At 46.0% G+C, this 71,134-nt stretch overlaps 1 protein-coding gene across 1 annotated transcript; it reads left to right on the top strand.

Annotated features, from left to right (window-relative positions):
* Positions 1-32,724: 32,724 nt before the first annotated feature.
* On the top strand, positions 32,725-67,753 carry TBL1XR1 (TBL1X receptor 1). Its single transcript, XM_044670940.1, has 14 exons — positions 32,725-32,811; positions 42,555-42,700; positions 45,877-46,102; positions 47,310-47,442; positions 47,697-47,838; positions 49,348-49,411; positions 49,521-49,618; positions 52,667-52,727; positions 54,650-54,771; positions 54,945-55,019; positions 56,371-56,498; positions 57,163-57,328; positions 62,107-62,208; positions 62,985-67,753. The coding sequence occupies exons 1-14, from the start codon at positions 32,754-32,756 to the stop codon at positions 63,009-63,011; spliced, it is 1,548 nt and encodes a 515-aa protein (XP_044526875.1). The 5' UTR covers positions 32,725-32,753; the 3' UTR covers positions 63,012-67,753.
* The last annotated feature ends 3,381 nt before the right edge of the window (positions 67,754-71,134 follow it).

Here is a 71,134-nt window from a genome sequence, read left to right as displayed (position 1 = left end):
AATGTAATCATTCCCCAACAGCCTCTAGACCAGGGGTCGGCAACGTATGGCTCTTTCTGCAGGAGCCATAAAGTCCATTTTTTTTCAGGTGCTGTTACAGGAGCGGCACTGCAAGCACTGTACGGCTCTCACGAAATTACATTTTAAAAAATGTGGCGTTTATGGCTCTCACGGCCAAAAAGGATGCTGACCCCTGCTCTAGAGACTTCCTGTTTCAACTGTGTGCTGTATATTTTTCATGGTGGTGTAAACATTTTTTGCCCATATGGCTGCTGGTTTTATGCCTTACCTCATTTATACTAATAATGAGGGAGTTACTGACCAGAGTTCTCTGCCATGTTTCAAAGAGACATCTGGTTGGAGGAAAATCCTCCAGAGGGTCCAGTGTTTTGCTCTTTCATATCCTTTTTTAAAAAAAATTAAACAAGCACAATGGGATCTTATATTTCCTCTAACTTTCTTTATATAGTGATATGATCTGCTGGGGACTAATTTTTTAAAACTATTTTTATTTCTTTCAATTACATGTAGAAAAAAAATTTTAATTTTTGTCATCTAAATTGGGGATTCATATTCTTATCCACCAATCCCCCTTCCCTGAGGTGGTAAATAATTTGATATAGGTTATTTCAGTGCTGACATGTAATACATATTTCTAATGCCATGAAAGAAAACACATATCTCACATGCAAGAAAAATACCATAAAGGAAATAAAGTGAAAGATGGCATCTTTGATCTGTAATCGGATTCCAACAGTTTCTTGGGGTTATCTTGGAACCTTGCTTTGCTGATTAATGGTTTAGTCCTTCACAGTTGGTCATTATATAATATTTGTTACTGTATACAGTGTTTTCTTGTTGTTCTCACTTCACTTTGCTTCTCGCTTTGCATCAGTTCATATACGTCTTTCCACATTTTTCTTAACTCATTTATTTAGTCATTTCTTATGGTGTAATTATATTCTGTTATAGCCACGCACCACAACTTTTGTAGCCATTCCCCAATTGATGGACATCCCCTCCCTCAGTTTCCAGTTTTTTGCCACTACAAAAAGAGTTGCTAAAAATATTTTTGTACAATATTTCCTGTCTTTGATCTCTTCGAGATACAGAAGAAGTAATGGTACTGCTGGGTCAAAGAGTGCATAGTTTTATGGCCTGATGGGCATGTTCCAGATTGATCTCCAGGATGATTGTATCAACTCACAGTTCCACCAACAGTGTATTAGTGTTGCTGGCCCTTGTTCCCTTCTTAATACCCTTCAGGGATGGCCCCCATGCATGTACCCCATATTCAGTGGATAGGAAATTTGGTAGAAAAGGAGTGACAGTTTTAACCTTTCACTTTGCCTTTTCCTGAGGAAGAATTATGTATTCCATGATTTTTCGTCAGGTATTTGATAAGTTGAAAGTTAATCTCTCCATCCTAACACTGTTGGTTTGTGCAGCACTTACCCTTTCCGTGTAGGCTTGATAGGGTTGACTTGTTCTTCCCATTGTGGTTTACCATCATGCCAGACAGCTCAGCCGGGGCAGAGAATCCCTTATGTCTCTTGTTTTATGACCTCTAATCCCTTGCCAAATGCCAGTCTTGGATTCCTCCCACCACTCTCTTCCCCCACTCCTACTCTGCTGATGGTGCTCGAGGAAGCCATGAAACTTGCTCATAAACCTATAGATTTCTCACCTGATCTCAAGGGAGCCCTCCATAACTGATTCTCTGTGGCCTGACCCAGACCTCTCTCCTCCCCCTCAGGCCATCCCTCAGCCTTGGAAGAGGAAGCCCTGAGAGGCCCTTCTCTTGGGCCTCTTGTCATCCTCCTCATCCCCTCCTCCTTTTGTAATACAGGTTTTAGCATTGTCAAAACTTGTATTACACTCTAGCCAGCCTCCCCTTCCCAGAGCAGATTCCCCCCTGGGGGCAGAAGCCCCCCTCTGCACTGTGCCTTTCAACTGGGCTCCTTTGATTCTCAGCTTACTTCTCTTTGTCATAGGTGAGACCCTGAACTGGGGTGCTGGCCCAGGGAGGGCCCAGACATTTTGTGTGGAGTAGAACTGATGGGATTTGGCCGCTTTTTATCCGTGTTGGGCAAAGTAGAAGTTAAAAGCCTGGCTCTCTAGGAGGTTTGTGGTGCCTTTGACGGAGATGGGGACATTCTGAAAAGGCTGGATTTGAGGGAAAGAGAACATCCGCTTTTGGACGCGAGAGCCAGGGAGAGGCCGGCGTCTCTTGGTCCTGCTGCTCTTGCCTTCTCACCCCACAAATGTCATTCCTCGAGTTAGAGTTTCTTCCCAAGACCTGGAACCCATCCCTGAAGATCTTGCTCTTGGGGCCCGCGCTCCGTGCTCTTTTACAGAGGAGAAAACGGAATCCCCAGCCGAGCCGGAGACTTGTTCCAGACCATACAAGTTAAGCTGGGATTCAGACATTGCAAAGACAGAATTATTCCTAATTCTTAGAAGTGTGAGAATATTCAAACTCCTAAAGTTTTGGGTCCTTCTTTTTGGGGGAAGAATGAAATAGCTTTTGTTTTGTTTTTTTAAGCAATGAAACAAGGTGTATAGGTTAGAGCCAATTTCTAAAATCATTTAGATTAGGAGAAGTCAGTACAATACAAACACGACAACTAGGATTTAAGCCATTATTATGTGTAGTATGGTACAAAATATGGGAGACTAACAGTGTAAACCTCATTTCTCTGTCTTAAGATGGATTGGAAGAGATATCGGTGTCCCTTGGGCCACTACTTAGAAACAGAACATTTTCACAAATAACAGTTTGTAGGGGAGAAGGACGTCATAAGGTAATTAAAAAGCTTGAATTAAAGCCTATTCTAAAGTAGTTGAATTTGTTTCCTTATACATGTGGCAACTCAAACTAGATGAAGAAAGTGGTACATAATAGAGATCCTTTGGGGACCTACTTAGCGTGTAATTAATTTCTGTACCCTTGAACTGCAATTCCCAGCACCCCACTTTCCTGCTGATGTAGGGAGGGTGTAAATTTGGTGTAGCCCCACCTCTCACTCTCTTCTGAATCACAGCTGCTGGAGCGAACCTTTTAAACAGGCAAGGAGAGCTTAGTCACATGGTCTTAATTTTGTTAGGTAATTGGGATTTTTTTTTATTCCTTTACTTCTAGTAATTATTAATTAACTTCATAAAATATAACACTTGGTATTGGACATTCATTTAAATCTTACATTAGTGAATAGATAATAATAATTTGCACTACATTTGCCTTTCTTTTTTTGTAGTCACCTAGTGATTCTGATATTTTTTAATTAGAGGAAAGGATTTATTTACTTGGGAGAGATGTCTGAAATCTGACCCTCTACAGAATCATAACTTCTCATTAAATAACCCTAAATTAATGACCTAAGAAAAAAAGTGATTATTTTATTTGATGTAAATTCCTGTCACCAAGTTTTAAGTAAAATTCTGTGTTTGCCTTCCATTCCAGTTCTGTTGCACCAATAGAAGTCAGGTGGGATGTAGAACCCTCTTCTAGTAGTTTTGTTTATATGCTTTTATAAAATGAGCGCACTTAAGGGGTGCTTATGGGTAACGAATGAGGCCTAGAGTCGCTGGGCAGTCAGATGAGGGATCCCTCTGTGCCGCTTCCCTGGGAGTCCTCCTGAATCCATGAGGAGATGCGCGTCCCTCCGCTCTCCACAGTAGCTTGTTGTTAGAAGACGTGAACCGGGTCATTCGGGTGATGGAGGAAGCGGGCCTGCCTGGATGTAGTCGGGGGTGGAGATGGTATCCAGGCACGCGCAGTCTGGGAGAGCGGAAAGCCTCCCCTTCTCTTTCGGGTCAGAACATGTTCCGTCAGCCCAATTCGCAGGCCTCAGACATGCACCCGAGCTTCCCCAGCCAGGGCAGCGATGGTGAGAGGCTGTGCTGGACGCCTCTTCTAAGGCTGAAATGCCAACATGACCCACTCCTGGGAATGAAGCTGCGGTGATTTGGGAGGAGATCGGGGCCCCTCCTCCATGGACAAAACTGAATTATGGGCTGGGGGTGCTCTGCAGCCCTCTGAGGCTGTCTCACATTGGTCCGTCAGCTACAAAGTGATCAACGACAACTGTATTAGACAGGAAGGCAGGGGCTAGGCCAGTGGGCTTAAGTGACTTGTCCAAGGCCACTGCTAGAAAGTGTCTGAGGCCAGATTGGAACCCAGGTCCTCCTGACTCCAGGCCTGGGGCTCCATCCCCTGAGAGGCTGAACTGCCCCTAAGGGATACTCTCTTCAGGAAGGCTACTAACCTCCCTGGAAGAGTCCTACAACACATGAGTGTTCTGAACTTTGGAATTCATCCATTTTCTAATTGATGCATCTTATTTGAAAGATTAGTCCGAGATCTGAGCCTGAGAGAAATCGTAACCTTCTGCCCCCCACTTAATTTGGGAACAATGGCCCTGGCCTCGAATAGGACCGCAGAGCATTGCAGTAAAAATTGTGGATCATCTTCAAATTTATGACTTGGGGGAACCCATCAGTTTCCATAAAGATTAGTAGCTAATTAGATTAGTAATGAAGAGTACTAGACAGCTATAATTGGGGACAAACCTGGGATTACAGCCAATTTGGGTGATTTTTTCCTATTACATCTATAGGAGGAAGTTGTTGCCAGGAACCAAAGCATGTGAAAGCGTCCTGGATGCTAAATCTGTAGCTGTCCTTTTCCCCCCTCAGGATGTGTAGAAAGAAATTATCATCTGAATAGGACAGCCTTGGAGATAAGTTTCTAAAACTGCCAGCTGTTCAGTTTGTAGTAGCCTGCCTGGCTTTTAAGGTGGGCTTAAAATTCAGTCATTACCATGTTCAGGTGGGGTGTCATACTTAATAAGGGACACACGGCAGGAGGGCCACGCCACGCCACGCCACGCCACGCCATGCCGGCGATCTGCAGGAAAAGGGCCCTGTTCATAGTCGTGCTGTGAAGGATGATTCTTGTCAAGTGGATCCTGGCAGCCTTTTTAGACTTCCTTCCTCACCTGCCCTTAGGAGCGGGCTGAGGCCCAGTGAAGGGAGCCCCGGCTGGAGGCTGCTCTGTCCGCGGCCCGCTTTCCTCTCTCTTCTCAGCCTGTTTGGAATCCTGTTTGGAATCATCCGTTCAGATCCTCCATCTTGTCCCTCAGTGGGCATTTCTTAAAGGACTTCCCGTGGAGCAGAGCCTCCGGGCGTCGGAGGCAGGCGGGGAGAGAGTGAGAGAGTGAGGGACTGCGGCTTCTTTCTGTGTTAGTAAAGGGAATGGCCACACCAGATTTCCCGTGTGGGCCCAGGCAGGGGTCAGCCTCGTCCTTCCCTGTCCCTCCATCCCCACCCCACAAAAATATTGGTTATCTCTTCATTCAAGACCATTACGGGTCAGCACCTCAGGAAGAAAACTGAAGAAAAACTTTGCCGTGTGGCAGGCATTGTGTCATGGGCTGAGGATGCAGAGAACTGCGAGGCTGCCTCTCTCCTCCCAGGCCTCTGGCCTTCTCTGGCTTGCCCACCTCCCTGCCTCCCTTGGACCTTGGCTGCCAGAGCAGGGATGCAGCTTCCCAGAACTCTCTTCTGCACTGAATCAGTCTGGCTTGAATTCCATGTTCTGTTGGTCCAAAATATCCAAAACACGCCGTCCTCGTTTGTGATGAGGCCCCGAGCTTCCCAGCCGTCCTGCCTCTGTCCACGACAGCAGCCGTCTAAGCCCGCAGCCTTGGGGTCACTGGGTCTGCACGGACCTCCCTGGCTCTAAGACTTCTCTCATCTGGGTCCCCTTGCGTTCTGCTAGACGAGGCTACTGCTCCGTCTCCATGCCTTTGCACTGCTCGGCTCTGATGCCCGCCAGGCTCTCCCTTTTCACTTCTGCTTGATCTCGGGGCCCCCACGAGGATCACACGATCATCTTCCATTGACTCCCCGAGATGGAGGGCCCTGGGAGGACAGAGAAGACATTTGTGGAGAACATTTAGGTAGAAATTGGGCAGCATTTGACTTTACTAATAAAGTATCCTTATGCTATTTTTTTCTATTTCAGAAATGCTTTAATTTATAAATAATTCATTCATAAATATACATTTTTATTTACACATTTATTTAATTTATTTCTATTTACTTATTATGTTTAGACGACTTCCCTTTTGTGCCTGAGAGGCCACAAGCAATATAATCTTGAGAAAATGTCAGAACCTTTTCTCTTCTCCTCTCCTGTACTCTGTGCTAATATGACACGGGAGGAGAGAGCTGCCTTCTTGAGACTGTGGACCACAAAAACCGACAGCTTCATTTTGGAAGATCGTATTTTTAGAGCAGGAGCCTTTGAGGCCAGCCTCCTCACGTTTAAAGAAGAGGAATGGAGGCCCAGGGCCCAAGGCCATAGAAGTAGGGACGGAGACCCTCGTGCAGGGCCCCCCGGCTGCGACCCGTGTTTTTTTAGCTGTACCACAGTCAACACATTTCCTTATTGGAAAAAAGTCTAGAAAACCAAGCTGCCGAAGGTCGCTCCGCCTGTTGCTTCAGTATCGTGTCTTAAGAGAGTGAATGGATTTCCGGCTCCAAAGGGGAGCCGCCTGACGCGGGATCCACGGCCCCAGTCACCCAAGAAAATGAGAACTGTACCCCGAAGATCCCAACTGTTGGGGTAGAAACTCACAATTAAACTAAATTGCCTGGAAAACTGGAAAGCAGTCAGACGGAAACCAAGCAGAGATCAAGAGAAACTCCAAATGGGAATATTATTTAGACACCCAGGTAATACCAGAATCAAATGAGCGGAGGCGAAGAAATGACCGCCCAGAGCTAGAGATGGGTTCATGGTTCCATAAGAGAGAGAGAGGATCATGGGAGATAAGATGGACAATTTTGATTATATAATATGAAGTTGGTTTTTTTTTGTAAAACAGAACAAATTCAGCGAAAATTAGAAGAAAAGCAGGAAACTCAGAGGGAGAAATCTTCAATATAAGTTTCTCAGATAAAGGTCTCATTTCAGCCAAGTTTATAAGAATAAAAACCATCCCCCAATTATTGATAAATTGTCAAGGAATATGGAGAGTTTTCAGAAGAGGAAACCAAAGATATCAGTCTTACCAAAAAATGCAAATGAAAACAACTTGGACATCAGATTGCCCAAAATGGTAAAAGAGGAAAATGAGAAGTACTGGAGGTGATGTGGGGAATGATGCATTAATGCGTTATTGATGGAGTTGAGAACAGGTCTGGCTAGTCCCGAGAACCTTTTGCATCTTTGTCTGTAAAACTGTGCACACCTTTCATTCTAGCAATACTGCTATGAGGTCTGTATTCTCAAGAGAGAAAAAAAGGGAAAAGACGTGGGCTCATTTTGTGATGGTAAAGTTAGAAACTGAGAGGATGCCCGTCTATGAATGTGATGGAATACTATTGGGCTGTAAGAAATGATGAAGGGAGGCACAGTACATAGAGCACCAGGCCTGGAGCTGGGAGGACCTGAGTTCAAATTTGGCATCAGAGACATCCTGGCTGTGTGACATTGGGCAAGTCTCTTAAACCCCATTGCCTAGTCTTTTCTGCTCTTCTGTCTTGGAACTGATGTTAAGATGGAAGGTAAGAATCTAAAAGAAAGAAAGAAACGATGAAGGAAGGGGATGGTTTCAGAAAACCTGGGAAAGCTTAAATGAACTGATAACAAAAGTGGAGGGAGCAGAACCAGGAGAACATTGTACACATTAAGAGCAATATTACAAACCAACTGTGAAAGACTTTGCTGCTCTAATCAATGTAAGGATCCATTAGGATTCATCATAAAAAGCATTATTCACCTCCAGAGAGAGGACCAAAAGGCTCAGAGTGCAGATCAAAGCATATTTTTTTCTCCTTTTCTTTCTTTTTCTTGGAACATGGCTAATTCAGAAATAATGTTTTACATCACTTCATATATGTAGTGAATATTGTATTTCTTGCTTTCTCGGTGGGTAGAAGGAGGAAAAGGATTTGGAACTGAAAATAAGATTAATTTTTGAAGAGGGGGAGAAATGTATTTTCTGAATTAATTCACTTAGAACTTTGACACTATTTGGTGAAGATGATGAAGAACCTGAGATTGCTTCTCCCTCTCTTTCTCTAAGAAAATGTTTCTTTTGTATAGTCTCTGCCTAAATATGACAAGAAGGCATGCCAGAGTAAGAGAGCATAGCCAGAGGGATAGGTGAAGAGAGAAATGAAATGATTGCTAAGCCTGGGATGTCACTTTGCAGACAAATATCTGTTTCCTGCTAATTTAGACACTACATCACAGTGACCCTCTTCCTGGCCAGATGCTCAACCATTTTGCACAGCAGGGTTTTAAAATTACATAATAGGGAGTGCAGGAGTATATTAACCCCTGCAATAAAATTAATCCTAGTAAGCCAAAATTGACAGTAAGAGTCTTTCTCATACTGTTCTATGCAATCAATTCCCAGAGTCCAGAAGACTAGTGAAGTATCTCTAGCAAAGAGCTCTCTCCCTAGAAGAGGGCTTGAATTCAGTTAATTTGGAAGCCTGGTGTATGGTGGAGAGGGTACTGGACCAACATTCTAATTGTAGTTTCTCTGGGAATAAGTCAACCTCTGAATTGTAAAAGATGAAGTCAGTACACCTCATAGGCTAGAAGAAAACCTGTATCCATGGACATGTGAGGGGGCCAGGAAGCCGTCTATGACACAGTTGCCTGTATTTGCATGACTGGGAGGGTTCCCAATACCAGAGTTTCACAAATTAAAATTTTAATTAAAAAAGACAGAGAGAGGGAAAAATATTACATAAAGAATTATTAAAATCAAATGAAATGATGTATATAAAGTGCTCTACAGATGTACAAGAGCATTTTTTCCCTTCAGAGCTCTTGACCAAATTGTTATGATCTGTTTATTGGTGAATGATCATCCGCTTGAAATTCTTATGGTATTTGTTACATGAGAAATTGGAGTTAGACTCTAGCAAGTGAAGCAGAAGAAATCAGGTTTAAATGAAAGTAGTGAAGAGGGGTCCAATGGCTTCCTTCCATCTTCCCCATTCAAAAGGCTTCATTGGTGTGAGGCTGGTGTTGAGATCATGAGAAGGAACCAAGAGAAGCGTCTTCGTGCACTAATATTAACTCATGTCATTGTAGGATTTTCTTCTTATGTTGTATTTGCATTTTGAATCTCAAAGGGTGTCATTTTGTCAAGAAGATTAGCTTCTAGTATTTAAATGTGGATCACTGTGCTTCAACAATGGATAGAAATGGAAACTTTCTTTTGGTTGCTTATAGTTGGTCTTTTTTTTTTTTTTTTTTTTTTTTTTTTTTTTTTTAGCTTAACAAGGTTGTTACCAACTTAAACAATGCTTTGGCTGTAAAAACTACCCTGCTTCCATGTATCTGTTACTGCCAGCCTATCTCCCTAACCCAAACTTTCAACATCCCTCTTGTAGGAATGAAACCTTCTGTGTATTGCAGTCACTGGCAAAAAATGGCAAGGCTCACTTTGACTGAAAGTGCTCAAATATTTACCTTCTGTGTATGAGTTGCTGTGCTGGGCACCCTGTAGCATGCAGAGGTGGGTCCTTTTGTACTCAGGCTCAGGAAGTGTGGGAAGAGATCATTTTAGAATGTGGGAGTATCAGAAGCTCTGAATGGTATAGGAAACAAATTCTGTCCGAGGAGAAATCTTTTTGAGGTTGGAGGACGCTGGGAAGATTTCCCAAAAGCAGAATCTTAGAGGATAAGTTGATAGATTTAAATGACAATAACTTTAGCTATTTGCTCTTTGGATAGTATTTGTTATACTGGTATTTTGAATTTCAGGTTTCTTTCTGCTGGTATTCTGGTTGGTTTGCACTGGAGTGGCCAACCTTTAGGGTTCCACTCATTTCAGTATTAAAGAGGGTTGGCAGGTCCACTTTAACACCATGAAGTAGAAACCCTTTTTGGGATTAGTGCTTTTTGCCTTCCTTTCTCACCCTATCTCAAGCTCATTTCATAGTTTACACTCTCCGGTCCAGCATGAGAAATACAAGAAAACAGACCACTGCCTGGAATCCCCCACCCCCACCCCCACCCGCTTTTAGATTCTTTCCCATCCTTGGAGTCTTCTTTGACTTAATTAGTTAATAGTCGTTTCCCTCTAAAGCCTTTTTTGCGATTTTGTAATGCATTTATTTAATATTGTATGTGCCACTTCTGTTTGCCTGAGCTGCAGTGCGTCACATGAGAAAAAGACCGAGATGGAAGGCAGGCAGCAAACACATCCCGTGTGTAGTTCTGGAACCTCATGTGATCTTTTTAAAATTTTAATTTAAATTACTTTTCAAACTTTTAAAAGTTACTCTGCAGCCAGAGGACACTTAAGCCATTCATCTCAGTAAGTAAGTTGTTTTTAAGTGTCTCCTCTGTGCCGGGCCCTGGGGATTCCTGGTGGCCAGAGCTTACGGGAAAACAGGTCCGTGTCCATCCGTCTCTGGTGTTTGCTGGCCAAAGTGACTCCTGGGTTCTTTGGGCCTTCACAAGAGTCCTCAGCTGCTGCTGCTGCGTCCAGCCAGGGAGGTGGCGCTCAGGCCGTCAGGGGCATTCTTGGTCACGGTCTCAAGGGTGTGCCAGGCAGTAAAAGGGGCAAAACCAGGACCTGCCTGCCAGGAGCGCCCAGTCTGAAGGGGGAGGCAACGTGCCACCAGCACTGTGCAAGGGAGGTGACTATGTGCCGGGCGGAGGCGTCCAGAAGAAGTGCCGGAAAGGCTTCTGGGAGAAGGGGCGGGGGGCAGCGAGGAGGCCCGCAGAGTAAGAGGAGAAAGTGGAATGGCGGGAAGGAGCCCAGGACGAAGGACTTGGAAAGCCAAACCAGTCATTGCTTTATCTGATCCTGGACGTCTGACCAGAAGATGCAAAGGCTCCCAGTCTGATTGGGGAGGCGACAAGCCAATAAGTATGAACAAACAAGCTCTATAGAGGATAAGTAGAAGAGGGAAGACTCTAGAATTAAGAGAGGTTGGGAAGGGTTTCTTGTAGGAGAGAGACCAGGCAGGAGAACGTTCCAGGAAGGGGGAGCTGCCTGAGAGATGGTGCTGAAGCCAGGGGCCCTGGATTGGAAACTGTGGTGGGGGAAGTCAGGATGGGGTGACCTGGTCATACCTGGGCACTAGGAAAGGTCCCTCTTAGCTCACCAGAGGCCGGGGGCAGGGGGTAGCCTGGTGGAAAGCTGCCACATGAGCCAAGCACCAGGTGGGGGTGGTGGCATCTGAGGACACGAGGAAGGAGAATTTCTGGGGAGCAGATTGGCTATGGGGTGTGGTGGGGGGGTCATAAGAGCTTGTTAGCCTCAGAGACTTGGGGCTTGGCTCCCACAGAAATAAGGAAGAGGACTGGCAGGGACCGCCATCTTGGACACGTCAAGTTCCAGATGGCAGCTGGATTGTCTGAAAGTTCATTGGAAACGTGAGCCTGGAGGTCAGCGGAGAGCTCAGGGCCAGACAGGCAGCCTGGAGAGTCACCACGGAGGCATGAATGAAACCCAGGAGAACCTAGGAGATCCCCAAGTAAAGTGCCGTGGAGGGAGAAGAGAAGGGGCCGGGGCTCCATCTCTTGACTGTGCTATTTCCCTGCTTCATCCACTGGTTATTCCTCTTACCTCAATGACAAACGCCTTTTCTTTACCTGAAAGGCACCGTGAAAGCCAGCTTCAGCCCGTCCTCTTCACCTTCCTCTCCTTGGTCCCGTGTGTGCACTTAGAGAACTCGGTCCCACCCCTCCTGGGCCTGGGGTGCCGGCAGAGTGTACCGGGAGCCTCGGTGGCGCCCCCAGAAGCCGAGTCTTTTCTGTGGCATTAGATGGCTGCAGCCGCCGGGTCTGGCATCGTCTCGTGCTATCGTTGTCAGAGCCCGTGGGGTAGAGGGAGGAGGCCGTGGCCGGCAGCTTTGGGCGCAGAAGCTGCCATCTCTCATGCGCTCATGTCCCTGCGCCCTGGACGGTGACTGCCCGCGGGAGGCAGCTGCCCGAAGGGGGGAGCGGGTCTGAGAGCAGCGATGGCGAGCCTCTTCGTGACCCGGCGTGCCGGGCGCTGGGCAGAAAAGTGCTCAGGCGTCGGGGAGCAGCCTCTTGGGCACGCTCTGGCACACGGCTGTAGATTCACCGGGGGGCCTACATTGTTCTCCAGAGCAGTAGCTGCCGCCTAGGCACAGGCCCATCTGAAAAGATGGGCCAACCGTCCCCGGTGGGGGCTCTGCCCCACGGCGCCATGCTGCAGAGCGTGCAGGGGAGCTCCCAGGAGACAGCTGGAGCCACAGGGACCCACCACGTGGCAGGCTCCTCGGCGGCCACACGGACAGACAGGCAGCGGGCGTGCTCGCTGCGGCAGAGTGTACGAGAGCCATCTCCGCAATGAGGAGGACAGAGGCCCCGGCCCCTGGGCAGAGGGGAGATGGCAGGAAGGGAGGAGGAAAAGTGGGATTTGTCAGAGGAGACAAAAGTCCGGGCACAAGAAACTCGCCAGCCAGGGGAGATTGGGAAAAGAAATGGAGCCAAGATGGCCGTCTGCCCACCCACAGGAAGCGCTCTTCCATTTTTCCTGTGGTACTGCTCGCTACGGTCTCTCCGGCTGCCCCTCTTGGCTGTGGCTTGGCACCCATCATTCAGAGATGCTTTCTGTGCTGCAGGCCGTCTTCTCTGTTTCATCTGTCCGGCAGTCGTGCGGCATTGAGACATGAAACTAGAAGATAACACAAGAAAAATGAAATAAATCTGTAAAGACGCCCCCGCTGGCTGCCCCATTGGGACACCTGGGTTCTGGGTCACAGCCCGGCTCTCCTGCGGCTGGAAGTAAAAATGGCACCTCCGGGCCGCCAAGTCTCCCCAGCCTGGCCCGGCGTCCAGGGAATCCGAGAGGGACGCCCCAGAGATCGGGCAGAACCTCAGCCCTTCTCATCTCTGGAGCGGAGATCAGAGATCCGGAATGTTCACCCGCCCTGGCTCGAGCCCAGACCAGCGCCCAGGGGGGCTTTGTGGACATGGGCCAGGCAGCGGCGGTATGTGCGGCTTTACCGCTGGGGGCAGACGGGCCTCGCCCCCGAGGACGCCGTCCCAGACACAGCCCATCCTTCGGCCCCTGTAGCTGGGGAGAGCATTCATAAAATAGAAACTTGTCCTGTGACCAGAGGGAGAAGCTTAGCTTCTGCAAATAGTTTGTCATCCTTTAGTCGTTTTTCAGTTGTGTCTGACCCCATTTCGGGTTTTCTCGGCAGAGATCCTGGAGGGGTTTACCGATTCCTTCTCCAGCTCATTTGACAGATGAGGAAATTGAGGCAGGCAGGGTCACGTGACTTGCCAAGGGCCTACGGCTAGTAAGTATGAGTTTGGACTTGAACTCAGGTCTTCCTGACTATCCGCTGTGTCCCCTGGTGGCCCAATCTGGGAATAATGGAATGGCTCTAATGGTTTAAGGTCTAAATATTCTTAGTCCATATTTATTATCTAATTTAATATCTTTTTTATATATATTCTACAGTTAAGGATTTCAAATGAGCTTGTGGAATTGAAACTAGGGATCTAAACAGGTTTTGTTTTTGTTTTTGAGGATGGGTTTTTTTTTCCTTTAGTTGTCTGAAGCACAGCCTATGGCTTATTAGGAAAACAATATTTTGTATTTCCTTTCTGCCAAGTTCCTTTCACATTTAATTTTCCAAGAACTTTATAATTTTAAACATTAAGTGCTTAGGAAATGTTTGGTAATCCATGTTTTCCATTATGCACCTAAGAGTTTTCAAAGTAATTTTAACTTTGTGTTAAAAATTTTGGCATGAGTCCAAACTCTTTGGGACCTGTGCTCCAAACCCCCTTTAAAAAGAGAAGCCGGGCCCCATTTCTGAGACATTGGAGGTCCCGTTTGTGGAATGCCATGTTAGTGGGTCGGTCCTGGCCGCAGGGTCAGAGAGAGCTCCAGAGCCGCGTCCTTGGTGCCTGTCCATCCGTCTGGGCACTGCCCTTCCAGCGAGGTCAGCGAAGGAGGCGGGCATTTTGCCGTGATTTTCACGCACCGGTTCAGCGGGTTTCCCTGACCCCAGCATGAAGTGCAGGTCGGCAGCATCTGCTCGGTCAGTATTCTAAGAATATGGAAAGGCCAGGAAGGCCCCGGAAAGAGGCCGCCTCGCCTGCACCTCTGCTGGAGCCACGCATCCCCGCCACCAAGACTGCTCGGCTGCCATGGCTGGGCTCCCGTGACGGACCCTGATGGAGACTCCGCATTTGAGTGGAAAGAGTGGGGATGACAAGCATGTGCCCACCTCCCTGGGCCTCAGTTTCCTCCTGTGTAAAAGGGTCGTACACAGTTACCATTTGGATGAAAACGAGAAAATGGCCCAGCCCGTGCAGAGCCAGTCAGCCCACCAGGGAGGCCTCTTCTTGGGGTGCCGGCTCAGGCCTCCCCGCCAGCCTGGGACCTCCCTGGAATGTGTAGTGTGGGGTGCACGAAAGGTGGCCAGCATCGGCCTGCCAGGGACAGAATTCAAGTTTAATTTCCTCTGAAGCATTGAACTCCTCATAGGAAGATGGAGATTCTAGATACCGAAAGAGGGGTGTGTGTGGCTGTGTGTGTGTGTGTGTGTGTGTGTGTGTGTGTGTGTGTGTGTGTGTGTGTNGGGGTGTGTGTGTGTGTGTGTGTGTGTGTGTGTGTGTGTGTGTGTGTGTGTGTGTGTATGAGTGTGCATGACTGAGTGTGTGCGACTATGATTGTGTGTGTGTGTGTGTGTGAGTATGCATGAATGACTGGCTCTGCGTGTATGATTATGCGTGCCTGTGTGACTGGTTTTATGTGAGTGGGCGTGGCTCATGCCTGTGTGTATGAGTGTGCATGACTGTGTGTGAGTGTGTGGCTCTCACTGTGTGTGTATGAGTGTGTCTGTGTGTCTATGTGTGCCTGTGGCTGTGTGTGAGTGTATGTGTGACTGTAAATCTGTGTGGCTGTGGCTGTGTGTGAGTGTATGTGTGACTGTGAATGTGTGCGTGACTGTATGAGTATGCATGACTGTGCGTGTATGAGTGTGTAGCTGTGTGTATGAGTGTGTGTTGTTGTGACTCTGTGTGTGTGTGTGTGTGTCTGTGTGTGTCTGTATAGGCTTTTAAAGAAGGGTTTCTTAGTCAAGAAATTTCTTGACCTCAATTTTTTCTGCATTAAACTTAAAAAGAATCAAGTTTATAAGTTTTGCGGAGAGCAAATGTGTTGCCATCATTATTATTGATAAATTAGAATTTTGCCATATCTTGGTGTGTATTGTTTTAATCCCCTGATACACATAACAGTTGTGGACTATCCAAGCCAAGCTTATTTTTGTTTCCTGGAAAAGGAAGCCTGAGCCAGACCTTACACTGCCATTGATTTCCACTGGAGCTTTAGTGTGACCTGTGTGCATGGAGGGTGGGAGGAGGGCGTGCAGACGTGTCCTTGGATCAGGCTCATGGGGGAAGCTGCTCATTGAGCCCATTTATGGGTCATTTCTAGAATCTCATGTTGGACACATGAATCAAAAGGGTCACGACAGGACATGTTAAAGATTGGTGACCTCAACAGCCACGTGGCGCGGGCTTGGTTTGTAGGCTGTGCCCCATTGAATAGAATGTTTCATTTGTAAGGAATGAGAGTGGGGGGGGAAAGTGACACAATGTGGTTTGTTTTTCAGGTGGTGTAAAACCAAGGTTTGTACTGCTACCACATCAGAGATTTGTGAGACTTTGAGAGAGTAGTTCTGGTAAGGACATCCAATAATTTATGTATGTGTGTATAAAGAAAATAGAGACCAATACATTGATATGAATGGACTTTAAACATTATTAAGCCTTTTTTGGGGATTGATGATCTTTTTTTCTCCTCTCAACATTTTTAAAGCCAAGCATTTTATCAACTAGGATTTAACATAACAAATACTATATCTACTCATTTGGAAATGTTATTCAAGGAACATCAGAAAGAATAATTTTTGGAGTGTCTTTTCCCCTTTCCCTCCACAGATTTATTGTTTGGAATTGAAGTTGGTGATTATTGGGTCTTTGCTGTAATTGCAGATATTATTTTGGCAACTAGGCTACCTGATTTTGTAGTTCTTAATCAGCCTTTTGGGTTTTCTTAGGTTCAAAAATGTTCCAAGACATTGTGAGTAGATTTTGCTCACAGTATTAGGGCAAATGGAAATGATTTCTGCCTGTGGACATCAGGTGTGTCTTACCTGTGGCTTTACAGATTAGGTACGGAGCCTTGTCTGGGGGGATTGGGGCTTAGACTACAGTGGCAGGGCTTTTATTTCTCTGGTCAGAACCTGCTCTAGAATGTTAGAGGGCTACCATTCTGGCAGGGAAAAAAGTGTGGAGAGAGTGGCTAAAGAAGGGAGCGCTTGGGCTTGCGCCTCAGAGGTTACTTAGAGTACATCGAGGCTTGTGAGGCATTTAACACAACAGGTGTACAGTCAGATGAGCTGTAAGCAATGCGCTGTGTGTGTGTGTGTGTGTGTGTGTGTGAGAGAGAGAGAGAGACAGAGAGAGAGACAGAGAGAGAGACAGAGAGAGAGACAGAGAGAGAGACAGAGAGACTGTTTAATTCATAGCTTTTAGTGTAGTTGTATACTTATCACTAAACCTGAAAATTCAGTTGTCTGGGCACTCATTGTTCCAGTGTGTAATTACTATGCTAAGATTGTTTCTGGAAATGTTCAGCCTTATATTAGTACAAGTAATAGCCAAGGGCAGCATGGAGAACTCTTTTACACCTCCTTTGTCCTCCTTGTTACTTCTATTAGCTGTCACTGTAAGTTTGTAGTCTGATAGTCATAGTATGTTAGGGCTGGAAGGTCTCAAGTGACCCTACCAAGATTAGTCAGCAAGTAATCAGCTGGAAACTACTCTTGAGAATAGACCTTCCCGAACTGTGTTGTACTTGGGCTTCAATATGTAGTCAAGAATTCAAAAGCCATTCTTTTTACTAGATAGAATTCTTTGAGGTAGCCATATTTTCATCATATAAGTGAATCTTATATTCATATTCAATTATATGAAGTAGTTAAGCAATCAAAGAGGATAGCCATTTGTCATTGGTTTCTAAAAACTGGAATTTTCAGGTAAATGGCAATCATTTTCACCTTAAAAGGCATTATCCAGAGAACTTGTTATCTTGTGGGAGAATGTCAATGTTAGAATGTTAATAATTTTGACAAAAATAGAGCTTTTTTCTAGCAAGGGAAGAATAACTTTAATTTCCTTGTTTTTTGGGGTTTTTTTTTTGGATATGTAATCTAGAGACCTGCCAGGAATAAAAACTCTTGGTCTAGGTCAACACTTTAACATATCTGTTATCAGAACATTTAATTGTTTTCACTTAACTATGAAACCATTTCTTTTGCTTCTATTTGCTACCTTGTGTTTCAGGGCACCAATTTTCCTTGATGAAAACTAGACCCTGAATCAAAAGTGACATGGCTAATCGCTAAAGTGTGGCTGCCTGCCACTGTGGCCTCCCCCTTCTAGCTGCTCCCTACACATCTGGACCCCATTTGAAATGGGGGATCTTGTGCCCACTTGCCATCCAAAAAGTCTTCCTGGCCACAGGTAATTTTAACATTTTTGTTCACTTTCCTCACCTGAGCCACAGTTATCCTCATAGGAATCAGTTGGGAGCACTAGAAGTTGAGATGACCAAACGTCCCATGAAACAGTTTTTCTTGATGATGAATGTCACTATTGAGATGATTTTCCTCCTCTCACCATATCTTGTACAAAAAGGACATGTTTAGAGAACCGATTGCTTTTAGAATTTCTAGAATTGTGGAGGTTTCCTCTTATGGCAAGGGCTGGTTATGTGGTTTTTGTTTTTTCTTTATTTCATGATTTGCTCTAGCTAAAGAATTCACCATTCCTGATAAAACTGCTCATAGCAAACATCTTTGTCCTTAGCGAGGCTGGCCCTTAGACCAGTCAGGTCTTCAAAGCTGCATGGGATACCCTCTCCTCCCTTCCTGTCTCCATCCTTGGTGAACCCTTCCAGCTCAACATCTGCTTTTCCCAGGTGCCTTACCTCCCGATCTTATAGCTGATGATGCCTCTCGACAACCTGCCCAAGCCCCTCAGTTCTTGAATCATTCCTCCCATGATGCTGTGTTTGCTGCTTCACAATCAATGTGTTGTTTAACAGGAGACAATAGCCCAACCGTGTTGCCTGGCTCCATCACAGATGGCATCAGTTTGGCAGCAAGGCAGGCCTTGGACACATCCACCACAGTGGGTTTTCCTTACTCCTCAAATCTGCTGCGGCACATGTCCCCCCCATGCTCTTCAGTGAATCACCTCTTATTTCACTGACAACATCTTGGCAACTCTCCAGGAGCTCCCTCTTCTTCCCTCCTCATCCATCGCCTAGCACCCATGCCTTTCTCCCGCATCCCGAGAAAGGGTGACCCTTTGTGCCAAGGGATCCCATTCCTTCCTGCCATTCCCAGGAGATTAGTGTATCCTCTCTAACATCCATATGCTTCCACTAATCTCAATACCGTAAGATTTTGTTTTGCTCTTTTGATTGATGGGGGTGGGGAATGGCTTATACCTTTGGGATGTTTGTTACTATTTTTATTTGTTTTTTAAATTTAGAATTTTTTTCCATGGTTACATGATTCATGATTCTCCCCCCTCCCAGAGCTGATGAGCATTTCCCCTGGATTATACATGTATCATTGTTCAAAACTTATTTTAACATCAAAACCCCAATCAAACCATGTGATCGATCCTATGTTTTTCTTCTGTGTTTCTGCTCCCACAGTTCTTTCTCTGGATGTGGATGAAATTCTTTCTCTTAAGGTCCTCAGGATTGTCCTCAGTCATTGCATTGCTGCTAGTAGCAAAGTCAGTTACATTTGATGATGCTACAACGTTCTCCTGGTTCTGCTCCTTTCATTCTGCATCAGTTCTTGGAGGTCCTTCCAGTTCACATGGAATTCCTCCAGTTCAATATTTCTTTGAGCGCAATAGTATTCCATCACCATCAGATACCACAATTTGTTCAGTCATTCCCCAATTGAGGGACACACCCTCATTTTCCAGTTTTTTGCCCCCATAAAGAGCGCGGCTATATTTTTATACACATATTTTTCCCTATAATCTCACCCAGCAGTGGTATGGATGGATCAGAGGGCAGGCAGTCTTTTAAAACCCTTTGGGCACAGTTCCAGTTTGCCTTCCAGAATGGTTGGATCAATTCACAACTCCACCAGCAATGCATTAGTGTCCCAATTTTGCCATATCCCCACTAACATTTATCACTTAAGGATATTTGTTATATGAATGAAAGGACCTAACCATAGGAAAACATTTCTGTTAACACTAGCCATAATTGACCAAATGAATAATGAAATTTTCACCATGAAACATGATAAATATGAGAAATTCAAGAAAATGGTAGCATTTATCTGACATGATGAAGAGTTAATAAGAAAGAAGAAAGAAAACACTTTATCCTTAAACTGCAACTATATAAATAAAGGCATCATTAACAGTAACAATAACATGTTAACTATATAGGACAATTTTTTTGTCTTGTTAAAGTTAATAGTTGTCTTTAAATTTCTTCTAACAATTCTGAAATAAGCATACTGACACAAATACTAGTAAAAATGAGTTTCCTCCTTTTTTCTTTTTATTTATATAATTCAATACTTCTACCTGTGGATAGAAATTTAAATAACCTTTAAAAATATGCTTAATTTGTCATCAAATTTACATTTTAAATTAAACTTAACTTAAAAATGTAACTTGAATTCAACCCAGCAAATATTTATTTAGAATCTGTAATGTTTCTAGGTTCTGGTAATTGTCTCCCCCCATCCCCCAAGAGAGACAGGGAGACAGAGACAGGCTGTGGTCTGTCTGTGGTCACAGAGCACGTACAAAACAAAATCTCAAGAGACTTCAGCCATGTAGGGAATGGTGATCCCTCTCTGTTCAGTCACTGCTTAGTTGTTGACTGTTTCATGTGGTAGGGTGCTGGAGCTATCGAGATGGCAATGAAATTGTTCTTATCCTATACTCATTGTGATGGGTGGAAGAAGGCAAAAATGGGCACAGAGAGAAGCACAACATGTTGAAGAGCAGGGATAGCTCTGGAGGTGTCACACACCTCCTGGCACCTACACAGAGACACTGGACATTCCCAGCATGGAATTGGAAGGTCGAATGACACCCTATTTACAGCAACAACAGCATTTGTGTGGTGATGCATAGTTTTGAAAATTAAGGAAATAAAGAGAAATAAAAGTTGTGGGTAACCAAAGGGGCAATGAATGGAGGGAAATGTCCCAATATCATTTTGCTGGGGTTTGGTATGAGGGAGCTGTAGCACGTGGGTAAGCGATCCCTTGGAGAAGACTATCTGCATCCACAGGGAGTTTGTGCCCAGGTTGCCCTGTGTCAGGGATGCATTCTTTCCTGTCCTTTGGCTTTCAGAACCTTTATCTAAAGTCTCTTCTTCTAATCAGACCCCTTTTCTTCATCCTTCTATGACTGTATGTTTCCTTTCTGGGTGTTTACACCTCCCACAGTTAGACTGGAAGCTTCTCTAGTGGAGGGATTTATTAGAGAGAGAGAGAGAGAGAGAGAGAGAGAGAGAGAGAGAGAGAGAGAGAGAGAGAGAGAGAGAGAGCGCTAATTTTATTGATTCACTCACTACATTAAGCATTTATCAAGCACCTACTTTGTGCTGGTTGTTGTCCCAGGCCCAAGTAAGTACAGAATATAGATGAAATGGAACGGAGTGGGAGGATTCATAACTGTCTTCCCTCAAGTCTCCTGTTCCATCTTCTGCAGAAGCCTTTCCCCATCCTCTTCATTCTAAGCCCTTCTCTTTCTGGTTTATCCCATCTGTGAGCCAGTCTGGCCTTAATTTGTTTGCCTGGGATCTCTCCCATTAGAGCCTGAGCTCCTGGAGAGCAGGGACCCCTTTTACCTGCCCATTGTATCCACTGTTCTTTGTGCAAAAGCCACTTAATGAAAGTTTGTTGACTGACTACGTAGGAAGTGGCACCTTGGATGGTCCTTGGTGGGAACCAGCTACTCCTGCCCCAGGTGGAGGGGAGAGATGGAGCAGGGAGGCATTCCGGGCATCAGGACGGCCACTGTGAAGACACCCAGGGTTTGGGGAGCCAAGAGAAGAGTGTGTGTGGAGATGCAGGAGCGAGCGGTAACACTGTCCAGTGGAGATGCCTTCCCAGGACTGCTTCCACAGCAGTCGCCTGCTGGGCCATGGCCTGCCTTCGGGTTTTGACTTGGTCATTCAGTCATTGCTGGTCCGCATACAGAGCAGCGGCGTCAGTGCTTTCCGAGGCGATTCAGGTCCTAGGAAGGGAGGCCGGATTGTTGGTTGTTAATGGGAGACTTAGGGTAGAGGATGCCACAAGACACGAGTCCTGAGGTACCGGAATGAGAAAGAGAAGATCCTCCGCTTCCTGAGGGCGTTGCACAGGTCCAGGAAACGTTTGTCTTTGAGGTGATTCTGGGTTCCCAGGGACCAGCGTGATCCTGGGGGAGCCTCACTGCCATCCTGGAGTCGAAGGGGAGGAGCATAGAGCCCCTCAGGGGGCTCTCACTGTGGGGGGACATGCCCTGTCCCGGGGGTTTCCAGATCCATTTACATTAAATACAAGAGACTTAGAGCATCTTTGTAGGCAGGAGAGAAGGAGCCATGGGGAGAAGGGCAGGTCAGATTATGTTGTCTTCTGTTGAACTGGAAAGAACTGGAAGGAACTTCTGCTTCCTAATAACTTTTTAATTGTATTATCACAGACTCAACTGTTGATGTCCTGCATGAAATTTCTGGCTTTTCTCTGTCCCTTGGTTTGTTTCCTCCCTATTTCAAGCTCCTAATGAGATTTTATTAATAATAGTTGTTAGCATTAATTTGCCAAGCTCTTTACTTCATCTCATTTGAGCTTCACAACAGCCCTATGAAGTCACTGCTCTCACAAAGATTACTTTTCACTTGAGTAAACTGAGGCTGAGCAGTGCAGGGCCACCTAACCAGGAATGTCTGAAGGTCCGAAATCCAGCTTTCTGTTTGCCGGCTTTCCCAATTGCTTAAATGAGTAGAGAAGGAATAGTTTAGCCAGTTAGGAAGGATTAAAACCATGGATGGATGACATTTGGTTTGGTCTTGGAGTCTCCATCCCTTCTCCTGGTGTGACCAGTTCTGAAAGTGTCTGATGTGCCAAAGGGTGGCCACAGCTGGTCAGTGCACGAGGGTGACTGGCAGAATTCTTCAGCTTCTCTTAGAGAGTTGAACTGCTAGCCTAGAGTTAAGGCGGCCTCTCTCCTCCTTTCACAGTGATTGTTGTTCCGTCATTTCAGTTGTGTCCAACTAGGATGCTATTTCAGGTTTTCTTGACAAAGATTCTGGAGTGCTCTGCCATTTCCTTCTCCAGCTCATTTTATAATAGAGGAAACTGAGGCAAAGTGAAGTGATTTGCTCAGAGCCACACAGCTAATGAGTGCAGATTTGAACTCAGGTCTTCCTGACTTCCAGGCCCAGCACTATCCACTGAGCCATCTGACTACCTTTCAATATGATAGTCAGTCCCAGTTTTGTTGTTCTAAAGAATACACATTCACCCCCCACCCCACCCCCCCAAGGGCTTCAGATTGGGAGCCTCAATAATCACCCTTTTAGCAGCCTCTGGCAGAGACTCATGGCTCAAGCCAAGTGCAGCACCTGCAGCCTCAGGCATCGGGCCTCCTCCTTGTCCTCCTCCTGATACTCTGGTTCTCCTTGCTCCTCAAGCCTCTTTTGCCTGGGATTCAGGTCTCTCTCCACCTCCCTTCTCAGGGCTGGAGCCATTGTTGGCCTTCTCTCTTCCTGTGGAGGCCATCACCAGACTGCTGGGCTCTCCACTCTTGAGCCTCGATTCCTTCTTTTTCTTACCGCTGCCCCTCCACGCGAGGGGCTGCCAAGGCCTCCTGCTTTTACCTTCCTAATAGCTCTTGCCCATGCCCCTTCTTTCCCTCCTAGCTCTGGTCTGCCTCCATGCAGCCTTCCCAGAGATCTTCCTAAAACCCTTCCTCAGTGAACTCCAATGATGTCTCTGCACGGCATTCAGAGCCCTTCCCAACCTCTGCCCTCTCCTCATAGCCTCTACCCATGCCCTCTTCAGACCAGGGCTCTGGCCTCCAAGCCTCTCCTGTGGCCTTGTTTCTGCCTGTCCCCCCTGGCTGGAATGCTCTCCTTCCCTCTCCTTGTGCGCCTCAGAGCGTTTCTGACTTCCTTCCCGCCACACCTAGAGCGAGCCTTCTCAGGAAGCCTTCGCTGTCCCCTTAGTGCAGGGCCTTCCCTCCGTCGCTGCCCCCAGCTTCTCCCGGGCCCAGTTACAGTGAGCCAACATTCTCTCCAACTTAATTTTTTGTATGATGTGTAAACGAGTCTGAAAAAAATGGGGGTGCCAGAGAGCCAGGCTTGGGGCGAGGAGGATCTCGGTCCTCATTGTGCCCCGACTCTCTCCGTGCCCAAACAGGAGCTGGTAGCATTCCCTAAAGCATTGACGTCAGACTCCAATAGAAACAGACATCAGGATCCCTGAGAAAAACACACATTTAATTGATCTACGTTCTGTTGTATGTGCCTTCTTTTTTATTTAAAATTCCACTTTAAACCTTGAGGGTGCTCTGCCTGTGTCCCCCACCCCTCACCGTCGCCTTGATCCCCATCCTAGGAGAGGAGAATCGCGTGTCTGAAAAAACCTTTCCTCCTCCCAAACAAGCTGGCACTTTCGTGTCTAAAAGTTGTTTTGATAGAAAGGGTTTGAGGTGTTCTTCATCTCGATCTTCCTGCTCTTACGCTGCTCTTCTTTCGGGACCAGAGATAGCCTCTTGGCCTCGCAGGAGGCCCCCACCAAAGGGGAGAAGGGGGTGATCAGGACGGAGCTGTGGGAGGAGGAAAAGGGGGAGCACTCTTCTGCCTTTCGGGGTCTCTTCTCTGAACCGTATGCTGGAACCTGGCTCTTGCGCTTGGCTGTGGAAAGGAGTTCAGTCTTGAACTAGGTCACTGGACCAGTCTCGAAATGCATCCTAGATTTTTTGTTTTTAAATTGTTGAATTGCCAAAACGTGCCCACTAGCCGGACTTTCTGGGTGCTTGTGTGCATTTTGTACTCATATTCTAGATGCGTGTGTTTCAGTTTTGAATTTTTACCTTTCATATTGCTCTCTTTATATTTTCTCAAATACTTTCAAAAACCATTGTAGGAGTTAAGTGTAACGGTCACTTCAATTTGTCCAAGACCTTTGGGGCTAAATAAAAGGAAACATTTCCCTGGTGTTAAAGAGCTCTTTGGTCCAGGAGGAGAGGGTGGGACAGCATACAGGCCTAAATGAGTGAATCCAGCACAGTCATTTCAAGAGGAAACTGCTGAAGATTGGGAAAGGCCTCGAGTTAGGAAGCAGCTCTTCATCCATAGAGGCTTCCGAGGAGGGAGGACCCTCCGCTGGTTTTGGGGACTGGAGACAAAGGAAGAGCTGAGCCCAGCAGGACTGGATCTTTGGAAGTGAGTCTGCAGGCACCAAGATGGTGAAAGGAGTGTCAGCTGTCGCTGGCTTCCACCTTCCACTCCTCCACCTGCTGCTTCCTTCTTTGCCTTCTTCTAGAAGCCCCCGAGGGACTGCCAGCACGACATCTGGCTCTTCTGGTTTTCTTTGGTCACTTTGTCTCCTCGAGTCAGTGGCAAATTCCTAGAGAGACACATTCCTTACAATGGCTCTTGTATGTAGGAGTGCCTTGTTTCCTGTGCTTATCACGAAAGATGTTAGCTTCGGGGAACCTGAGCCCCAACCTGGGAGGAGAAACCAGCCCCTCCAGATACCCCCTCTTTCTTCCTCGTTCCTCAAAGGCACGTTCCTGGGCAGCACGTGCACACGCGCAAGAGAAGATGGCATCACCCAAAGCATTTCAAGGGAGTGGAGGAAGGAGGTCCTGGTGGGGTCCTCTGCTCTGCCCTGATGCCCACCTCTGAGGCTGGGATTCATCCCTCCTCCTGATCCTCTTCCTCCTCTTCCTCCTCCTACTCCTGGTTCAAGTTGTGAAGGGCTCTAGAAGCTGAAAAGAAGAGGATAGAGTGGAGCGATTAGAGGAGTCGGGCTCAGATCGGCACTGAGGGAAGAGAACTTTGTTAACCCTGAATAGTGTGCATAGAAAGGAGCAGTTTAATCACTCGTCTAGGCTAGAGGTGATGAGGACCTGAGTGGAGGCAGAAATGGCGGCTTTCTCCCATGAGAGAGAGTGATGAGGCTACTGCCATGGTGAGGAAGACAGGAGAGTCTCGGAGGAGCCCAGACATTGTGAAGTGCATCTGGGACATGTAGTCTGAAATGCTCCCTCGGCAGTTGATGCAATGGAACCGGGGCTTCGTAGCGCCTCGGCCTCTGTTCCTGTGGCCTCTACGTAGAGGTAGGAGTTACCTGCATGGAGAGGGAGAAGCCAAAGAGGAGGCTTGAAGGTTTGAGTTCAGGGTGCCCTGGGCAAGGTATTGGCAAACCGGAAGAGAATAAGAGAAGGGCCAGGACAGTATCCCGGAAGATCAGCTCTTCAGCCACACAGCGGGTCCGTTTTTCCAGCTCTCGTCCCAGAGCCGATGCCAGTAGCTTTTGTCCAGGGCGCCCCAGTGACTCATTTCAGTACCAGTAGATGGGGAAGGCCTGAGTGACTGGCTTATTGGCCTCTAACTAAGTTAGACTATGGCGGTCAAAGTTGGTCTTTCTTTTGCTATTACGTACATTTTTCATTGAGCTAAATTTTTTTGATTTTGTTTCACTAGCCATCCAAATTTATCCTATTCCATGTAAAATAATGCAGTTACATAATTAGATTCCTAAGGAAGTGTTTGAAATTGAGCTTTGAAACAGTTTTTAGGAAATTTATTTTCTAGTAAAGGGTGTTTATCTGTTATCTTAACAGGGTAGCTAGAAGGCCTCATGGAGAGAGTGCAGGCCTGAAGGCAGGAAGACTTATCTTCCTGAGTTCAAATTTGGCCTTGGACAATAGATGAGCTGTGTGACCCCGCCAAGTCACTTATCCCTGATTGCCTCCATTTCCCCATCTCTAAAATAAGAGAAGGAAATGGCAAACCACTCCAGTATTTTTTGCCAAGAAAACCCTGAACAGAGCCGTGAAGAGTCTGAAATCTCAACACAGTGCTGTGCTGTCTGGCAGCACCTAGAGTGCACGGCCTGATTGAGGAGAGGCCAGCCCGGGGCTTTTAATGTCGTCCTACGTAAAATAGAGGTATTTCTGCCTTGGGTGGCTCTTGTTTGGCCGCACACTCAGAAGGCCCAGAACTGCCTTTTGGTGCTGTTGGAGCTTGGCAGGGACGGGAGGACACGGCGTGGCTGCTGGCAGCCTGCTTAGTTCCTCCTCGTCCTTCTTAGCAGACTTCCTGGGCAGAGGAGCTTCTTCCCTGCCAGAGGTCGGCGTGCCTCCGGCCAGGGGGCTCCTCACTTTCTCAGGCCTGTTCATGCCGCCATGCCCAGGGTGGTGAGGTAAGCCCTCGAGCTCCTTCTCTAATCCTTCCCATTCATAGGCTGTCTGGCCCCTGTCCGGGAGAGGCCAACGCCGGCGTTGGGAGGGTGTCAGGGCCCTGACTCGGCCCCCACCGACTCTTCCCCAAACCGGTGCTGGGGGTCTTTGATTCCTGGAGGGACCCATTGGGAGGGAAGGAATCCTGCTGCCTTCAGGACTCGCCTCAGCTGTCTCTGTCCGGCTTTGGGGATGAGGCTTAGAATTGTCTGGGATTCTCCCCTCCCACCGCGTCCCCTGTGGGCCCACAGCAGTGCTGCTGTCCCAGGCGTCCGAAAGCCTTTCTGGTCTGGAGCTGCCCTTGCTCTTTGGTGCTTCAGGGGTCCTCGGGGTGAGGAAAGAGCTTCGAGGCTAGCTCAGCCTCTTCAGCCTCTAGCCTGGAGTGTCTGAGACTTCTGGAGAGGCCGTGGGGCTGCTAGCCCTCGCTCGCCAGACACGGTCCGTGGTGGCCTTCTGGGTGCAGCCTGGAGGAGATTTTGCCAAAGCTGTTTATTCAGCAATATCTTCCACCTCTGATTCTGAACAGGAGCCAATTTGAACACTTCGTCATTTTCTTTTGAAAGAACAAGAATAACTTTTTAAGCTTTATAACTTGCTGATGACATCTTGGGAAGAGATTGAATATGCCCTAACGTGACCTGAGTCTAAAAAACCTGAGTTCAAATTCTGACCCTTCTGTTCCCCCCCAGTGCGTGACTGCAGGCATTTTCTTGGACTCTTTTTTCCTTCACTCAGAGGAGCTCTAGTTACCTCGTTGTTGGGCCAAATGAGGTCCCTGAGATGTCTAAAAGACCTCATGAACTGGAGAGGGCTTCCCTGTGCCTCCCCAAGCCCTTACCCCCAGGGCCACGTCCAGAATGCATCCAGAGTCCCTGAAAGAGCTCGGGATCTCTGCCAGCTCTGCAGGAACAACCGGACGTGGTCCAGACCAGGATATTCCAGGTGATGACAGGCTGGTAGAGCTCTTTACAAGGTGCTTTTAACCTGGAAACAAACAAAAAAAGCCCTTTTTGGAGCAGGTCTGTAGCTAGAGGGCCCAGGAGCACTGGGCCCAGGGGCAGGGCCACGGTCACTCGTGGGACCCAAGCCCGGAGTCCTCGGAGCCCCCGTTCCCTCACAGGAGCCCTCCTCTGTCTTGAAGACCATTGTGCCAAGCCGTGGTAGGGAGTGTGGGCTTTTCCTGGTCAGAAAAAGGCTAGCAGGAGGGGTGACAGCTGAGATCTGGCCCTGGTGCTTGTCTAGGAGAGCCCCTGCTTTCTCTGGGCTGCTCGCTCGGGGTCACACGGACCTGGAAAGCCAGGAGGGTTTTCGACTTCATTGAGCCCAACCCTCACCTTTACAGTGGAGACACCAAGGCTGGGTCAGGTAGGAGCTGTCAGGAGATAGCTAGTGAGGCGTCCACACTCCAGACTGGCGGGGATGGCCCATGTGGAGAGCCCGTGGGGGGCCTGCGGGCGTGGTAAGCTGAGGATGGACCCCCAAGCCTGTGCTGCCCATTGCAGTGATGGGAAAGGTGGCAGGGGGAGAGTTGGGTGCTTGGCTGGGCTGGTGGGGAGGGGACGGGGTGCTGCATTTATTTCCTGTTCCAGCAGCACCCAGGACATTTCCCAGAATTCACCCCTTGCTCTTTTTGCTTGGAGGCTTTTTGATCTGTTCATCTCCCCCAGACAAGCATTTTTAAATCCCGGCCCCATGAGGTGGCCAGTAGGAATCCCCTTTGAGAGAAGTTCACTCTATAACTAATGTTTGATAGCAATTTTCCTGACAGAGCTCTGGAGATAGAGAGGAAGATAAATGCAATAAAAGAGCAAATACGTGATAGCCAGTGTAAGTGATAAATATAAAAATCCCCATCGCATCATCCATAGAAAAATGAAAATCCCAGGCCAGTTTGCCTCTCTCTTTCAGTACTTTGCTTTAATGGCTGTTTTGGAGTGGAAATGAGGCTGCGGCTTCAGGGACAGAGACCGGCTTGCCTGGCAGAGCCCAGACTGGAAGGAAGGACCCTGCTGCCCCTGGCCCTCCCCATTCTGACGGCTGCCCGTCTTGTTCATGCTCTCAATTTCATCTGAAAAAAGAATTTCTGCCAGCTGTTCTTTGGCACATCCTAAGCACAATTTTAGGTGTTGTAAAGGCTTTCTTATATTTTACCAGACTATGGAGTAAGATGAGTTAAATCCCAGATGCACAGCCTCTTGGGAGTAAGAAGGAATCTTGGAAGTCAGTTAGTCTAAACTGACCGGATGTCCCCTGCTTCATGGACCACGTCCTGGAGGAAGTCATCCTTCCTTCGGGGAGGACCTCTGGGGAAGAGCCTTCTGGGCAGCCTGTTTGGCTTTTGAACAGCTCTGCTATTAGACTGTCACCGCATGGAAGGAGGGTTCAGGGGCGAGCCTGAACTTTTAGCCAAGCTGGGCTTCCATCTGGGTGGCCTGCTTGTGCCTAAAATGAGCTGGCTCAGTACTCCCCGGTGGCTGAGCCTTCTAGTTCTAAATCTGAATGTGGAGTTCGATAAACCCACATCCACCCTTCTGCAACTTTCGTGGATTGTCCTGAATCTGGTCTTTTTTTATGGGGAGCTAACATTATATTTTGATTAAAATGGATTTCTGATATTCAGAAATCCTCACCCACAACAAACAAACAAAAATTCATCCCTTGAAAACTCATCCCTGGCACAAGCCACTCCATACTCTTCCCCACAGATGCCCGTCGAGGCTGCCCTGCCCACGGGCTGGGACAGAATGGCCAGGGGAACAAAATCTGATGATTTTCCTTTGAAGTGCACAAGCCTCCTAGGCCCAGAGGTGAGGAAGCCCTGGACCTTGTGTCCAGATCCATTGTAGAGCCGGTCTTCGCAGGATGGAGCCCCTGGCTGGCTGCCCCCTTCTTCTGCCTGTTGGTTAGGGGAGAGATTCGGGGAGTTGTTTTCCTAGGGATGGTGCTTGAAACCCCCAGAATGGATGAAATGGCCTAAAGATGGGAGCTGGATAAAGAGCCTGGGCAGGGGTAGAGCCGGGAAAGCCCCAAAGCAACAGAGAGAGGCCCCGGAGGAGAGCCTGCTGGGCCAGCATCCATGCGGGCCACCTGTCCACCTGGGTTCTCAGGAGCCCTTGGGGCCAGGCTCGGGCCTCAGGACAGGCGTGCCAGCAGCCGTGGGGTGCTGGGCTCGTTTGGGGGAGAGGAGGCAGAGCAGCACCTGCCCCCCGCCAGGGGTGGGGAATACTGGGGAGCTCGTACATGGTCCTCTGTGGCCCTCCGCAGCCATCACCAGCCCACAGAAGCTTTGGGAAGAGCTGCTCGTGCGAGGGGCGCCGACTCGGTCAGAAGGAGGAGGAAGGAGAGGCCGAGGCAGGCCGGGAGAGAGCCCGGGGCTGGGCTCACAGCGGGGAGGACGGCCGAGGCTGCCTCGTTCCCTCACCTACGCCGTGATTGGGGGAATCAGACCTCGGGAGGACATCACGGAACAAGCCACCATTGCTGTCACTGGGTTTGCAGCACAAAGACTGCCCCGGCGTGGGCGGTCCGTGGGCGGCTTGAGGTGGGTCCGCCTGCAGCGGAGTCCTGCTTTGGTCGTGGTACTGACCGTAGACACGCATGTGGTCATCAAGTTGGGGCTGGGGGTAGCCCTTGAGAGCTCCCTGAAGTCCGACCTGCTGGGGCTCCGCTAATCATCCTGCAATATTGCAGCGTTAACAGCTGAACTCCAGCAAGTTGTCAATCCCTCTGATGGCCATTCAGAGTGCTTTTGTAAGATAAGGAAAGGAATTATGAAAAAGACCATGTTTCTGTGCATGTATGTTGGTGCTGAGCGTATCCACAAGTAAAGCGGGGCCGGGCTGTTGGGCCGGATCTGGGCCGACAGAATCAGAGTAAAGCGGACGGGACGAAGGATCACCAGGGTTTGGTCCCATGACTTTTTCCACGAGAAGATGCACCGTCATGTGACCTCCCTGATGAGCCTCGGCTGGGGCTCCTTGGTCCCTCCTGGCTCTTTGGGGCCTGTCCGAGCTGTTCCGCACCTTTGCACACGCGCCGATCTCAACCTCGCCCTGCTTTGCTCTGACTGTTGAGGGCAGCCCTTGGTTTATAGGATTTAGAGCTGGAAAGAGCTCGCGAGCAGCCCGCCGTATTGACAGATGAGGAAGCTGCGCTGCTGAGACGGTCCCTCGGCTCCAGCTTGGCCCCCAAGTACCGTTCATTGTCGGGTCTCCAATATTCAGCTGAGTCCTTGACTGATCCTCTCCCAGAGTGGAGCTCACAGAAATTCATTTGTCATTGTGTCAGGGAATGTCCCAGATGCTGGGCTTGGAGGGAGCAGGAAGATGATCGAGACTCCCAACAGGCTGCAGCCACCTTAGAAAGAAGAATCACATGGCGGTGGAGGCAGGGCTCCCACTGTGTGCGTGGATTCCCCAGCCTGCCCCTGCTGGGGCGCATCTGGGAGGGGGCGCTGCACACCTTAGGCTGCTGCAAGTTAGTGAAGCAATTAAGAACTGTCTGATCAAAAAAAAATTATTATTATTTTTTTTTACATCCTGTTGAACACCACAGATAGTTATTTTCTTTCTTTTTTTAAATCCTTACTTTCTGTCTTATAAGATAACAATCCAAAACAGAAGGGCAAGGGCCAGGTTAAGTGACTTGACCAGGATCACACAACTAGGAAGTCTGTGAGGCTGTATTTGAACCCATGTCCTCCCACCTCCAGGCCCGGCACTCTATCCACTGTGCCACCTAGGTGCAACCAGTGAAAAGTATTAAGACTTAAATCTTGACTTCCTGTAAGAGAAACAAGGACTAATGGCCTCAGCTGGCCAGGTATTAGCCAGCAAGTCAGTGGTGAGCCGTGGGCCTCAAGTTGGGAAGATCTAAGTTCAAATTTGGCTTCTAGATGTGCCATCCAGAACAAGACACTTTCTTTCTTCTTGCCTTAGTTTCCTTCTCTGTAAAACGAGGATACTGATAGAAACTCAGCTCCCAGCATCATGAGGATCAAATGAAGTATTATTTGTCAATATTTTTGGAAATCATGATCATCATCATCTTTACCTTCATCACTACCCTTTGAGAAAGTAAACATACCCATTTATTTGGTGAACATATATGATTAAATGAATGTCTCTAGAAGACAAGTCTTCACTCCAAACAGTGAAGTAAAACAAGAAAGTAAAACAGAATTGTCTTAGTAGGAAGGATCCTTTCCTATCTCTCTTAATTCATTGCATTTTTCATCCATTATTATTTTTTTGAATTTCTACGAGTGCTTTAGCTCTGTTAAAGTAAGTATAAGTAACTGTGCCAAGACCATTTGATTTTACCACTTACTCAAAGGTTCTTTAACTTTTGTTTAACCCATTTACAAAGAGAAGCAGAAAAGGGTGTCAGGATCTCTTAGTGCAGGAGGGTAAATATGAAGTCTTTTTCTTTTAGCACTCAAGGATCATCTAATACCCTTTCTTAAAACAATTCTTCAGTGTGAATAAGAATTGATTTAATGAATGGTTCTTTCTGTCATGTCTAAATAGTTTTACCCATATTTTCAAAGGTTACAAGGCTAGTATATTTTAATTATTCTAATTCATGACATTTTGCCATTAAGGAAAAAAAAGTAAGTTTCTCCATTTTATTTAGGCTTTGTGCTAATGTATTCAGGAAGACCTGAGTTCAAAATATGGTCTCAGATACTCACTAGCTATGTGACCTGGGCAGGCCACTTCACCTTTGTTTTGGGAATCCATTTGGGAATCCACTAGGGAAGGAAATGGCAGACCACTCCAGTATCTTTGCCAGGAAATCCCAAAAGAGGGTCATGGAGAGTGGGATGTGACTCAACATTAGCAGCAACAACAGAATTAAAGAAGGTTTTCCAGATCCCTTTTAGGGAAACATTAGAAATCTTATGCTTACTTCAACATCTCCATGTGCCTTGGATTGGCCTTGGCAGGGTAGGTGGGAGGAGAGTTATTAAATGGGCAAAAGCTTGGTCATAACGACTTCTAAAATAATTTTCAAAAGTTTTTGTTTATCAATGTATGTTAACAGGTATTAGATAAGCTTTACTTTACATCAATTAAATTCAAACATTGTTTTGATAATTTCTTACATTGTTTTAAAATAATTGAGAAAATAATTTACTTTGTTTTATTTTTAGGGTTATATCCTGTGTTGTGACCTCATGGTTTAAGTGGGAATAAAGATGAGTATAAGCAGTGATGAGGTCAACTTCTTGGTATATAGATACTTGCAAGAGTCAGGTGAGTACTTACATGGAATAAATAGGCCTCCAATTCCTTTACTTTAATCATCTTTTGTGCATTTGCTGTCTGTACTAGTCCAAATTGTTCTGCTTTGTACATTTCTTTAGTGAATGGACTGCTATTGATTTTTAGCCCATGTCTGTGACTCTTTCAAACATATTGGAATCATCTTCGGTATATATTTGTCACAAAAACCTCGGGTTTTTTCAGTTTAAAGATGACATCTCTGATTTTGCTCCAGGGGGGAGAAATATTTGCTGAATGTTCCCCACCAAGCGATCCCCAGAGTGGGGCAGCTCTGGTTAGGCTCCTCCCTGAGAATTCCCACGAGGTGCTCAACATTGGGGAGGGGTAAAAGGGGAGTCAGACTGCAAAGGCAGCTCAATGATCCTTGACCATCGAATGAAATCATTCCACTTGAGAAATGTAGGTGTATGGAAACAAGCTTTTGTGTTCAGCTTGTGGGTTTAAGGAGAGACACAGGTCTGCAGTGGGAGGCAGAGGCCTGCCAGAGGGCCAGTGCTCCAGCCTGAGGCAATGAGGGAAGGAAAGGGGAAGGCCAGATTAGGGCAGGGGTAACGGGAGAGTCTTATGGCTTCCTGCACATTTGGGGTCTGGAGCTCTGTAGAGTTTGCTTTTAGCCACCTCACGGAGAGCCCCCCTCAGCAAGCCTACGGCCCACTGGACACTCCCTCCCCTCCCCACGCACCCCCCCCCCCCCTATTTGCTCTTCCTAGATAATTTTTGTAGCCACTAACATGTCTGAAGATTGTTCCCCCCAGAAGTGCCTTGATTAAGGGTGGCCACAGTATTTGAAGCAGATCTTCCATCAAAATGGGGTTCTGGTTTATCTAGGAAATCACATTGGCCCCCCACCACATGCCCTGGTTTGGCCGACAGGTGACAGAGAGGACGTGGGGAGCCGTCCTTTTCTGGAAGCATGGCGGGGGCTGTAGGGCTTGGGTCACTGCTCAGGCCATCGCTTGGACGCTTTCTGGTTGCAAAACAATAGCTCGACGAGGGAGCCCAGCAGGGAAGTCAAGTTCCCTGAATTCTGAAGGCAGGCGGTCCTGTGTGGAAAGCAGGAGGGCGGCCGGCGTCCTGCTCTCGGACACAGAGAACTCGTGCCTCGGCTGCCCTGGGAGTCTTCAGAGAATGAGAGGCCAAGATAACAGACCCCCCGAGCCCGAGCTCTCATTTCCCTAAAGTGACTTCAGCCCCCCTCCCCAAGCTTCTTAAGAAGGTTCTTGTCAGGATGTCAGGAATAACAGAGATCGGGCCTAGCGTTGGTTTCTGGGCCCCTGTTCTAATTAATTACACAGGCTTTCTACTGTAGAATGAACCGGAATGTTCTTTAGGCTGACTCCCTGTTCTATTCTTTGTCCTTCACATACATGCTTGAGCATTTTCCCTCTTAGGGGATAATAGCATTTGCCATCCATCATTCTGTATCCTTTTTGCAGGCACATAGCCTGCTGCACTTAGGCCCAAGGACTGCCACCGAGGCTGTGCCGTAGATGAGAAAAATAGAGATGAGAGCATTGGTGATGGCGAGGAGAAAAGAGAGACAGGAAAGTCCCGGACAGCCAGGGTGAGGCATCCGCATTAGGGCCCTTCACACAGCGCAGTGGGCAGTCAGTATTCTTTGAGGAGGTTCACCGAGAGGCTAGGAAATGAGCGGGAGTAAGATGTAGAGAAGCGAGGCGTCCTCGGGGCCGGGACGGGAGAGGGAGCGCTGAGGAACGGGGCGAGCAATTAGTTCTGCCCTTTGAGAGAATGCTCGCGACCCTGTGTGAGGGGCGGGAGAATGGGCTGAATTGGGGGCAGCCACCCCCTCGTCCCCCTTCAGCCGCTTTCTGGTGGTCTGCTTCCAGGGGCGAAGAGCTGGGGACCGTGTTCTTTGATTCCGGGTTTGGTTTGGGGTTTTTTGTGTGGCCCGTACAACCACCATGACTCAGAAATGTACACTTGGTGCCTCCTTTCTCTAGCAATGACTGTTGTTTGTGGACCATCAGCCAGATTGTATAGGGAATTGGCAGCTTTGTGGTAGAATTTAGTTTTAATCTATTAGCGATGAAACTTGACCGCACTGTTGGCTAGCACAGCCTTGTGTTGTGTGATGAAATTTGTAATTCTGTTCTGCCTTGAGCAATCCTTTCTTCTAGAGCAGCTGATTGAAGTTTAAAAAAAAAGCAAGAAAGAAACTTAATTGTCTTAGTTCATATTATTTGTTTTAATAGATGAAGAAACCTTATGCTAGAAGTTTGGAGTAGCAAAGATGGAATGCTTTTAAGGATCTGGAATCCAAGGATTGAAACTCTTAAGATATCTTTCATCTCTTGCTTTTGGTAAAGTTGTACATTAAGCATTGCATGGCAGCAAACTTTATTTTTAGACCCTTTTTTCTTGGCCTTTAATAGCAAGTTATAAATTCACTATTTGTTCTCTTTTTTTTGCCATTTAAATTTCAGTGTAAGTCTTTCAGAGGAAGTAATCCCTAAATATCAATTGTTCTCTGTATATTCTTCACCACTGATGATGGGCTATCTCATGGGTTTATGAGAAAAGCACTTTGTAAACCTTGCAGGATAATATAAATGTGGGATATTACATGTCTACAAGGAGTGCAGCTGTTCAAATTGTTTTGTCTGTGGCCCGTGTTAATTTAGGGTGGTGAACTTTTTATATTTTTAGTGGGACTTGGAAGATTTTAATCTGCTGAGGCCACAGGCTTTTTGAAAAGTTACTTTTTTATGTATAGATATGAATTCTTACAATAAAAAAACATTGTACATTCAGTATTATCAACTTTCTTCAATAGAATTAATAGCATTTTTATCTAACATCCTTTTTCAGCTTTTCCTCCCACATGGAGGTCTGTGTTGTAAAATAACTTTTGGAGTTCACTTTCCTGGCCAAGGAAACCATCTTTCATTTAGTCATTGCAACTTCAAGCAATTGTTCCTTGGATTATAGAATCATGAGAGAATTCTAATAATTGGTCATCACCTTTTCCTTCTCTTTTAAAATATTTTACTTCATATGTAATCTCTAGCCTGCTGAGCTGCCCTTTGAATATAAAAACTGCAGTGATTGAGTATATTTTTCTCTTTTTTGCATCTATAGGGAACTTGCTTTAAATTCAGTTTGCTCCTTCCTTTTTTGACTAGTCAGTAGTTTTCTAACACACACCCCCCTGCCCCCCAGATTTTTCCTTTTTGTTGGCACTGGGCTTGAGGATTTTCTGGGGTGCATACAAGTCTGTGTCTTATGTGCAAAAACAGAGCAAGCAAAGGTAGACTCAATCTGGCTTACAGTCTTCAGTGTCTACCATAGGGGTGTGAGGAACATATCTGACTGTCCTATGAAGCTGATGAACACGGCCACTTTCTGTTAAATTGTAATGAGCAAATTGGAGAATTCAGCATTGTTTATTATCTCCTGGCACACTTCTGCTTTGGACAGTTTTTTTTTTTAAAGAACTTCTTTAGTTGTCATGGATGCTTTTGTATTTTGCCACTTGTAGGTTTCTGTTTTTCATTATAAGACTATCTCTGGATATTTGAACTATTTAATATTTTTTAAAAATCCTTGCCTAAGATATAATTATCCCTATCTTAAACTGGCTATTAGATGAGCTAACAGCACCTCCACCCTGAACTTTAAAATTAATTGATTGTTTTAGAACTAGCTGCTATTACATTCATAAATCTCCAGAATTCCTCTTTTTAGAATTTCCAAGAGAGTTCTGGGAAGTGAAATTTTTTAGTCATTAGAACTCAAAAGTATAGCTGGAATTTGAGAAAACATTTTTCTGTGTGACCAAAGTTGATAACCTACTTTGGAGTTTGAGATTGTGTTTCTGTTAGATTTTTTGTTTACATTTTGCTTCTCCTTAAGGGAACTAGAATATCTTATGCAGTATACTGTGGAAGAATAGTTCCCTTGGGTTTTGATTTGTACAAGGCTGCCTTTCGTATTTCCCTGGATCTACTTGCAGAGATGTTATGTGTTACTGGACATAAAACAACCTAGTGTGTAGGTCCACCTGAATTTTTCTTTTAAAAAATTAGTATTTTGGCCAATAATTACCATTTAGATCAGTCCATATGTGAAGCCGCCATTCTTAACAGCCATAAGGAAAAGGCCACACAGCTTCCTCTGACTTTTATTTATGCAGCTGCTGATGGGCTGAGATCACCATTGCTTCCCCCACCTCCAGACCAGTAAGATCTGCTTTTAGCAGCAGACTAGGTCAAGCTTACCTGCCTCTAGTGGAGCTTTGGACAGCTGCTCCGAAATGGGGCGGAGAGGACTCAGCTGTTGCTAGGCCTGACATCAATATGGCTTTTACTTTTTTAAAGTAGTTGTGAAACGTGAGCAGGGGGGCCTGGACAAATGGGCAGAATTTAGTGATGCCATCGAGGAAAACTGAAACATTGCTACGGTCCAGAGAACTTCAGATAGATATCGTGCGCGATGCCAGGAGCCGAGGAAGAACGGCCTTTTCAGACATTTAGCCCTGCTGACCCCAGTGACCCGTGCGGCTATCAGGACAAGCCCCAGGACGTGCCTCCAGAGACGCAGCGGCATCGGGAGCGGGGCTGACCATTAGAAGCCGGGCAGTTCTGCCAGGACTCGGCCGGGCCATGACAGCCAAAGACCCCCTGGACCAGGCGTAGAGGGGGAAGAGGGTGGGATGGCGGCGGGAGCTGAGCTCAGAGGAAGCCACAGATTGTCTTCATTCTGAACTGGGACCTCCACGCAGAGGCAGGAGCAGAGGACAGCTGTGAATAGCCAAGTACATCCGAGGGAGGGGGCTGGCCATGCCGGGCCTGGGGGTCCTCTGTGCTGGTCCGGAGACGAAGGAGCCCCGTGAGGCGCAATCTGTGTGTTAGAGGCCGAGTGTGCAGAGTGCCTCCTGGAGGGGATGGCTTGGAGACCCAAAGGAGCTTCAGGCAGGGAGGTCCTGGGGGGCCACGAAGAGAGAGGAGGGAATGAATGGGTGGGAGAGATGGCGTGGAATCAGAACCCCAAGACTTGGCGGCTGATTAGATACCCACCTCAGAGAGGATGCCAGGATCGGGGTGCACGTGGTTGCCATAGACCTGCCGCACCTCTCAGGGTGCTCTGGGGGCCCACAGCAACGGGCTGTGCCTATCTGAGCCTTGTGCAGAGCCCCTACTTGGCGCTGTGGGATCCACTGAGAGTCCATTTAGCACATGGAGGACAAGAAGGCGGAGCCTTGGCCTCCCCCTATCCAGAGGGAAGAGAGAAGGAGGTATCCTACAGGTGGAAGGTTCAAGAGAGCAGCACTCTGAAAACCTGGAGGAGAAAGAATCCAGGAGGTGACCAGCACTGTCCGATGCTGCTGAGACTTGAGAAGAGGAGCCTGGGTGCCCGGAGAGAGCCACTTCCATTGAGCGATGCTGGCTCACAGATTTCGTGGGGAAGGATGCAGGGGGAGGAGGGAGCTTTTCTAGGACTTTGTCTATAGAGCCAGCCAGGGAAAAGTGGATTCTTGTAGATGGCGAGAGAGGAGCCATTAAGAGGAGAGAGCAAAGATTAGAGAAGGAAGGTTGATGGTGGGGCAGTTTTCCCAATTAAAAATCTGTGTAGGTGGAAATTTGATGCCCCTGAGCTGCATTGCCCAGCATCCTTTTGAGTTGCGTCCTCACCTGGTGTCCTGGGGTTTGGGAAATAAATTTGCTGGAGACCCTGCCCCACGCTGGGCACCAGGTGAGGGTGCAACTCAAAAGGATGCTGGGCAATGCAGCTCAGGGGCATCAAATTTCCACCTACACACATCCAAATAATAAAACTGACCAGAAGGGCCTGCCTCTTACGGGGATGAGCCAAGTAGGAGGGAAAAGAGAGCTCCCAGAAAGGGGGGGGTGTCTGTTTTCTCAGAAAAGGAAAGACTTAACAGAGGATTGAACAGCCATTGTAGAGAAGAACTGCAGCGTGGTTAATCCGGTTGAGAATAGTTAACAGAAGTTCGTAGTGGACCTAGTGATGTGAAGCATCTTTCAGCAACACGTGAGGGATTTTTGAATGGAGGAGGGCAGGTAGTGGAAATCACATAGGATTTGTGTTGGACAGAGAATGAGATATACACAATTAAAATCAGTATGAAGTTGAACTGATATAACTGTCAAGATTGGGAGAACTGTCAGGCCAATAAATTATTCATTCTGGCTACAATCACAAAGAATGAAACAATCATTACTCTCAAGGACTTTTACATTTCAGTGGGGAAGACAGGAAGTATGTCTAGAAAGAATATATACAGTATAATTAAAGATAGACATGTAAGTGAATTTGGGAGAAAGGCAGTAGCTGTTGGGAGGGTTGGCAAAGGCTTTATTGAATAGATAGTGCTTGGGTTGATTCTTAGAGAGGGACTCTGAGGTGGAGACGAGGAAGAAACCAATTCCAAGCAGGGAGAATAGTCAGGAGAAAGGCACGTTGGATGCAGGAGATGGAGGGTCTTGTGTGAGGACCAAAGGGAAGGCCAGGTTACGGGATTAGCCGAGTATGGAAAGGGAGAATAAGAAGAGTCTACAACCAGCGTGTGAAGTACTTTCATAGCTAAACAGAGGAATTCCTATTTTTCTGGAGAGGTAATGAGAAGCTACTGAATTTTGAGTAGTTGGTGACATGAAGAGAACCTATACCTTGGGAAAAGTCACTTTGGTAGATACCTGTAGGGTATATTGGACTGAGGAGAAATCGAGGCAGGAAAACCAGACAGGAGACTGTTGGGCTTTTCTAGATCAGAAGTGGCGAGGGCCTGGACAGAGCTGGGGGCTTTGTGTGTAAAGGAAAGGTGTCAAATGAGAAAAAGACACAGGGCGAGATTCGACAGTAGATTGAATGTTTTAAGGGTCGAGGGAGAAGGTGCCGGGGTTACAAGTCTGAGAAACTGGAAGCATGGTGGTGTCTTTGACAGAAAGAAGGAAATTTGGAAGATGGGTGGGTTATTGGGGAAGTAGAAGGAGCTTTACTTGGTCAAATGAGTTTGTGATGTCTGTGGGCCGTCTAGTTAGAAACAAACTGAAGTTCAGCGTGGGACTACTGGCCTCACCATATAAATCTGAGAATCATTTGCCTCACAATGACAAATAAAGACATGGGAGCCCACAGTTGGGGCATGGCATGGATGAATAACCAGCAGAGGAAAGGGCAGGTGGGATCCCATAGCTGTCAGGGAAATCAGAACGTCTGCTAGGAAAACCTGGAGAGGTTGGGGAATACCCAGCAGGGGAAGGTGGTCTATAGCATCTGATGGAGCAGGTCAAGGAGGATGAGAACTTGGGGTGGGGAAGATGGGAGGGAGATAAATAGTAAAGAGGAAAAGATTGTTAATGGTTTTAACAGGCAGAGATGAAAAGAAAATACACCGAGAAGAGCAGAAGGAGATTCCAAATGGGGCAGAGGCAATCATGACCTCTTCTCTGTTATACTATCTTTGTTGGTAACCATATCACCTCCCTTGGATTCTGTGATCATCTCTTTGCAGATGACTCCTAGATTCTATAACCAACCCCTGTGTCTTTTCTAGCTTCACTCCCACATCATTAATTTTTTATTTTCAAATAAAAGTGGATGTCTCAGAGACATCTCAAATCCAACAAGTCTAAAAATCCTCTTTTCTTCCCAAATCACCCTTTTGGTAAACTTCCATGTTACCATCAAGAGAGAATCCTTTCAGTCACTGTGGATCGTAGATGTTCTGGGCCTTGACTGCTCATCTTCACTTAACCCCACCTATTCAGTCTGGTGCTGAATCCTGTCATTTCTGTCTATACAATATGATGGGGGGAGGAGAACGAGGACAGTGTTCCTGGACGAGTTACCCACTAAGCATGCTTAAGGACTTAAATGAGAAGAAAAACTTGGTAGTTGGGTGTCACGCACTGATATGTAGGTAGATACTCGTCTGTATGTTGGCATTCGGAATACAAGGGGGCCAGAAGAATAGTTTGATTGTTTTTCTCCCCCCAGAGGCAGTGACCACATAGCAAGTTGAGCTGGTAGCGCCCTAAGCTGCTCACTGCCACCACATCCTCTTTATCATTTGCCTGACACTTAGAGAGGGGAGACATTAGGAAGCCCCTCCTCTGTTCTGTCCAGGAGCTGTTTGCCATACGTCCCTTTTCTCCCTCCTCACGACAAGTCTCGGGGAATAAGAGAAGCAGCAGCAGCTCTGCCCCAAACATTGTGAGATCATGAGCCACCAGCATGATCTTAGCCATTCTCACTGAACACGGGTGAAATGCTGCCGCCTACGTGTCTCTTTAGTAAACCTTGGTGACACATAAATGAAGGGAGGGACTCTTCCTTGTATACTTAAAAACGGAGCTAGATCAGACAGAAAAGGGCTCAAATGGTTAAATCCTGAAATAAGTAAATACTAGTGTACTCTATGTGTGATATTTTAAAGTGGCACATAATTAGATTAAATATTTACATGTAATTTAAAAATACTATGTCTTACATAAAGTATAATATAAAAAACTCTGGCTTCCTTTGTAAAGAGAATATCTCCTCTCTGAATTATCTGTCTTGAGTTTCTACTGTGTACAGATCTGGCTTTTTAATGTACAATAAACAAGTAGTAAAGGTTCATAGATTTTGGAAAGCCTGACTTGCATTGGAAAAGCAGGAAAGTTATCTCAGGGCACTTTTACCTATTTAGGGGCAGGCAGAAGTGGGGCTTTTCATCATTGTTCTCCACCTGGAGCCCAGGACTTGCTAAGAAGCTGTCCATAAGTCTTTGTTGAGGGAGACTGAATGAAGGACTCTCCCCTGCTAGCTGGGCTCTCTTACGCTATTTTTAGACCCAGATAATCTTATAAGTCTTGAAAGACTTCTTTTGTAATTAGCACATGTATTGTTTAGCATTTAGTTAGCACACAGAGTGGTTTTCTAAGAGCTTAAAAAGTTTTTCCTTCATTTTTAAGAAGTAGCATTTCCCATTTTATCGGAATTGGTTGTTCTTAACAAACTTTTTATTTCATAATTATAAAAACGAACCCTCATCGATTGTCCTAAATAGGTCTTATAATTTATATGAACAAATGGTATAACTTTGAGCAAGCCAGTGAAGGCCCCAAAGCCTGGGTTTTCTTCCTCTTTGAAATAAGACATTTGTACAGACACTTGTCAGTTTCCTTCCAGCACTAAAAATAATTCTGTGATTTGTCTCTTTTCATTGAGGCATAACTTTTACCAGTTCAACACCTTCATATATACACATTTTATATGTATAAAATAAAGTCTTTCAAGAGAATGGAGCATATTTAAATGACATTAAAAATTTTTTTAAACCTTTACCTTCTCTCTTAGAATTAATATTGTCTATTGGTTCTAAGGCAGAAGAATGGAAAGAGTTAGAAGACGGGGGGGGGGGGTGTAAGTGACTTGCCCAACGTCACATAGCTAGAAAATGTCTGAGGTCAGATTTGAACCCAGGACCTCTTATCTTTGCATCTGACTCTTAATTCACTGAACCACTTAGCTGCCCCTAAATGACATTTTAAATAGCCATCCTCATAGAAATTTAATCTCAGGGAGAAGTGAGTGATTAAAATGTTAGGGATAGAATTTCCTAGGTTTGTTCTATAATTATCATTCACCTCAGTCATTTTTTTAAAATGTTAAAAGTTTTTTCATCTTGTCATTTATGCTGTTGACTCTTAGAAAATAAATTCTGATGATTTTCTTCTTGTCTTTAGGGTTTTCTCATTCAGCATTTACCTTTGGTATAGAAAGCCATATCAGCCAGTCTAATATCAATGGTGCCCTGGTTCCACCCGCTGCTCTGATTTCTATCATCCAGAAAGGCCTGCAGTATGTAGAGGCAGAAGTCAGTATTAATGAGGTAAGGTCACTCTCCACGAGCTCTCTGCTTTCTCGTGCCGACCCTCCCACTCACTGCCCTCTGGGGGCCTGGCAGGACACCCACCTTGGTGCAGGGAGCTGAAGCCTGCTGCCCGGGCCTCCCCGAAGACAGCCCCATGTTCTGACTCCACACCAGCACCTTCCTGCCTGCCTGCCACTAAAGGCCCCCCTTGGTCCCCTCAGATGTCCCCCAGCCCCATCTCTCCTGGTCCTCAAATGCCCTGAGACAGTGGCAGTGTCCCATTGCAGTGCGTTGGCAGCTTCTCTTCCTCTTGGACCTTTAGCACCACAAGGGAGGCAGGAGGCTGGTCTGCACAGCAGCATTTCCCACATGTTATTGAGTGAATGCTCCCTCCCTTGCATTTATACATGCCCAGAGAGGTAGACTTGTACCCTTGTCTTCTGTCTGTCTGTCTCCCTCCTTCCTTCCCTCCCTTCTCTAGTCCTGCCACCTAGCTGCCCCTTGAGAATATCTTTTTGTCTTTGAATAAGAAGACTGAATTGACCATTCATCTGAGGAGAAACCTTTCTGTCATCCTGAGACAGGGTCAGCGGGTGGCTTAGAGAAGCCTGGCCGAGCAGTGAGAGCAGTGAGAGCAGTGAGAGCCAGGCCTCAGAGCTGGGTCACCCCCTAGACTTCTGGCCAGAGAAGGCTCCTAAGTAGGACCCCGAGTGCTGTGGAGAGAGTATTTCGGAGGCTGTTATTCAGCTTTGTTTCTCCAAATGCTTTTAGAAGAAGGCAACTATTTTTTCTTGTGATTGTTTCCTGCCAAGAGTATTCATTTTAGTAGAGAGATTAGGGAAGGCGTGCTATAAGCAAGGAGACTTCCTAAGCTAATTAACCTTGAAAAGAGTCAAGCTTTTGTAGTTATTTGTAATTTCTGTAGCTGAAACACTCTTAAGAAGACAGCAGTCTGCTTTTAGAGTCCCCAAATAATCTCAGCAAACAAACCCAGATATCTCTATACGTAATCACGAAGGAAATGGATGAACTTTTTTCACTAACTGCTAGAAAAATAGCTAATATTTAGCTTGGAGCTTGATAAAATTCCATCAAGTTACAAAAATACTGGCATTTGGGAGTCAAGAGAATAAGATTCTTATCCCAAAACTTCCAGTAACTTAGCTTTTGTGATCCCAGGAAAGCTTCTGAACTATTGGAAGCAGTAGTTTCTTCAACTGTAAAATAGGGACATTTGACTCAATCTGGCATTCTTAAATTTAAATAATCACAAAGATATTAAAGAAATGTATTTAGGTTACCCAAACTAAGAGCCCTCAGACAATCTACTTTTACAATGAAAACTCTGATTCTAATGAATTGTCCCTAAAAGATTATTGCCCAGACTTAGCTTTTTAAAAACATCCCAGTATGTGTCTATAGCTTGTCTTAATTTTTTTATTTAATAATTTTTATCTTTTAGAAAAGTTAACATGGTTACATGATTCATGCTCTTACTTTCCCCTTCACCCTCCGCCGCCCCCCCGCCAATGCACATTTCCACTGGTTTTAACATGTGTCATTCATTGATCAAGACTTACTTCCAAATTGTTGATAGTTGCTTTGGTGTGGTTGTTTCAGGTCCACATCCCCAATCATGTCCGCCTCAACCCATGCATTCAAGCAGTTGTTTTTCTTTCCACTCCTGTAGTTCTTCCTCTGAATGTGGGCAGCGTCTTTACCATAAATCCCTCAGAGCTGTCCTGGGTCATTGCATTGCTGCTAGTACAGAAGTCCATTACATTCGATTTTACCACAGTATATCAGTCTCTGTGTACAAATGTTCTTCTGGCTCTGCTCCTTTCACTCTGCATCAGTTCCCGGAGGTCTCTCCAGTTCACATGGAATTCCTCCAGTTTATTATTCCTTTGAGCACAATATTATTCCATCACCCGCATATACCACAGTTTGTTCAGCCATTCCCCAATTGAAGGACATCCCCTCCTTTTCCAGTTTTTTGCCACCACAAAAAGCGCAGCTATAAATATTTTCATACAAGTCTGTTTATCTATGATCTCTTTGGGGTACAAACCCAACAATGGTATGGCTGGATCAAAGGGCAGGCATTCTTTTATAGCCCTTTGAGCATGGTTCCAAATTGCCATCCAGAATGGTTGGATCAGTTCACAACTCCACCAACAATGCATTAATGTCCCAGTTTTGCCACATCCCCTCCAACATTCATTACTCTCCCCTTTTTTCATTTTAGCCAATCTGCTAGGTATGAGGTGATACCTCAGAGTTGTTTTGATTTGCATTTCTCTGATTATTAGAGATTTGGAACACTTTCTCATGTGCTTATTGATACTTTTGATTTCTTTATGTGAAAATTGCCTATTCATGTCCCTTGTCCTTTTATCGATTGGGGATTGTCTTTATTTTTTTAAGTGACATTTTTTAAAAGATGTCATGATCCTATGAGATTAAGCCCTTTGAAATGCTGATATTTTATTTTAAATGACAGTAACATATTAAAATTAGTCATAAATAAAACTTAGTTCAATGCAATGAGTGCTGCCTTTGGAATTGGAAGGTGGCCTTATTTTGATTCCCAGGCCTGCCAGTTTATGTTTGTATGTGACCTTGGACAAGTCACTTAACCCCTCTAGGCCTTAAATTTCATTTTTAAAATGAAAGGATTAGACCTCATGGCCTCTGAGATTCCTTCTAGTTCGAATGTATACTTTTTCTAATGTATGATATTTCTAAAGAAATATATTTTTTGGATATTGGTATCTGAATTTTCTCTCTTAGAAATAGGCATGGACATCCTATTTTAGCCAATGTCAGGCTGACATTAAAAGCATTTTGTTAACATTTGGTCAGCCTGGGTTTTTATAAAATGTAAACTCTGTGAGAGTGCAGACGCTTCACTCTTTGTCCCGGCATCCCTGATGCCTAGCACAGTGCCTGGCCTGGAAGTGCTGGCTCATGTTTTGGTGTCTCTTCTCTCCTCTCTCCCCCCCCCCCCCCCCCCCCCCCTTCTCCTCGAACCCCAAGATCTGGGCTCACTGGACCATGATCAGAAGCCTTGTGTACAGTATCAGGCATTGTCCTCCTGACTTTGCAATTGTTTTCAGATGAGATAAGGATCAAGGCAGCTTCCCCTTTTCCCTTATCTTTATTTTTCTTTCCCTGCGACTTTTCGGACTTAGGACGGTACCTTGTTTGATGGAAGACCTATAGAATCTTTGTCCCTGATCGATGCCGTGATGCCTGACGTGGTACAAACCAGACAGCAAGCCTACAGAGATAAACTTGCCCAACAACAGGCCGCAGCGGCTGCTGCCAGTGCCGCCGCCACGACCAACCAACAGGGCTCAGCGAAAAATGGAGAAAATACTGCAAATGGAGAAGAAAATGGAGCCCATAGTATAGCAAGTAAGCGGAGACCCACGCACGTCCCACGGGAGGGCCCTTCTCAGACTTCAGGGAAATTCGTATTGGGTCAGTCAGCACAAACAGGGATAACAAAGCCATTGCGGCTTTTAGAGAGGACTCGGTGGTTGTTTACTTCTGGCAGGAAATGCTCATCCTTTTCCTGGCTGTGTCCACTTCTCAACCAAGGCCACGTGACCGAGGCCAGTGCAGGGCCAGGCCTTTGTGTTCATGGCATTACTTTGCTCATTGCCATGAATTGATTATCATGTCAAAGCATCAAAGCTAGAGATTATCTTATTCTGACTTATTTAGAAAGAGGGGGAAATCTCTTTCCTATAAAATTCCTAGTTCCCTTTTTCAATTTCTAAGTTAAAAAGAAACACTAAAACACCTTAGGAAGCTCTAAATATAACCCAGCTGTTTCTCCCAACACACTGTAAGAATGATATATCAGCAACCCCTACTGGCAGAAACAAAGCATGGTATTGGCATGGATTCTGTTGAACTCGGGAGATGTGGATTGGTTTGGTTAGCCTTCTTGGGGTGAAGTATGTCTGTTCCTCTAGTAGCTCTGTCTAGCTTATCCAACTCCAATATTTGAAATATTAAATTTGTATAGTTAAGTAAAGCATTTCTTACTTTTACATGTGACAAATGTTTTTTACTTGTATTTTTTTTTGGGGGGGGCCCACTAATTGTCAGTATATCCTGAAAAAGCAGATTAAAAACAAATAACCTTTGTTTATATTTTAGATAGGTAGACTTCTGTCTGGCCCAAGCACTATTTATTAAGTGTGTGAGACATTGAGAATATAAAGACAAAGCAAAAAAAAAATCTCATTTTTATCATCCAAGATAAACAAAAGTAGTCAATATCATGGGATTCTTTTTTATTTTAAACCCTTAAACCCTTCTGTGTATTGACTTATAGGTGGAAGAGTGGTAAGGGTGGGCAATGGGGGTCAAGTGACTTGCCCAGGGTCACACAGCTGGGAAGTGTCTGAGACCTCCCGTCTCTAGGCCTGGCTCTCAATCCACTGAGCTACCCGGCTGCCCCCTATCATGGGATTCTTTAACTTTTACTCATGAAGACGAACAGGTGCTGATTATGTGCACATATGGTTAATTTTTAGGTCAAAACACTTTTATTCATGATTTTGCAGCTTCTTCTAAACATATTTTTCTGCCATTGTTTCTCACGATGCAGATAACCATACGGATATGATGGAAGTGGATGGAGATGTTGAAATCCCCCCAAACAAAGCTGTGGTATTACGGGGTCATGAGTCAGAAGTATTCATCTGTGCCTGGAATCCTGTTAGTGACCTTCTGGCCTCGGGGTACGTCTGTCCAGGGAAGCAAAGCCCTATTTCCCACTTAAGAATTTGACAGTCTCTGCCTTTCACCCAGAGTTTTGCTTGGAGAAATATTTCCCCTGGAATTCGGGGCGTCTTTGAGGTGGTTGTAGTTAGGGAGCGCCGAGGCCATTCTCGATTGAAATGTTTGCCATTCCCGTTTGCCCCTTTCTTGACGCGTTTATAAATGCTGCCCTCTAATTGGATGAGGATCGTAAACCATTTTTCCTGGTCTGTAGATCTGGTGACTCGACAGCAAGAATATGGAATCTGAGTGAGAACAGCACAAGTGGTTCGACCCAGTTAGTCCTCCGCCATTGTATAAGGGAAGGCGGGCAGGATGTGCCCAGCAACAAAGATGTGACGTCCCTCGATTGGAACGTAAGCACAAGCCCACGCCGCCCGCCTCTCCCCGAGGCCTCCTCTGACCCCACCAAAGGACCGAGATCGTCTTCTTGCGCCGGCTGGGTCTGGCTCGAACGGCCTGAGGGGAGCGCTGTCTGGGGACGTCCTGGGTCTGGGGACGTCCTGGGTCCGACCTCCTTTACGCCTGCCGATTCCCGGCGGGGCTCCCTTGTCAGCCTGGAGTCCTGGCCAGGCTGTCGCTTTCCGCCCACCCTCCCCGCCATGCCTGCCTTTATTCTGCTGTCCCGGGGGGCTTCCTGAGGGGGTGAGATGAAGCCCGATCCGGCACCTGGGCCTCTGCGCTCACTGCGAGGGGAGACATCGGAGAGCAGCCTCTTGGCCCCGGCCTGGGCCTCTGGCCCGACCCGGAGGCGGCGGTGCTGCCACAACGGGCCGAGCGAGGCTGCGGCCCGTCCCGTGCAGTGGGGCTCTGACGGGCTCGTCTTCCCTGGCCAGAGTTTTACAAGCTGGCGGGCCCGGCCTTTTGTTTTTAAATTGTTTGTGTGTTGGAGAGGAGGCCTGCCAGGAGAATAGCGATAAGCATTAACGTAGAGCTTACTTGAAGCAGAAATGACGGGCGGGAGGATCCCCACTCAGCTACAGGCTCTGAGCTCCCAATTTTTTTTCCTTAACCCTTCCCTATCCTCTTAGAATTGATTTCAAGGCAGAAGAACCATAAGGCAGACAGTGGGGAGGAAGTGACTTTTCCAGGGTTACCCAGCTAGGGAGTATCTGAGGCCAGATTTGAACCCAGGACCTTCTGTCTCTAGGCCACTTGGCTCCTCCTACAAATAGTCTTCTTGGGCACATGGGATGGAAGAGCCCACAGTCCCTGGGCCAGGCTTCGTTTCATTGGGTTCTTCAGCCGCAGAGCTAGATGGTCTCTTGAGATCTCCCCAGCAGGGATGACTTCCAAAGAGCTTTGAGAAGGGCCCACTGAAAGATGGCTCTCTGTTCTCCTGCCTCCCTCTTCTTCCAGTTAGGCTCCCTGAGCCGAGAGCTCCTTTCACCAGCTTTTCTCCTCTCCAAATCTTCCGTAGTGACCAAAGCAGCTGCCACCTTTTCCTGTTTTTCCCCCCTCCATATTTTTATTCTTTCTGATGATGGCTTTGTTAGAGAGCAGTGGGAAAGGGCTAATAAAAGAAAGATGAGTTGGTGGTTTCTCTTCATCTTGAGGTGTTTTCATCCTAATTTTTTCCTTTCAACAGTAATGGAATTAGAAATTTAATTTTCTTCCTCTACATCCAGAATTGTTCACCTAGAAGCTGTCTTTTTGTATCATATAGTTGTGATTTAAAAAAAAAAAAGTTTCCTTTCTTTGTATATGTGGCAGGGGTTGAGGGCCCCATCTTCGCCTCCCCCCTTGCTTCCCAACCCTGAAGGAAAAAAAAATTGAATATCTTGGCAGGTAAGCATAGACTCTTTACAAATGTACATAGCAATTTGAGATTCTATCAATGAAAAAAAATCCTATTTTTCTGACAGAGTGAAGGCACGCTTCTCGCCACTGGGTCATATGATGGATTTGCCAGAATATGGACTAAAGATGGTAAAAAATAAAAATAAAAATAAAAAAGTTATATTTTTCTCTTCATTTTTCCTGTTGTGTATTACACGCTTCCAAATAGTTAAAATGTTTTTGTCTGCTTAAACATCAGGTAATCTTGCTAGCACCTTGGGACAACATAAAGGTCCTATTTTTGCATTAAAATGGAACAAGAAAGGAAATTTCATCCTGAGTGCAGGAGTGGACAAGGTAAGAGAACATTAAATTAACTTCTGTAAAGGTTAATATCTACAAAATATTAGTGAAAGGTTTTTTTTTTAATATTCTACTAAAGACTTTACAAATAATAAATTGTTTAGGACACAAAGCAGTTTATATTTGTGAAGAAAAAGTATTTTATTCAACCTTTATAGTGTGGATGGAAATATTTTTAATTATCCATGGAGCCATCCCCAGAGAGACTTCTTCCTCCATTCCCCTCCTAGACCACCCTTCAACTTTCATCTTTCTGGCATTTGTTCTGGTCGCAGTGTGAGCAGGAGTGGTTGGGCCACACTTACTCTCTTATAGCATTATCTGTGGGATGACCCCACGGACAAAGCCTAGAGGTGCCCTGGGTGCTTGTTGTGAAGGCTGTGGGGGAGAGGATCATGCCTCTCGGCTGTCTGCCACAGCTCTGACTAAGAATAACGAAGGCCTTTTCCGATGCGGTACTAGAACCCGTGGATTCTAGCTTCACCATGGCCAATTAATCTGCAGTGGTTTCAACCTATAATTAACTTTCTCTTTCTATCCCAAATTTCCTCTCATCCCTCCCCAAATGTAGAGGAAGCAGTGACAGAAACAGTAGAATTTCTCTGAGAAAGAAGGAGGTGAGATCACTTAAATCTGAAGTTAGCAGGAAAGAGGCTTCTTTGGTTAAATAGGCAGTTATGACCCCAGCCCTGCTCAGCAGCCTCCTTTCTGGGCACAAGATCACCCAAGCCTCTCCTGGGAGAAGGGGTCACCTTGCTGTGAACTTCTCTGCATGAGAAATGAAGAAGTGGAGGAAGAAGGTCCGGCCAAGAGGCTTCTTCTCCACTTGGGACTCTGCGAATCACTCACAGGCCTTTTTAGAAACTTTTTAGAAACTGATCATTTCTTTCTAAGTTTTGCTTTTATCCAGAGTAATGAAATGAACACGTTAGGACGTAGGCCACCGTCATTGACCATGTGACCCCAGGTTCAGGCTACATCACTGGTCAGTTACTTCCACGGGGCATTGGGAGAAGGACCTCTTGAGGTCAGAAAGAAAGGCCAGACACATGCTCTCAGAGAAACATTTGCCTTGTGTTCTTATTTATAGACATATTTTAACCTGGAATTAAAGGATGTTTTCATAAGGGTCTCAGGATTTGCCCAGACAGATGCCTTCCATATCACAACATCCCCATCACAGTTTCACTATGTTGTGGATTGGCAAAAGAAATCAAATGGGGATTTTTGGGGAGTTTTGTGGAAGATAGATGACACACGAAGTCCAGCAGAAGTCATGGAAGAGTTTACAAACTCAGAAATGTATAAAACATATGCATAGTATTATATTTACATAATTTATCTTTTAACATAAAAATACAAAGTTTCTCTTTAAAGCTAAAATAAGTAAAGTTAGTTTGCAGAAAGACCACAAAACTCAGCAGATGATCCAAAGGCTAGAAATGTAGAGCCATCTTAACATTGACTTACATATAGCTTGTGACCAAATAGGGACCTCAAATTTTACAATAAGTGCTATAAACACTCCATAAAAGAAAAGAGAAAAAAAATTAAGATTTCCTCTCTGGTATGAAGGAAAGGCCAAAAAAAGTTAAGAGGATTTTTGTGGGGTGCTATATACCCTTGGCCCTCGCAATGTGGAAGGGATACTTGTATGTTAAAATAGTGATTTCTTTTATATCTTTCACTTAACTGCAATAGAAAATAGACTGAGTTTTGCATTGTTGAGGTTGAAGTTGTTGAGTCTGATCCAATTTCACATTCTGCCTCTGCCACTTAATAGTTGTGAGGCCTTGGTCAAGTCACTTATACTCCTAATTAATTTACAAATGGGGATAAGAAGAACTTGTTTGCTTGTTGATTGAATCATGAAAAATCGTTTGTGTCTACAAGGTACTCAGTCACTCTGAAGCACAGTGACTGCACATGTTATTTGGCTTTTCTGTCCACTCAGCCTTCTGTGGGCCACATTTCTTGGTGGTGTGCCTCATTTCCCCAACCACATTCTGTAAGTTTCTTAGGGAAAAAGCCTGCTTCCTCTTTGCCTCTCCCTCAGCACCTGGGACACTCAAGCTACCGATTGTACAGCATCAGAGTGAGGGTTGTGTTTTTTTAATGATACTGTGTGAATGAATTCAAATCTTCATTAAAAAAGCGGATTTTGTGAGATTAGGCAGGTCAGCCCGTTGTAATGCTCATTCAGCAAATGTTTATTAAAGTACAAGCTGTGCAGAAAACCTTCTGTCCAGCACTAGAAGTGACAAGCGTTTAAGGGTCTCATGTGTGCCATCTCGGGCCAAGCACCGGACATACAGAGACAGAGGAAACAGTCCTCTGTGCCTTCGACAGGCTGACGTTCTATTGGGAGGGGGACGGGAAGTGGCCTATGCATAAACACACGGGCATCTCTAGAGGCAGGTGTCTTGAAGAGGGTGTTCAAGTTAACAGAGCACAGGAGATTTACAGTCTAGCAAGGGATTTGTGGAGAATAATCCTGAAGTTCAGAAGAGAGATAGATACAGGCATAATACAATGGGATTCGCCAGCAGGAGAGAGATGGGAAAGGGCTAGGCTGGCTTGAGTCTGGAAGACGTCCTCGAGAAGACGTGACTTCTCGGCACTTCTAGTTTTTGAAAGCAGATGGGCACTTCAGACTTGATCTTCCTTCAGGAAGAAAGCTTGGTGGTGTGGACAGGAAGTCAGAGATGGCCGAGGACCTGCTACTGGAGGCACACAGTTCAGAAGAGGGATATTACAGCCAAGCATCTCACTGTGGGTAGCATGACGATTACTGCAGAGGACCCGACTCTTAAGACTCACATAGGAAAGACAGTGTCCAAATAGTTGACTTTTTTCCAAAAATGTTCCAAAAGATAGCATTCTTTACCATAAGTTAAAAGTTTACAGAGTTTGTAGTTATTTTAAATATCATTTGAATAAAGTTTGGTGTATATTGTGGAAAACATAAAAATGAGGTTTTTCACTTTTCAGTTTTGTAATTCCATTCATTTTTTTTCTTTTGAAAATAAACAAAAAATGTAGACCACGATTATCTGGGATGCACATACTGGTGAAGCCAAGCAGCAGTTCCCTTTTCATTCAGGTAAAATTTCCTTTACAATTTCCCTTGGACCCTTTTAACCTCTGTTTTTTAAATTTGCTGTGAACAGTTTGGCATTTTAGAATCTAACACTTGGAATTTCAAAGGGTTATTATTTCTTCCTTGCTACGTGAAGAAAATAAGCTGGATAATTTTTATCCTATAAATAATTTTATGATAAAAAGTAATAATATAGATAATAATAAAGAGCTGGCAATGACCTGAATTCAAAAGAAAACGTCATTATACCTCTTACTCATTACAATTATATCTTCAATATCATATTGAGAACAGAGACTTTGCCCAGGACAAACAGCCTTCACTTTCCCCCATTTTCATCTAAATAAAATTTCCTTTGTAATTCCCATAGACTTTTTTAACCTCTGTGTTTTTAATTTACTTTTAACAGTTTGGTCTTTTAGATTCCAATACTTAGATATTTTTTTTTAATTAGATATGTACCTGAATAGCATCGTGTATGGTTCAAAAAAGTATCAGAATATATATTCTGACACTTTTTTTGCATTCTTTTTGCATTTTGCATATGCATTATAAAACTATTTAGTACTCAACATGTAATAGTCATACATAATGCTCTTGTGCCTTTCTTAGTGTGACTCTCCCTCTTGTCCGTGGCCTTAGACCTAAATTATCAAATGGACAGACTGGTCATAAGACCTTGCTTGGACATTTCCTTTAGGACATATAGTTAATAACTGTTTTGTTGGGAACTTTCAGCGATTCTAGGGTACTTGAGCGGTCACAGTATGTACTGCATTCCTCTGAACCTAAAGTAGTGGGGAAAGCAGCAAGTGTGGTTGGTTTGTGTGTTTTTCTCCCATAGAACTCAGGTTATACAAATACCCACTCATGGTGAAGGTGTTCTGTGGGCCCTTAGCTCTGCAGTCATTAGAAAGGTTGGTTGATCCTAATGACAAATGACAGGAAATCTAGCCTGATGCCTCAGGAGGAGGACATGCATCTTTGAAGATTTTCTTACATGCCTGTGACAGTTCCACATGTGGAAAAACTGGCAGCCAGGCTCGGGGCTCTGTCTTTTTTAATGCTTCATTGAGGGAAGCTTTCTGTGTCCAGGCCGAAGGCCTCAGCGCTCCTTTTCCAAAGCCTGCAGGCCTGGGCCTCTCATGCGGGATCTTCAGTATGACTGAGCCGCTTTACTACCATGCCTCCATGCCTATTGGGGTACCCACTGTGGTCGGATAAGTGGAGCATAAGGAAAATACTCTCCAGTTTGGTCCAGTTGTGGCCACAGTAGCATATGTTGGGCCAGGATGGGAAAGAGGAATAAACAAGGTCAAACCTGATGTTCTGGAAGTTCTAGTTTCAATCCCGTGGCAGGTGTTGACTAGGTGTGAACCTGAGGCAGGTCCCTCCACGTCTGCGCATCTCCATGGCCATCCCTCCTGGGAGACGAAGCTCATATATTTACATGCGAGCCTTCGGCAGCATTCCTGGCTCCTTGCAGTCCTTCCCACAGTGTCCCTGGACACAGACCAGAGCAGCTTCTTTCTGTCCTCCTCCTAGCCCTGAGCATCCCTGGACCACAGGCAAGAAAGGTGTGCTGTCACCTGATGGGGGGGCAGCGCTGGTCCTCCGTGAGCCAGGCCCAGGCACCGTCGGTGAATGCCCAGCAGAATGCGGCTCTCGGCTTGTCTTCCTCAAAGCCTTTTCGTGTAGATTGGCATAGAGAAGGCTCTCTTTATTTAGACTGAGAAACTATTGACTGCGACAAGCCTGGGCTGAATGGGGGCGACTATCCTGGGTGCCTTGACCTATCTCCTGTTGGAGTGCCTTAGAAGCCCTACATTAACGAGGAGGAGTTTGCCTTTTTGTCCTACCCTTGATTTCTTCCCTCGTTTCTAAGAACTAGCCCAGCCAGTAATGCTTTCCCCTCTGCTTTCCAGCGCCGGCACTGGACGTGGATTGGCAGAGCAACAATACCTTTGCCTCTTGCAGCACCGATATGTGCATTCATGTCTGTAAATTGGGACAAGATAGGCCTATCAAGACATTCCAGGGACACACAGTAAGACATCCTTTGGCTTTCTTCGTGTGATTTGCATGTGGTTTGAAAATGAGTGTTTCTAAGTTGAATGTTTTTAAATGAATGGTTGTCATTGTTGGGGAAGTTAAGGAAATTATACTGAACTTTGTTTTCATGCATATGAAGAAAAATTAAGTACGAATGATTATTTTTAGAATGAAGTAAATGCTATCAAATGGGACCCAACTGGTAACCTTCTGGCCTCCTGTTCTGATGACATGACTTTAAAGGTAATCTAAACGTAGGCTTTTATTTTTGTTTATTTCTTTGGGAGAGGGTGGGATGGGAGGATGTTCTAGGGAGGGTTGGAGATGATGAAAGGTTTTCAGACTTGAGAATTTCTGATGTGGTGTTTTCAAGCTCAGCCATTTGGAGTCTGCTCCCTTAGATAGCCCAGTCTTTGGTGTGTTACCTTTTTTAGCATTTCTCTTTCTAAAGAGTATTGTGTATAAAGGTTATTGATTGCAGTCACCCTTCCGGTAGAAAGGAGTCATTGTCTCACTTTAAGTCCATTTACTTTGGGAATTAGGCCTTTCAAGGACATGATGACTTCATTATAGGACAATTTTAGGTGTTAATTACACTGATACAGAAATTTTGACTTCTGGATACATTACACTCAGATTTTGTCAGAATATTTTTGAGAATGTTTTACTATATAGGCCAAGATAAAAACAACCTATGGTAAAGTTTTACCAGTATTTAATAATCTTTGGTTTCCCCTGCCAAAAATTAAAGTCATTACTAGCTATATAGAAGAAATGAATTTTAAATCCGTGCTTTGTCAAGTAATAAATTTGCTGATTGTGGATTATACCAATATTCTTAATGTCAGATTGCTGGGCAGGCTGGTTAAGTCATCTGACTGAAATCTCTTCTGAGCTTCCTCAGTCTGACTGCAGACTCTGTTTGTGATCCCTCTAAAATCTGAATTCTTTGCCCCACCTTCTCTGTGGTGAGCTGAGCAGTCCCCGGAAAGACCAAAAAGGAACCGTGGCCTTTTTGGGTGCCCACCTGTGGTTGTTGCCCTGTGCTTGCAGTGAAGAAATGGATTCTCTCAAGCTGTCCTGAAGCACCTTCCATGACAAGGGTTCTGGGCCATTAGTGCAGGGAGACTCCAAATGTGTGGCATCTGGCAAACAGGTGAAAAGCGCCTTTGGCAACTGGAGGGCCGAGTTGCCTTTCATTTGCTCAGTCCAGCTTCTGGTAGGGCCCTTTTTGTCTCAGCTCCCCCATCCATCCCAGCAGCTAGAAGGAGCACGTCTCCCCCCACCTGGGCACCAGCCCGCTGGAAAGCTGAGAAGACTTCAGCAAACTCCCAGTCACCAAGATGGATGTCATTTTTCATCTTGGCTCACTCATGACTTGGAACCTCCCAAGCGAGTATTGAAATGTGGCCTTTATATCCCTCACTTCCCTTGTCTACCTGTTGGACCTGCATTTATCATCTGGGACTCAGTTGTCTGATTTGTAAAATGAGGGAGAGCGTTAACACTAGGTGACTTTCAGCTCCCCCTCTTCTCGCATAGTCTGGTGCTGGAAGAGGATTCACCCAAGTATTTTTTCCTTTTGCTCTTTTAGATATGGAGTATGAAGCAAGAGAGTTGTGTCCATGATTTGCAAGCACATAATAAAGAAATTTATACTATCAAATGGAGTCCAACAGGACCAGGAACAAACAATCCAAATGCCAACCTCATGCTAGCCAGGTAATATGCCAGTGGTTTTTTGGGGTGACTGCTGAGGTTGCTATTACTGTTGCTGATTTTTCCAAATGTTATTTTATATTAACTTTCTGAATTCAGCATTGTCTGCGGAGACGGCACGCCAGCTTGGATTTCAAGGCAGGCGAAGAGCTGGCTACCGCGGCTCTTTTTCCTTTCTCAGTTTCTTTGTCTGCAAAAGGAGGGCTAGTGAAGCTCCAAATTCTATAGTAAGGAAATGGAAAATTAGAGAGAGATCTCAGTCCATCATCTGCCTTACTATGCAGGAAAGCTTTGAGAAGAGTACAATTTTCAAAATTTATTTTATCAAAGTATCTTTATTCAATTGAGGGTCATTGTTTTATTTCTATAACAACATAGAATAACGACTAAAATGCAGACATAATCGACTTTTCCCTCAACCATATCAGCATTTGCCGAGTTGGGCGCTCTGATGTGTGGCCGATGGGTCTCCGCAGGCGGGATTCTGTGGAGGCCCTTCTCTGGGCCCCCTGGAGCCCCCTCGGGCTGTGGCTCGAGGCATCCACATGGGGCCAGAGGCTCGGGGGTGGTTGTTTCCCCTGGAGCTGCGCTGCCAGCAGAAGGCGGCTCTGTGCTGGGCGCGTTTCCTCCATCGTCAAGCCTCCTCTCTCTCTTCGTCCCTTGCCAGTGCATCCTTTGACTCCACCGTTCGGTTATGGGATGTGGACCGGGGCATCTGCATCCACACTTTGACGAAGCACCAAGAGCCTGTGTACAGTGTGGCTTTCAGCCCGGACGGCCGGTACCTGGCCAGCGGCTCCTTTGACAAGTGTGTGCACATCTGGAACACGCAGGTACGTGCCCGGCTCTGGGGGCCCCGCGGCCGTCTCGGACACGAGCCGCTCCACAGCGTTCGGGCTCAGTTCCGTTTTCAGGGCGGTCCTGAAGGCGTCGTGCTGCCACACATGGCGGTGGGATCAGGGAAAGTCCCGGGCCGGGCCCTCTGGTGCCGGGCCTGCGGCGGCCTGGCTCCTAGCACGTGGGCCCTTTTTCTGGGAGAAGCTCGCTGTTTCCTTCAGGGCAGGAAGTGTTCCAGCTTGGACTTCCATCCCAGGCTTGTCGCGGGACGTTGCCCGCAGGCGGGCCGGGCTGGGCGCATCTCCTCAGGCCTTGCTGCCTCCTCGCCGGCTCCCAGGGCGCCTTCTCCGATCCTCCCGTCCAGCCCGGGCTAGACCCACACCCATTAGACAGGCTCCTCTTGCCAAGGCCTCGTGCCGGACACCCCCAGCCTGCCGGCACTTGTGAGGAGAAAGTGGCTAAGGGAAGACAGCGTTACCCCCGCTTTCTAGGAAGTTGGCATTTGGGGATTAAAATGAGAACTTGCACCCATTTCTGTTTGACACACGGCTCGGTTTTTTCCTCTCCTTGTACATTTAATGTAATTGCCTGAAATGTGGCGAGTCCATGATGAATGCAAACGGGTGCCCAGCTCCCGGGGTTTGAAGGCTAAGGCTGTTGCCCCAGGGGGGACCCCATTGGCATGATGTCTCTATGCAGGACAGTGATTACATTATTCTCTAATAGAGGCTGGGAAATAGTTGTTCAAAAAATGATTTCCTGTCATCATTTTTAGCCACTTAGAGTGTTTACTTTTTCTGCTTGTACTGAGGTCAGAATATGGCTACTGTTCTTTCCTTTTACCTATAGTTATCCACAGACATATGTAGTCAGAAATTTGCATGTTTTCATATAAAATGAATCAGTCAAAATTTATTAAGGATCTCCTTAATCTATAAGACACGCAGTATTATAGGAATTAAAAAGTGAAATAGTACCTGCCCTCAAGGAACTATCACCCTATCTAGGATAGATCTTTTTTTGTTTTTAAATTTAATTTTTTCATTTGCACAATCTTTTCTTCTCTGGAGCCCCTACCCTGAAGCAAAAAAATCTTTCCCCTTCCAGTATGACATTAATGTGGGATTATTTGAGTGGTATGGAAGGAATATAAGGTTGAGGATCCTGGAAGAGGTAGAGCGGGTGATCATCGTGAAGGCCAGATAATTTTCTATTTGATCCTGGCAGGGATAGGGAGCCCCCGGGGTTTACTGAGCCCAGACCAGGACTTCAGGAAATCCCTTTAGCTGAACAGAGGGTGGACTGGAAGGGGAAAGATGGGGGGGGGGGGCAAAGAGATGAGCCAGGCATGAGGTGATGGAGGCCTGGACCAGAATGCTGGCTGTATCACAGGAAAGAAAGGGACAGAGTCTGGGAATGCTGCAAAGGTGCAAGCACGGACGTGATCCGGGATGGAGGGCTTGCAGGACGGGCTGATGCTAGTGCCCTCGAGAGCAAGAGAGCGTTAGAGAGCGGAAGCTCTGCAGGGAAAGAGAAGAGCTCAGACGTGCTCCTTTGGAAGTGTCTCTGAGAGCCAGTTCAGATGTCTGATAGTCTAATAAGCAATTGGAGAGGTGAACCTGGAGGTTAGCAGAGAGATTAGGATTTATAAGTAGATTTGAGTCCATTGATTATCAATTGATAGAAGATCATTGGATTCGTAGAAACTAATGAGATCAAGTGACATCTAGAAAGAGAAGAGAAGAGGCGCCAGGCCAGAGCTCTAAGCATGATGCCGATGAAAATCGGCAAAGGAGACGGAGGAGAGAAGCCATGATAGCCACCATTCCTAGAGAGCCTCCTCGGTGTCAGGCAACAGCCATGGGAAGTCGGTGCCTATTATCATTCCCATTTTACAGATGAGACAAGCAGGGTTACTCAGCTTGTGTGTCTGTGAGGCAGGTTGACTGTGGAGCCATGTAGGCAGGGGGAGAACCAGGCGAGACTGTCAGGAAAACCTGACCTAGAGAAGAGAATATCAAAGAGCCTCAAAGGGTGATCCTCATCGTTAAAGGCTGCAGGGATGGAGAAGGATGAGTGAAAGGAAGAGGCCTTTGGCAACGAAGCTGCAGAGAGCAGTTGGAGTTGAGTGCCGAAGTCAAATCCAGATCATAAACTAAAAAGAGAGCGAGGAGAGAGGAAGTGGAGGTGCCCATTGCACATGGCCTTTTTGGGGGAATGGACTTTTTGAGGAAAGGAGAGACATGGACATGTTTCTACTGTTGTAGGGAGAAATTTCTCTTTAATCTTTTTTTTTTTTTTTTTAACCCTTAACTTCTGTGTATTGGCTCCTAGGTGGAAGAGTGGTAAGGATGGGCAATGGGGGTCAAGTGACTTGCCCAGGGTCTTTAATCTTTAAATGACAATTTTAATTTAATCTCTTAAGTGACAATCTTTGGGAGAAGATGGAAGGGATTTGGGATCCTTTGTGTGTAGAGGAATTTGTTTGTTAAGGAAAACAGCCGCTTCCTATGAGCTGGAGGAATCCTCCTGGTGATGGGAGACAAGGAGAAGACTCCTCTGGGTGAGAGGAAACTTGGCTCATGGCCTCCATTTTTTTTCAGTAAAATAGGAGCCAAAGTTCTTAGCTAAGAGGGTAGATTGGAGAACAGAAGAGGTTTAGAAGAAGCCACTTTGGGTAGTGGGATGTGTAGTATGTTTTACTTACTATAGATGATGAGTCATTTTGGGACCTGTGCCTGCATTTGTAGTGGACCCAGGAAGCTGGGGTACCTCCTCACACTTGATGAACTGTTGAGTTTCCAGGCACTAGAATAGTTCAGCTCCAGCAGCTGTCTTGCTAGCAGCAATAGGACTGTATTTCTAATAGAAATTGTTGGAGCTTTCTGTTGGAAAGTGAGGAGGGATGGGACAACTAGGGAAATTCCCTTGTGGGGTGCTCTCTGGGGATGGGGGCCAGGCAGCAAAGCCCCACCCCTGAGCTTCCCTAATGTTGTCCCTGGCAGACCCAGACCGTCCTGCTCTGTCCTGGGAAGCATTTGGAGATGTGTGGCCATTGGACATGACTTTCCAAGGCCCGATGCCAGGAGAGCACCACTCCTGTTCTCTGAGTGGGGCTCCTAATCCTTCAAAAGGTGGTTTTGTGGCTAAGACCACAGGAAATAACCACAATCCATCTTTGCCCAGGCAGTCTGGTTGTCAGTCAATCATCATTGATAAATGGGTAACTTGATATTTCTGAGACAATGGGCTTGAATTTATCTTAGCATTACTAAATGTTTGCCTAGGGAGATTTATAATACATTTCATAGGATCACAGATTTAAGAGCTGAAAAGGACCTTCTGGATCACTGTGTTGTTCCTCTCATTTTACAGGTAAAACTGAGGCAGAGAGATTGAGTGACTTGTCCAGGGTTATACAGTCAAGAGGTGTCCGAGTCAGGCCTCAAACTCCAAGTCCAGCACTCTATCCCCATCTCCAACAGTCTGGGGACCCCCCCACCCCCACCCCCACCCCATCTCCTTCATTACTATGGTGATGTGGGAAGTTTTCTTGAGGGGAGGCCAGTATAGGAAGCATCCAGGAGCCTTTTATTTGCCTCCCTGTCAGACCCATCTGTCTTTCCAAATGTTAATTTTAAAATAAATGTGACCCTCCCTGGAATTTTTTCCTTTGGTGCTTAGTGTTCTGGATTATATGTTTGTTACTCACTGAAACCTTCTCAAGGGTAACAACCCTGGCTTACTTCCTTTAGCTTTCTTGGTAATGATCCCATCACAGTGAGTGCCTGGAAGGTGGAGTGAAGTAACTAATTGACTTGAATTTTTTTCACTACTTTTTATTTTCCTCGTTACACTTTTTACTCTCTCTTGCTGAGAGTCCCTTTATTTAAACTGTTTTTATCTTGTGTCCATGTGATGGAGCTAAGACTGGATCGTCCGCAGGCTTAGTGGAAGGAGCCCTCCATTTCTCTGCCTCTTTGGGCAAAGGACGGGCCTTGGCCGTAGGAGCCCACTCCGGCGCCAGCCGCTCCTTGTCGGGCGTCCGCCAGGCCCGGCTCGGTTCTCGCCCACCTTTCCAGCTCTCATTCCATCCTGTGCCCGTTTGCTCAGCCATCCCCAGCGGAGGGACATCCCTTCCCTCTCCGGGGCTTTGCCAGCCAAAGAGAGCGGCTGTCGGCATGCTTGTGCGGGCGGCCAGGCCCTCCCCTTCTCTCGGTCTCTGGGACGCAGAGCCGCCGTGGCACGCAGCAGGGTTAGAGAGGGCGCCGGTGGGGCCTTTGGGCCTGGGTCCAAGAGGTCCTGCAGAACACCAACAGGGCACTGGCGCCCCCCTTGGGCCACCCCTCCGCCCACACCCAGCACCTTCCTGTCCTGCCATTGGCCGGTCTGACGGGTGCGACCTCGGCGTGGTTCTCCTCCAGAGGGTTGAGAACGCTCCGAGCCCCTTTCTTACGGGCCGCCTCCGGGTCTTCATCTGGAAATTGTCATTCAAATCCTTCGGCCATTTGTCCGCTGGGAAATGGCGCCGGCTTTGACCCCCCAGTATTCCTTCCAAGGCTTCCGGCCGTGGCCCGTCTCCGGCCTCCGCTTTCCCCGATAGCGTCCCCTCATGACAAGTCTGGGGTGTCTTTCAGTGAGCTCCCCTCGCACAGCCACGTGCCGGGGGGGCTCCAGGCCCAACTCGGAGCTCTCGTCATTGATTCCTCGGCCTGTGACGGCCTCTTGGTTGCTCTTCGTGGAGGCCCGTCTCACGGCTCTGTGTCTCTTGCAGACGGGCGCCCTCGTCCATAGCTACAGGGGAACCGGCGGGATCTTCGAGGTTTGCTGGAACGCGGCCGGAGACAAAGTGGGAGCCAGCGCGTCGGATGGTTCAGTGAGTATTGCGGGGGTGTGCGGAGTCGCGGCACTTGGCTCCCCAGAGGCCGCGCTCTTCCTTGGCGAGCCTGGGCCGAGGGCTTCCTACCTACTGGCTGCCCCCACCTCCACCTATCTCCATCTGTTTATTTGTTTGTTTTGTCAGCCCCCACCCTCCGGCTAGTGGTCAGTACTGTGCATTGGCTCCTGGGGGGAAGGGTGGGAAGGGTGGGCAATGGGGGTCAAGTGACTTGCCCAGGGTCACACAGCTGGGAAGTGTCTGAGGCCAGATTTGAACCCAGGACCTCCAGTCTCTAGGCCTGACTCTCAATCCACTGAGCTACCCAGCTGCCCCCCCCCCCCCAAAAAAAAAAAAAAACAGTGATGGAGGAAAGGGCTGAGGAATGGCCGCTGCCTAGTGCTGAGCTGTCTGTGGGGCTCCACGCAGGCGAGCTGATTCGAGTCTCCCAGGGCAGCACTTGAGCATGGCGGTTTCGGTTACGCTTCCCCTTGTTCTGGTCCAAGCGAGACCCCCACCCTATGCCGCCTCGTCCGTGCGGCCCCCCTGCTTCTCGTGGGCATCGGGAAGGCCCGGCACCGGCCATTTCCGGGCTTGGAGCTCAAGCCTTGGCACGCTCTGTGAGGCTCCCCTCGTGTGTCAGAGCCCCGAGGCACAAGAGAGCGGGAGGGCCGGAGGTTTGGGCCGAGGGACTCGCCCGGGCCCCGCTGCCCGCCACACGAGTCCCAGGGCGCGAGCCTGTCCTCACCGTGTCCCCACCCCTCTGCTCGTTGCAGGTTTGTGTGCTAGACCTACGGAAATAGTGCTACTAGTTGGAAGCCATGGACCGACTATGAATGTGTACATAGCCAAAACGACTGTCCCTGACCCATGTACTGCTCTCGTCCCACTGAACCATGGCCAGTCCACTGCAGCCAAGCAAAGGAAACCTCGGCGTACACTGTATAGAACAAAGCAGAAGGACACCCCGAAGAGGACGGCGCCTTTGTCCCAGCTCGCGCGTCCTGTTCACCAAGTGCTGCCTCTCACCGGCTAGGCCCAGAGCGCCGGGAAGCCGAGAGGAAGGAGCGAGACCGCCAGCAGAGCAGCCGCACCCGCCCCGGGAGACGGACGGCAGCCTCCCTCCCTCCCTCCCCACTCAGTCGAGACAGTGTCGTATTCTTTGTTTTTTTCATTTCCCGCAATAGTCGAGCAGTTTGTGTGTACAGAGAAAACGGACGTATGTAGACATGCAGCCATGGGTTTCTTGCTTTTCAAACATCTTTTTGGTTTTGTTTAAGGATGCAGGAAGTAAGGGGGTCAATCTGTTTCTTGTTTTTATTTTTCACCTTCTAAACATAAAAATTCTTTTTAAAAAATATTTTAATTCATTCTTTTGAAGAGGCCAAGTGATGCTTGGTCCATTCTTTGGCTCTCAGAGCACATTTTCCATTGGTTTTGTGTTGGGGTGAGGGGTGATTTTAGAAAAATATATCTAAAATGTGATATTGGTCATGTTAATCAAGAAAGTACATTATTTGTAAAGGGTATTCTTGCTCTGGTTTTTCTGGTGATGTGGCTGAAATGCAGAAGTTTCTTATTTGGGACATATTTCTGCCAAACTTAAGAATCGAAGGGCACAAAATTTTTTTTTAGAAAAATTTACAAATACAAGAGCTGCATTAAAAAAAAAAAATCTTGTTGCTTCAAGACCATAGCTAATTATGGTTTAGTTGTGCACTATTGTGAAAAGGAGCAAAATAGCATTCTGGGGGTTTTTTTGTTTTGTTTTTAAGAGAGAAAAATCTTTCTGGACAAGGGTTTATGAGTTTCTACCAGGAGTGTCCGTCATATGTATAGGAGCTCTGATGTATAATAACCAAATTCCAGTATTAAAAAAGAAATCTCATGTCAATTTTCTTTATACAAATCAAAATACCTTTGGCATATATTTGATAACACTGCCAGAATGTGGCAAAACGTTTACTACCTTAGTTTCAAAAGAAATCTTTAGAACAGAAGACTTGCTTTAAGGTCTGTTTAAATAGCAGTGATTCAGCTTATTAAAAAAAATAATAATAATACTTGCACTAATGTCCCTGCTGCTCTGATTCTGCAGTTTATTCTAACTTGTGGCTATTTTTTCCCCCAAGTAGAAGTAGTAGGTGTAAGCTGCTATTTTTTTAAATTAATCACTACGATATTGTCCTTTAGTCTATTTACAATATCAAGTATCTTTCTCAACAGATAGCAAACTTTGGTTCCGCTCATGTGACTAAGATATGTCAAAATTTCTTTTGTAAATTTTAGCACGTTCTGTTTGCATGTGCAGTTGAAAGGGGTCACTTAATGTTTCATCCCAGATTCCAAAGCTATGAATTTCAAAGAGTCTAGTTGTCCAATTTATGTCACAGATGTTTGCGTTAAAGAATGGCTTATATCACAGAGCTTTGCAAAGTTAACCATTTTATAACACTATTTTAATCACTAATAATTTTGTGACTAGTGCTTTAAAAAAAGTGAATCTACTCTGTTCTTAGTTTAGGTATAAATTGATTTAACCCAAATAATGCAGCTTTTTGCCATTGATTTTTTTTTCTGCTATTTTTACAAAATAATATGACTTGAAGCAAGTCTTCATTTTGCTAAGGTAGGATAGCATTGGCCTTTGGTAAAGAGAATACATTTAATTCCACAATCCATTATTCTATGTACCCCAGTTATTAGTGGGGAGTATATTCTAAATCATAGCATTTAAAAAAAAATTCATCTCCAGAAAGGCAGTCATTGATGATGGTTCTGTGCCAGCTCTTTTGAGGGTTTTGGAGCCCATGACAGATGTCTAGAACAATTACCCTGTGAGCTATGTAGGAAACCTAATACGCTGAGGATCTGGCACTTGGACATCCTGCTCTTATTGCTAGAGGTCTATGTCCATGGCTGACCTCTGTTGTTGTTTTAAAAAAAAAAAAGTAAAAAATAAAAAAAATCTGTGCAATAATTTTTAAATGTGCTCCCAGGAATAGACACAAATGTTTTGAATATGTTTAAGCTGCGTTTTCCTTTAGCGATGCATTTGTCAATTGCACTGAATTTAAATCTGAAAGTCAGAGGTGATTATTGATAGTACTTTTGTATTTTGATATGGACAATTTATTCATTTGCATACAGTTATTGACTGGTTTTTCAGCTGATTATATAGAAGATAGTCAAGGAATTCTGCAATATGGCTGCTGGAATAGACAGCTCCATTTTTTATGCTCTTGTCATTTTTCCTTTTTTTCAATCTTTGGCTATTTTCCTTACAAATAACATTCATAATAGGAACCCTACACAATTCTAAATACAAAGCTTTATTACCCTGATGTCTCGTCTTACTGAGAGGTATCCACGTAGTAGGCCTGGGCTCTTAATGAACATTTGATTATTTATTTATTTTTGCTGCTGTTCTCAATATCATCATTGCCTGCTGATCTGCCACGATGCTGCTCCTAAGCTGGTTTAAAAAAAAAAGTCTTGAGCATAAATGTGCTGGCCAGAGACAATGTTTCACAGCCTTGTAAAGTACTGTATTCATGGAGTTGTTCCCGTTTGTTTCCCCCTTCCCCATCCCCCCAAGGGCTGATCACAGAGATGTTAGTGGTTCTCCTAGGAGGGGACATGAGCAGATTAGGCGGCTGGGGTTGGTAGGAGCTGCCCTGAGGACTGGGCTCTTGGGGGGAAGAAGGCGCTGAGAACTGGCTAAAGGTGAAAGGAAAGGACGGAGCCATCATGCCTCTGGCCCTTCCTCGAGCGCCGGCGGGAATCGAGGGTTCCTGGCCTAGCGTTGGTGTGTGGTCCCCTTGGAGTGAACGTGGATCAGGTCCCATCACGGACTTTCGTGATAAATTTTTAGTAGGTCTTAGGTGACTATCGATAATCCCATCGTGATGAGCAATTCTCTATAGTGTTAGATGTGATTTAGGATGAAACATCTTTTACAAATACTAAAAGTGCCTCCCTTTGTGGTTCAACAACTAATTATGGTGCAAAATGCAGGAATCACTGGATGGAAGAAGAAGTACAGGAAGGTTTCTTGCTTTTTGACATCTCCAAATGTCAAGAGAAAGGCCAAAGATTTGTGCTAATTTAACTTCACTTTAAAGCACTCCTTTTTTGCTTTCCCTGCTTTATGTCAGAATAGATTATTTAATGAGAGATGACTATTTTTCAGGAGCTAGCTTTGTTTAGGTAGGATGGTTTGGCGGAGGGCGTAATTAGAGTTACGGAACAGACGGGCCCAGAGGGCAGCGTGTGTCCGAGGGTTCTGCCGAGGCGGGCAGAGGGGAATTGGGGTTCCGCTGGATGAGCAGAAACGATGTCTCAGATACTGCGCAGTGCCATTTACTCCATTAGCAGCAGTGGTTTCTTTTCCTCAGCTCAGGGCATGGCATGTTTCTCTGCAGATCCTGTGTTCTGGTCTAGCGTGCTGTGGACAGTACGTAGGGGATGGGGACGTGCGTACTAGGAGTAGGTCACCTCGGAAAGTTCCCAGGAAACCCTCTTTTTGGCGGACCAACATTGTGGCATGGCAGCAAATGCCAATATTTAGGGAACAGCAGCAAAATCAACAAGAGACCCTGAAAGTTTCTCTTGGGTCGAAAGGGGTGGAAGGTGGGGAGGGAAGTTATGAATTACCTTTTCTTCCAGTGATAGCTCTGAAGTATCACAATTCAGTATCAAGAGTTTCTTTCTTAAACATAAATCTGGTTAAAGGTAGAGAAGAGAATTTTTTTTAAATGAGAAGTTCAAGTTATGGGTTTTTTTGGTTTTGTTTTGTTTTGTTTTGTTTTGTTTTTTTTTTCCACATACTGATTTAGAGATAATAGTGTCTTAGATCAGTAGTCTGTTTCTGCCTCTAAGTTTACAATGTTGATGCAGGGTGACGACTTAGGGCATGCTTTTTTTTTTTTTTCCTAGTAAGCTATTTCATAATGTTTTTTGGAATTTGTGGATAAGTTCAGGAAAACATTCTGCATGTTGTATCTAGTCCAGTGTACTTTAGCCATTTCTTTTTTCTTTTCTTTTTGAAGGCTGCATTCTGCAGCTCTATAATCCTTGAATACAAAAGTCATTTTTTTTTTTTCCCTCTCCTGACTTTGACATTATAGTTGTAATGGTTTGATTTTGATTTTACAAATCCTTTGGGTCTAATTCTGTGAGCCTACCTATAGCACTGGATTCCAACCAACGTCGGCATCATTTCTTTAGTTATCCAGTTAACTTACAACTGTTGTCAAAGTGTAAACCAGCCCATGACGGTTTTTTGTACTTGTTAAAGGACTTTTATTCAGTTTTCATGATTCTTGTCTAAGGAAGACTGATAGAGATGTTCTAGGCTGTCCTGGACCATGTGAATTACACTTAGGATGTATTTCGGTTCTCCTTCACAATGGCTTACCCCAACACCCCCATCCCTCAGAGGCCCATGTCCCTGTTGCAGTTTCCATTTGCATTGTATTGCTCTGACAACTGTAATTTGAATCAGATCTGAAAGAGGTCCAGAATAAAATATATTTTGATATTATGTTGGCTGTGTATATATATACATATATATATAAAAATATAAATATAAATATAAATTTTTTGATACATATGTAGTTTGTATAGAATATTTACTGGTCAAGAGAGAGGGGTGTTATAATTTTTTCTTGTTTACAACTTCTTGTTTACATTTGACTTGATTTTTATTCCTTTTAATGTTCTATTGTAGAATAAACTTATTTTGCTCTAAGTTAGCCATCATAACAGAGCATGTCGATTGTCTCAAATGTACCCATGTAAAATAGATAAGAACTTCCACCAAGAAATTAGAAACTGTCATGGTGTTTTTTCAAGATGCATGAGCACAATTTCACAACATTCCCACTCTTTAAATCAAATTGCCAATTGGCCCTTTTCCCTTTCCTATAATATAATGAGTATTTTCCAACCCCTGAGGATTGAGAGAAAGGATCTCAAATTAACCTGGAATTCACTCCTGTTTTGCATTATATAGCTAAAGAGAGTATCTAGGCATCTGAGGAACAATTGGTTGTTGTGAATTATTTTCAGCAAACCAGAGTTGCCTCAGTCCCCTCTAAGCTGTGCAGTGTCACACTGAAGGGGCCTTGGGCTTGGTCAGTCTTTGCACACTCTCCTTGATGTATAAGAAAGGATCTTTCTTGTGCTCTCCCTTACGCCTTCTCCAGCCCAACTCCTTCCTGGGAAAGTTGGAAATCGGTGCCCTTTGGTGGTACCATCCCCAGCTGGCCAGGTGGATTGTTCCCTTGAAAGCAGACTCACAGACGGTTCAGCTAGACATCATCCGTCAGGCATTTAACTCTTCCCACGGAGGCCTTTCCATCGGCCCTTGTGTGCATGTGGACGTTTGTGCCATCCTCCTTTAACCTTCAGACTTCTGAGTTGAATTGAGTGCTCTAATAATAAAGGCATAGCTGTTAACAATGGTCCCTTGACCATTGCCTTAGCCTGCATTAGGAAAACTTTGGTTCTTTTTTTCAGGCAGCCTTTCTCAATCAGTGGCTTACCTTGGATTGCACGACACAGACCCCAGCCCACCCATTACATATTAAACCTTGGAAGTGGAACCGAGGATCACTAGTGAAGAAGTCCATGGATGCACGTGGTTCTTCTAACTGCTTCCAGTCATAAGCAAAGACAGGGATATTTTTGGTTTCTTCACTATTAAAAATTACACGTCAAATTAAGTTATATGATTTTCCCAATATATTTGTGTGCAGATAAGTTTAATGGTGCCTCTCACTGCAGTATCTAGGCTTATTATTAGTATCTCCAAGTCACCAATGAAATGTTAACCCTCTACTTGTGTTTCTGTGATTCTTATCAAATGTCATATCTCCACACCGATTTGTTCTAGCTTGTAATATTTTGTATTAAAATTTTTATAGGAATTCCTTGAAATTTCTTTATCTTTTAAAATACATTCAACAGAGTGCTTGATAGTGTGTTGAAAATGGAAGCCATGGGTTTTGGGGGGGCCATTGGCAGATATAAGAGAAAGAAAAGGAAGAAAGAGAAATGCAACAATGCCTGCCCTTACCTGGAGCCTATACTAAGGATAACCTGGAAGCCACCAAGCTCCCATCTTCCACCAAAGGGTCCACTCTTGACTTCTTAGGGCCTCCCTCACCTGTTCTGGCCTACCCAAATGGCCAGATTCAGTCTTCTTGGCGAGTTGATTTCCAAATCTACGGTATATTAAAAAGGGAGCAAAAGGGGTCTCAGAATGTAGGGGAACTGCCAGAGAGAGAAGAGGCCTTGTGACAGGGGGACCCTGGGCCCAAACGGCCCCCCACTGGCAAGGCCCAGAAACAGTGCGATGATGAAGCCCCTCTGGCATGGGGAAGGGTTCAGGCCTCGGGCATCGGGAAGGGCTCCAGCCGCATCCTCTGCCCTCTGCTGTAGAGAGGAGGCAAACTAGAGGATGCGTTTGGGGAAGCTCAGCCCTCTGCGCACACACACACGCACACACGCCTAGCTGGTGCTGGAAGGAGGGAGTGTTCTCGGTGAGAGAAATCGAGCTCTGCCACGTTTGTCCGAAGGGAAGCTCTGTGAGGACAGCCTGTCCTCGGCACCTGGTATGGTGGCCGGCACACAGTGGGCACTTGACATGGTGAATCCTTGGGAGGATGTCACCGTTTAGAAAGTGGACTTGAACCAGCTGGGAGAGGGTCCTCAGCAGAGCGTGTGAAGTTTTTTTTTTAAAAAAAAGTTTTTTTTTTTTTTTTTTTAATAACGGCACAACAATATCACTAGTTTCTCTTCTAATCTGAGTATTTTGTTTTACATGATTTTCATGATCCTTGTTCTAAGAAGGGGTCCATAGACGTTACTGAAACGGCCAAGTAGGCCCATGATGGGGGAGAGAAATGTAAGAAAGTAGGGAATGGCTTAAGGGCATCTCCAGCGGATAAATCAGATCCCAGCTAGTGCCAGAGACTTGAAGGTCTGCACACAGTCTTGGGGATCGGGAGCCTCGGAGAAGGGAAGTCTTTGCTTCAAGAGGCAGAGGAGCAGGATGGCCAGGAGCCCGCTGGAAGCTGGGAGACAAGGGAAAGATGAGAACAGGGCAGTGGATGGCAAATGGCTCCGCTTGACCAGAAAGTCGAGTCCGGTACCTGGGCCAGGCGCATTTCCAGCAGGCCGCTCTTCGGTCATTCTTCTCGCCTTCCCTTGTGAGCCACTGCAGCTCTTATTATAACTATATCTTATTATAACTATATCTCAGTCTCTGCTGGCCTTGGATACCACCCAGGATTAGAAAATGTGTTTTTAAAGGCTCCCGTAGCATCCAATGCAGTCTCTCTATTATTGGGACAGAGTGAGGGGTGGGGGCGAGCCATCAAACCGGCCTTTGTGTATACCCCACTTCTTCCCAACACCAACCGTCTAAGCGCGTCCCTTTACGGCAGCCCGCTTAGTGCTGCGTGTAGACGGCGACACTTGGGTATCGGGAACAAATAAGTTCAAAAACAAATCCTGACAGTCGTGTGGTCTGGACAAGAGCCGGAGAAGCCCCTGGACCTCTCCGAGCCTCCGGCAGCTCGCTAGCCGCAGAGTTATGGAGAGGGTGACGTCTAGGAGGGTTGGAGGGAGCACTTCCTAACATCCGAGACTCCCGGAATTCTCTTCGCTGAAAACAGAACCGCCCCCCTTCTCGGTGAGGCCACTTTGAGTCCTCCTCGTTCCCCCTTTCTGGATTCTGACTGCCTCTGCAGACTTTGGACTTCACTCTCGCCCTATTTAGCCCCTCATAGCCGACTTGCCATTAAAGAACTGACCCAAGAAAGTCAACAGGTGCTTTAATATTGAGCTTTATTCTATTTCCCCCCTATTTTCTTGTGCTGGGCCTTTCACAAAAAGGCAGTGATTTTTGCTAACCACT

Source organism: Gracilinanus agilis, chromosome 3, assembly GCF_016433145.1.
Source record: "Gracilinanus agilis isolate LMUSP501 chromosome 3, AgileGrace, whole genome shotgun sequence".
Classification (NCBI taxonomy): domain Eukaryota; kingdom Metazoa; phylum Chordata; class Mammalia; order Didelphimorphia; family Didelphidae; genus Gracilinanus; species Gracilinanus agilis.
Note: the sequence above shows the minus strand (reverse complement) of the source record. Positions and strands in the feature narration are given on the sequence as shown.

Bases quoted from the DNA above. Each gene is read 5' to 3' on its own strand.
- TBL1XR1 (XM_044670940.1), top strand. From the start codon at position 32,754: ATGAGTATAAGCAGTGATGAGGTCAACTTCTTGGTATATAGATACTTG. The intron at 46,103-47,309 runs GTAAGCGGAGAC...CTCACGATGCAG, and splicing joins TGGAGCCCATAGTATAGCAA to ATAACCATACGGATATGATG. The intron at 49,412-49,520 runs GTAAAAAATAAA...CTTAAACATCAG, and splicing joins CAGAATATGGACTAAAGATG to GTAATCTTGCTAGCACCTTG.